The following is a 71729-nucleotide window of genomic DNA, read 5'->3' as shown; positions in this document are numbered from 1 at the left end:
ACTCATAAAGACAAGCAAATACCCCAGAGTTTCAAATATATTTGGGAGTGGAGAAGCTGGCCACAGTTTTAAGCCGGACAGAAGTCTGAGTGATAAGGACACCTTAAGGGCTCTTTTTAAGTGCCCCCCCCCCACTTCCCCAAAATTCCCACTGATGCTTAAGATCTCCCCAAGCTTTATCCCTTCAGGTGAAGGCCTTTCTCCCAGTCAAAAGCTAGTCGTCCTCCAGTTTCCACAGGATGAGGCAACTGGTAGTGTGATGTTGGTAATGGCAATGGGGGAACGTATTTCCGGTGGGGACGCTGGGGGCTTCCAGGGTCTCCCTTCTGGGTGTCATAACTGTATTTCTGGTCAAAATTTGCAGACACCACCCCCGCCTCTAGACAAGCAAGTGTGACCTAAAATACAGGATGCCCTCACTTCCTGTCTGTGGCAGCCATCTCCACCCCAAGGTCTGGTTTCTGCCCCCACATTTTCACTATTGATCTCGGGGTAACCCCATCTGGCCTAAGAAACTGTCCCAAGTCTGTTTCACACCTAGAAAATGACTATTTGGAGGCATTCTGATGGTTAGATACTGTGAAGATTTTTGCTTCAGGATATAAAAAGCTCAGCACCATGCCTAGCCCATCGTGAATGTTCAGTATATCTGTTTTGAAAATACGCACAGAGTTCACCCCCAGGCTTCCGGTCTGTCTCATAGACCTAGACCTAATCATGTTGCTGGGCTGGGCTAAGTCACTTGTTTTAAGGGAAAAGGAGGTAACTTTCTCAGGTCAAGCCTACTGATTTTTTTTTTTTTTTTATGATAGTCATACAGAGAGAGAGAGAGGCAGAGACATAGGCAGAGGGAGAAGCAGGCTCCATGCACCGGGAGCCTGACGTGGGACTCGATCCCGGGTTCTCCAGGATCGCGCCCTGGGCCAAAGGCAGGTGCCAAACCACTGCGCCACCCAGGGATCCCCAAGCCTACTGATTTTTAAAAGACCTATGGGTTGTGAAATCACCAGCACCTCCAAACCATCTGCCCAACTCCATCACCATTAGGGTTCTCCAAGATTGCTTTCCAGTGACTTCTTTTCCTTTCCAGGACTGCTGTGGTTGTCTCCTTCCCTGGTTCTGACACAAGAGCTGAGAAAAGAGGGGTGTGTACATGCGATTGCCATCTTCTCCAGGCATCCTGTTCCAATGGATACAAGACTCAGGATGCAGGGATAAAAATCAGGCGACTGCTTCCAATCCCACAACAAATGTCACCCATCTCTTCCACCAAAAAACTTAACTCAAAATGACACTTGCTTGTCAAATATGAATTAGGCATTTTCACTCTAACTGGAGTGAGTATATCAATCCCCTGGGGGAAAACTGGAGCTCTGGAGAGGATTCAGATTCAGCAGTTTTTGCTTGTCTGCTGTGTGTCAGGTAGGCACTGTATTGTGTGTGTGTGTGTGTGTGTGTGTGTGTGTGTGTGTGTGTGTGTAATTTCTATTCCCACTTGCATAGTACAGATGAGGAAAGCAGGGCTCAGTGAAGCTGAGGGACTTGCCCCCTCAACAGCCAGCCAGTGGAAAGGTCAGGTTTCTAACCTAGGTTTTACAGCCCCAGGTCCAGGTCCACTGTTCCTTGCATTTAGACTATAGATGCCCCTCCAGGCACAAGCCCAGGCCACCTCTTCCCAGAATATTACAGACCACATCGGGCTTTCTCCTCTCTGAACACCAGCAGTGAGGCCACATGTTCACTTCACCTGCAGAAGCTGCCAGGCTCGGGAGTTGTGTCTTGTTCTTTCCACCCACTGATAGGATGCTGGGCGTGTAGGAAAGCAACCGTTTACTGGGAGCACTGAACAGTCTCAAAGCCTTCTCCTACATACTGTCCCCATAGCTCTGTAACACGAGATAGATGAGCTTTTTTGGCCCCGGTGGGGGAGAGGAGAGTAGTGGGAGGGAGGGAGGAAGCCGAAGGAAATTAATGAGTGACTTGGGATTCATCCCTAAAGGACCAAAGCATGGAGGAGCCTGATTTATGAGAGTTAGACAAGGTTGATGGTTGGCTGGGAAAATTGAGAGATTAACTTTATGTCTTGAGTACCTACTGGATGCCAGACAGTCCATTAGTAGGTTGTTATGAACATTATCTCACTTAATGCAATCCTGTAATCTCTGCAATTATATTTTTAATGGACTTCAGTGTGCAAAACTGAACTAATCTTTTTAATACTTTATTCATACTATTCTATTGGTCCATGCTTGGGTCTTAATTATTTTTCTCAGTCATTTATTTTAGTGATGTGATGAATACCTTGGAACCTACATCTAACCCAAGAACTAGAACACTAATGGTAATTCACCTCTATTCAGGTGCTCCTTTCCTACACTGTTGCAAATGAAAATAATGTACCAGCCCTCTCCTGTAGTTAATTTTCATAAGAGGATATTAAGAATTCCTGGCTTAGACTGTCCTGTCCATAAACCCTCAGCGAAATAAATAAGTTTATCTGCTTGATTAAGAAAAATCCTTCCCTACCTCCCCTTACAACAGGCCAATACATATGGAAGCTTTAAAATATATTGTTTATTTTGATTATATTTAAATCTTAATAAAAGGACTTGCTTTTTTAGCTTAACATTATTTTGCTAAGATTCATCCATATTGTTGCTACAGTATCACCGTAGGCCATCCATTTCCACAGCTATATGAATTCCATTGTGTGAATGTACCACAATTTATCCACTCTTCTTTTGAGAGCCTTTTGTGTGGTATCCAGTCTTTTGCTATTGCTACTAAGTGCTACTGTTGCTACCTAGTGCTACTAAGAACACACCTGGGCACTTCAGTTTGGTGTCCATGCATAAAAATGTTTCTGAGGTTCATATGTCTAGGAGTGGAAATGCTGGGCCCATTTTATAGATACGGAAGCTGAGGCTCAGAGAGGTTAAGGAAACTGTTCAAGCTCACGCAGCTAATAAATAACCAGGTCCAGGTTTTGAATCCAGGACTACCATGAAGAACAGAGGTGAGGAAGTACTCGGAGAGAGGGGACGTAGGGGGCAATCCGAATAACAAGGAAACTTTATATTTTATAACCTTGAGACTAGAACTTATAATTACTGAATGTTTTCAGTATTTTGCATTCCTGCCTCAAGGCTCTGGCCCATGCCCGGCTTAGGAACCTCCAGCCAGCCCTGGTTCTGGATGAAGTGACATGGCCCTTTAATCCCCAGGGTGGACTGCTTAGTTACAGAAGTGGCAAAGCTTTCTGTGTTGCAGAAGCACCGTTCCAGGGTCACCTCCTCTCTCCTACCGCATGAGGTGCTCCCAGACTCTGCCCCTGCCCAGCACCACGCTCCCCCAGGGCGCACACACCACGCCGGAGCCTCCCCTGTTGATGGGCAGCCTCAATCCTCGCTGCTCTGGCCCCGCCTGCCCCCTCCACCCCAGGCACACACACTACCGAGTGAGGCCACCCACAGAGCCATTTAATCATCCTGAGTGCAAGGCCACACCACAGGCTCAGGCAAGGGGAAGGGAAAACAGGACTGCAGCTGTGCTGTGATGTCAGTGATGGGGCAGATGGGCATTCAAATAAAAATGAGAATTACCAGGCAAATATGCCCTTGGCAGAGCAGCTGTTCACTGGCCTCAGGCTTACAAGATTCCCAGATCTGTGTATATTTAAGCAATGGCAGGCCTATAAAACCCCTCCCCAGAGGGCCCCCAGGCGGAGATCCTGTTCCTCTGGACAGAAGCCTTGCTCTTGCCCAAAGCCACAGACCTGCCCTCACCCACGCCTTCACCTTCTCATGGAATTTGCAATCAATCTTAAGGGAGATTGGAATTGGAAAAGCTGATACTGAAGCCCTATAGATCGAGGGTCAGGGATATCACTGCCCAGGAAGGACAGCCCTGTGTTACGCTGGATCATCAGGGAACTGCCAGGCAGCCAGTGTGCATCATGTAAGAGTCCTGGGCAGCAGAGGTGGCTTTCCAAGAAGTCTCAGACTTGACTCTTGCCCTTGGTGAGCTTATACTCTGGGTTAAAAGAGGAAGAAAATGAAGGACAGATGAAAAGTTAAATAAATAGCTTAGCTCTCCTGTAGAAGAAGTGATCTAGAGAGGTCTTTTCTTCAGGAAGGCAAAGCAGAGACCCAGAAAGTGGTGGAAGGCCGTGGCTAAGCACTGGGTGCTGGTAGGACACATCCAGTCTGCAATCCCTCCCACCATTCCCCTGGACAAATGGCAATAACCCCTCCGAGCCTCAGGTACCTTTCTACAAAATGGGACAATAGTTCCTGCTCCCTGGGGCTGTGGTGAGGATGGAGCAGTAAGATGTTTGTAAGTTCCAGTTATAAAATAAATACGTCCCGGGGATGTCCCGTACAGCAAGGTGACTATAATTAACAATACTGTGCTGTATTTTTGAAAGTTGCCGAGAGAGGGGATCTTAAAAGTTCTCACCACATGAAGAGAAACTTGTAACTACGTGAGATGGTGCCTGTTCACTGGACTTACCGTGGTGACCGTTTCTGCAATATATACACATAGCAAATCAGGATGGTGTACACCTGAGACCAACAGAATGTTCTACGTCAATAATATCTCAATTAAAAGAACCGACGCGAAAACAAGGTTAGCCCTGCCTCGTGATGATAAGGGGAAGAAAGTGTTTGTAAAACCTGGGCTTATAGTAGGGGCTTCATGAATAAATAGCAGTGATCCCTACACAAAGAAATGCACGCCCCCAATCAAATTCTCTGCTCCAGCTCCATGATCATCGGATGTACCATATACTTCCTCACCTCGTCTGTTTCTTTCCTCTCTTTCTTGACTGGTTGTGGATGTGAACATGCAGCAGTTTTTTCTACAGCTTTAAAGAATATCTCCCAGCTCCCCTCTCCCCACCAACCAACCCCCCCCCCAAGCACAGACCCCCTCCACCACCTAAGGTGGGGCTGCACCCGCCCTAGGGTAAGCAGGACCGGGCCTTGTGGAAGGGCAAGGGCAGTAGGCCAAAGCCCCGGGATCTCTCCACCGCAGCCTGGCATGGCTGGCTCCTGCCTCGCCTGCTGCTAGCCTGTCTGGCTCCAGGACAGATGCTTTCCTGGGGACAGGGAAGTGGAAGCAGGGGCAGGTGCTGCTAAAACACAAAGGCTGGCAGACGGGCCAGCTGCCAGAGTGCGGAGGGGGACCCTGAGTGTGGGACCACAGGTGGGGCGGGGTGGGGCACGTGACAAGCATCTGGGCCACTGCACCCTGCCCACGGCTCACCTCCCAAAGCGAATGGCCCAGGCAGGCTGTGCTGAAGGCACCCTTTATTCTAGAGGCCAGGCTCCCGCACTGCTCCTCCAAAGAGGGCTTACCCCAGGCTGGTGAGCAGGTGGCCAACAGCTGCTCCCTCAACACAGCAAGACTGTCTCCGTGGCTACAAAGCAGGCCCAGATGCCACCCCTCTGCGTGAGAATGTCTCCTCCGGCTGAGACAAGCCCCTCCACAGAGCTGCCTGAAAAGGGCCATTTGCCTTTAGGAGGGGCTGGCTCCCCCAGCTCCCCTGGCTGCCCACAGGCACCATCGTCCCTCTTCTCTTGCAAGACCCCTTTCTCTTAGCAACTGGCTGCCCCGAGCCAAGAAAGCAAACCAATATTTTCTCCTGGGTAATTGCTGTCTATGCATCTCCCCCAGGACCTCCTTTCTCCCCTCAATGCAGGGAGAGAAACTTTGCCCTACTCAGCATGCTGCCATCTGGGGGATTCTGTGATTTGAATATGGTTATGATACAGAAGGTTCTAGAAGCTCTCTTCCTAGCTCCTCACCCCTTCCTTGCCATTTCCCGGGAGACGCTGCCAACCTGGGTCCTGTGGAGTTGTGGATTCAAATCACCCTTGCTATTGGTTACAAGTGATCTGAGAAAGCGCTTCCTGGAAAACCTTGACCATGGCATTTTTAAAGCACAGGATTAAAATAATTTCCCTTAACACCCCCAGCAAACACACACACACACACACACACACACACACACACACAGCCATTCCGTATTCGAGGTGGGCTCCACGCAGTCTACTCCAGAGCCACCTACGCCCTCCGCATCTTGAGCGAGAACATCCACCAGCTTATGTTTCCCGTGTTTCTCCAAAAGCGACAAGCGACAAGTCAAAAGTCAAAGTCTGGCTCCAGCACAAACTAGAACAGGGCATGCTGAAAGTGCCCCATCAGTTGATTTGGTTTTGCAAGACACAGGATTTTGTTTTTAAACTCTGTCAATTCAAAGTTCAGTTAATTTGTTTGCATTTTGTGTGTCTCATTGGAAAGTCTGCATGATGAGTGAGAGTGATCCCTGTTATATTTAGGTCACAGGGCACGTAAGGAGAGGTCCCAATATCCTGACTGGAGCAGAGTACCATGACCATGCTGAATGAAAAAAGGCACCTTGTTTTGTTTCTAGTGACAGAGGTCCTGTTTTTCAAACCCAGCTTACATTTGACCTACCGTGATACTTTCTACTGCCAACAGCCCCATGACAGGTTCTGGGATGTCTGCAAACCGGAGTCTGGATCTCCAATAGTTGTGACTATGATTTCGGGGACACCTACACATACCAGCTCCTGCCCAAGTGCTTTGCCCATCTCATCTCCAATCCTCATAGCTGCCCTGCCTGGAAGTGTGGATACTCTTACCCCCTTTGGCTAATAGGAAAATAGAGGCTAGGAGAGGCTAACTTCATCCCCAGGGTCCCACACCCAGAATAAGCAACAGCTTCAGGACTCATTCTCAGGCACCTGAATCCCCATGTTCTTTCCTGCCACGTGTTTAAGAAGAGAGCCCCTGCTCCTCTGGGTGCCAGCCAGACGGGCCTTAGTGCCTGAGGAGAGGGGGCTATGTCTCCCTCCGTGGGAAGGGCGTGCCTGGAGCCTGGACCCCATGGATGTGCTCAACCCCCGGCAGATGCAGGAGACAGAGACCCAGCGTGTCCAGGGTTGTGGGTGGGGCCGTGACTCAGTCTCCCCAGAAAGTGCCCTGCAAGATGGCAGCAGACAGATCGTCCTGATGGGGAGGGAGTGCAAAGAACAGGACAGAAACAAAACAAACTGGTGCAACTGCACCTGGACTCACAGCTCAGGAACAGCTCGGGCAGATAATTGGCTAATCCCATTTCCAGCTGGCTTTGCAGTGTGTCTCTCAGCGACCATCATTTTCCAGCCCAAGCCTTCAGCTTCTCCAGGAACCCACACTTTTGAGTGAGCAAAAGGTAAAGAATGGACCCCCCCCCCTTTCCACCCGTCCCCTCCCCTCTGCCTCAGCCTGCTGTTGGCACGTACTTGCATCCTTCCCACTGCAGGGGCAGCTCTGCTCCCACACCTTCTCCCCTTGCCTGCACCCATGCACCCCGCTTACCCTGCATTCCCTTGTAGTCCACAGCAAAGCAGAGGTTAAGAGCACCAGTTCTGGATTCACAGAGCCGGGGTTCTAAATCTAATTATGCCACCTAGGGGGACACTTGACGGGATGAGCACTGGGTGTTATTCTGTATGTTGGTAAATTGAACACCAATAAAAATTAATTTATTAAAAAAAATAATTATGCCACCTACAGGTTGCATGACCTTGGCTATGGAGGTTCAGCTCTCCCTGCTTCAGTTTATCTTTATATGGAGATAATAAACCAAAACCACATCTACCTGTTATGGGCTGAACTGTCTCCCCCGACCCCACATCCCCCCACCCCCTGCTCCCGCCATTCATATGTTGACACCCTAAGCCCCAGTACTTCAGAATGTGACTGGATTTGGAGACAGGCCTTCAGGGAGGTGATTTAATTAAAATGAGGCTGCTGGGGCAGCCCTAATCCAACCTGACAGGTGTTTTTACAAGAAGATGAAGAGACCCAAGGGGCAAGGTCGCTGGGGAAAGGCCATGTGAGGACACAGCAAGAAGATGGCCTTCTACAAGCCAAGGAGAGAGACATCAGGAGAAATTAATCTCACCTGGCACCTTGATCTCAGACTGCAGAACTGCGAGGGAGCGTCTGTTGTTTACGCTGCTTGATCTGTGGTGTTTTGTGATGGGAGGCCTAGCCAATCAATACCCTACCTCATAGCATTGCTGTGGGGTTTCAACTAGATGGAGATGGAGCATCTACATTGCCTTGCAAAGTTCCTGGCTCCTAAGGAGGGTCTCCTATTAGTACAGCCACCTCTGAACGTGAAGCCACTCACTTTCTGTAGCACTCATCTGGTAAGCCTTGTGCCAGTGTTATGAAGGGTTAAGTTCCTGTGAGAGCTAAGTCAGTTCCTTGAGGTCCCGGGTGGGGGGAGTAGCTTTCTAGCCTCCAGCTCCAGCCTACCCAAGTGCCTAATCTATAAGGCCTGCTCCAATACACCTGTAAGATATAATATTCTGTCAATCAATATCTAGGGACTAGAGTAGGGAACAGAGCAGACGGTCTCCAGGAAGTTTATGGTTTAGCGGGGAAGGAGGAGACACTGATCATGTAACATCCTTCGCTCTGAGTGGTGTCCTTCTGCTTCAACCAAGAAGCAAATGAGCTCTGAATGGAGGTGCCAGCTTGAGTCCCGGTGGTCCAGTGAGAGAGAAGAGCGCCGCTAGCACCCTCTGTGTGCCTACACTGTCCCAGGCACTGTGCTAAGCAGGCTTCCATGTTAACTTACATTGTCTTCACAACAGCCCCAGGTGGTTGAGTCTGTGGTTATTTTGGTTTTACAGATGAGAAGACTGAGGCACAGAGAAGTAACTGTCCTAGGCTCACACAACTTGTAAGAGCTAACAGCCGAGATTCAAACCCGGACAGTCTAGCGTCAGAGCCCAAGTGATCAGCAAGAGAGTGCAGATGGAAGCCCGGTCAAAGACCGTTCTCTCAGGCTTGTGGGTTTGTCTCCATGACTGAGCACGAGCCACTGTGATGTGGGGTGGGGACTTGGTCTCCCCTCTGTGCTGTAGAATCAGTCGTGGACAGGGGAGACAGTACCCATGACAGGTCCCCACACTTTCCCTCTAGTCTTCAGAATGGCTTTGTCCCATACCTCCTGGACAGGGGACAAGAACAGACTTCAACTAAGAAATGCATCCACAGGAGCGAGTTATATCAATGACTTCTCCTTTGTTTTCCTCTGGCCACTTTGTTGATGTAGACAATAGGACCAGAAGGGATTTTGCTTGTTTTTCCCACATTCACTGCGTGTTAATGAGATGCTCAGCACAGTGTTAAGTGTTTTCCTCTGAAAGAGGCTCTGTCAAAGACTAGGAGACAGATCTCGGATCCAAAGGGTTCCAGACCAAGCAAACACTGCAGGGAGGGAGTAAAAACCAGCGAGGGGCATTCAAAACCTGTCCCAGAGAGAAAAAGGCCAGGGGCTAGAGAGAATTTGTCAAAGTGTTTGGAGAGAGCTTTTAGCATATGGCGAGTCCAGCCCCCAACCACAGGGCTAAGTGCCTGCCTGCCTCTCCCCTCTCCCCTAGGGAGAGTGGGTCCAGTGGGTCCCTTGGAGAGCCTGACATGTACCCCTGAGGCGTGGAAACCTGACCCCATCCTGAAAAATCAAAAACATGAGCTATGGGTTGGCTGGGGGCTCTGTGTGGCTGGCCACAGAGCAAAGGCAGGGCACCTGCTGCCTTGTAATTCTGGGGGCAAGTAAGATCCAAATGCTTCCAACCGGCCAGCTTTGAACCTCTGAGACAGAGAGAGACTGGTAGGGGGTTATCTGAGGACCTCTCCAAAAGGGTGTCCTGGAGGGACAAACAGACTGCAGCAGAGAGAAGTTAGGGCCCTTCCCTGGACAGAGCAAGCCATGGGTCAGAGTAGGAAAGCATTCAACCTGTTTGGGGCCAGCTGGAGGTAAGAGGGGAGGACTCCTCAGAGACAAAGGGTCTCCAGGGAACCCAGGAAGGACCCAGCAGAGTTCTTCCAGGCCCCGAGAGCTGGAGGCCTATCCCTGAAGGTATGTGAGGCAGGTAGGACCCCTTGTCCCTCCTTCTCCTCCTTCTCTGCTTTTCTCAGTCCTGGAGGGGTCAGAAGTGGCAAAAGAGGTGAGGTGTAGAAGGGGGGAAAGAGAGGAACCAATCACAGCCCCCCCCAGTAGCATCCTCCTGTCTGCACCAGTTGGCTGCTACCACTCACCACTAAGGGCCTTAGTCCACCAAACTGGAATTTGGAAGTGATCATTTGCGTTACAAAAGGCTTTTCAAAATGATGGGAAATATCAGAAAGGGAGACAGAACATGAAAGACTCCTAACTCTGGGAAACGAACTAGGGGTGGTGGAAGGGGAGGTGGGCGGGGGAGGGGGGGGGCGACTGGGTGGTGGCACTTGACGGGATGAGCACTGGGTGTTATTCTGTATGTTGACAAATTGAACACCAATAAAAAATAAATGTATTATTTAAAAAAAAAAAAAGGCTTTTCATTTAACCCAAAGCTTTCACCTTTGAAGAAATGTCAACTTTCCTTTAAAGACATGCCTTCTGGGGCAGTTGGGTGGCTCAGTAGTTTAGCCTCTGCCTTTGGCCCAGGTCATGATCCTGGGGTCCTGGGATCAAGTTTCCCATCGGGCTCCCATGGGGAGCCTGCTTCTCCCTCTGCCTATGTCTCTGTCTCTGTGTGTCTCTCAGGAATAAATAAATAAAATCTTAAAAAAAAAAAAAGACCTTCTCCAGCACATTTTAATATTTGGCTTATTATTATGTTATATATCTCTATGTTATCCTCGCACCCGACAAATGAGCTTCGACAAGCAGACACTACCCCTTATTCTCCTTCAGTCCTCTCCCCGGGGCCGGATCACCAGAACACACTTTTCCAGGACACACGGCGTGTACCAAGTGCGGTGCAGCCACAAGCAAGAGCAGCCCACTCCATGTTCAGATTGCTCCAGCTGAACAAATACATAAACCATCCCTCAGCCTTTTCTCTCCCTGCATTTCGAGCAGTAGGTGGTGCTAATAAAAACACCACCTCCTATTTGGAGAGCACTTCACAGTTGCAGAGCCCCCCTCCTAACCCAAAGGCACCCCGCCCCGCCCGCACCCGCACTATCCCAAGCCATTCCCACCCCGAGGCCCCCCACGTGGCTGCCTCCCCACGGATGACCGCCAGCCCGAGCCGGCCCCTGCCTGGGGAGGCCCGGTGCGCCCCACCCCGGAGGTGGGGGGGACCACGTGTCCTGCGAAGCATCTCCTCGTGAAGTCAGCGGGCCAGAAACGTGGGCAGAGAGCGCGGGGCAGCGTGTTCAGGTTCTGTTTATTATGTTCTCGCAGCCTTGTTTATAGTAAAGGTGAATGACATTATTCCACTTTGCACAGTAATGAAACGACGCGGCGAGATCCATCAGCCAAGCGGTTCATTGCGCGGATGCGGCCGGGCCACCTGGCCCCGCGCACGGGGAGCGCGGCCGCACGGCCAGGGACGGCCCCCCCACCCCCACCCCCACCCCCACGCCCACCCCACCCCACCCCACCCCCCGCAGTCTCCCATCTGGGGCCCCGCACCCTGTGGGGTCCCGGGAGGCCGCGGGCGCAGGAAGACGTTTCCGCTCTTGGCTTCTCCCTCCACGATCGCGCCAAGAGGCACAGGTTCTCAAAGGCAGGGGTGACCTCGCGGCCTCTGTCGCTTCCAACCCGGAGCGGCTGAAGGACAGCGTCGGGCGGAGAATGGAAGTCCTCCTCCGCTTTGCTGGGAAGTAGGCACAGACGGGGTCGGGAGAGCTCCGGGCACGCGCGTCCATGCGGCCCGTGGCCTCGGACGCGCCACTTTGCACCTGTCCCTTCTGCTCCAGGAGAAGCAGAGCCCAGGGAGCCGCCTCCCTTCCCCCCGCAGGTGCCCTCCTCTGCCGCCTTCCCCGCTCCTACCCTCCCCCAGCTCTCAACACCGTGACAGTCCAGGGCCTGGGGGACTGGGAAGCCCCGGTTGTGCCAAGGAAAAGCAGCCAGGCCCTCCCTGCCCCTGAGCCTGGGCCTGCAGCGGGGACAGGACACGGTCGCCCAGCTTTGGTGTGTTCAGAGCAGCAAGTTCTGGGGAGAGCACCAGAGGAGGAAACCAGCCTGGAACCTTCAGCTGCCCATCCAGCCGGAGACCAAGGAGGGGATCCTGAGGGCTCTGGAGCGAGAAGGGGGGGGAGACCCCACTGTGACCCCACTGTGGCCTTGGAGAAGCCCTCAACAGCGTGATATTCCCAGGATGGGACCGGCTCCACTGAGAAATTCGGACGTTGTTGCACTGCCTCTGTCACCACTAGGACACCCCCTCCGCCCACTACCTGAGTTCCAGCCACCAGGTCGCAAGGCCTTGGCCACAGAGGCACAACCCAATGCAAATGGCCAAACACAGAGAGCGCGTGACAATGAGCAAACGAGGGAGACGCCCAGGAGGCCAGCCTGGAGGAAGCACTGGGATGAGACTGGGATGCGTGACCAAACCCCTTCTTCGGCACATACCCTTCAGCGCTCCCGCCGTCGGCCACCCGCGAACGCTGCGTGCAGCTGGGCCACAGACATTTATATCTCACAGGAGCACATCAGACTGAGACAACACAGAGACGCAGCCGCCCAGAGTCGGACTCGGGGCTGGCAGGTTCCTGTTGGCATCTGGGGGTGCGCCAGCCACTCGGGCCCCTCCTCACTCCTCAGGCCCCCGCTGCCTTACCTCCTCTGCCGGGGAGTCACCTGGACGCCTTGGGTCCCAGCCACCAGCTGTTCTGGGGTGGGACATATGGACCTTTAGGTTTGAAAACTCCCCAGGTGATTCCAATGAGCAGCCAATGGTGGGAGCCACTGTCTTAGACCATCTTTTTCTCAAAGCCTGGTCCATGGGAACTTGTTAAAAATGCAGTTTCCTGGGTTCCACCCAGGAACTTTCGGATCAGCATCTGTGGGTGTGCCGCGTGGGAAGTAGCACTTGTAACAGGCTTTCCGGGTGAGCCCCGGGCATGCTCAGAGGACCCTTCCTCACCCCAGAGACACCCTGGGGCTCTGAATGGTTGTCATTGATTATGTTTTATTTGGTTTGCCGAAGGCAACAGGTAATCTCACGCCAGCCAAAAACAGGTTGGACACTCAGGTGGGGCCGAAAGGCCGCTTGCGGGGTGGAGAGCAGTCCTAAAAGTCACAGCTCTGCCTGGCCTACCGCCCTGGCTTGCCCTGGGTCTTCAAAGCAAGCCTCGAGCCCGGAAGGCTGGCCACAGCAGGAGCCCGGCATGAGGACCAAAGGAAGACCAGACGTGGAAGAAGTGGCACCTGCAGATGCCCACCTGGTGAGGCGGACGAGGGCCCATGGAAGAAGGAATAGGAGAAAGGGTAGGACCGGGAGACACGGAAGATTGGGGATGAGGTATGCTTTGATATTGCTCTAGATGTTGTAAACATTTCTCTTTGTTTCATCACAGACCAAAATCTGGGTTGGCATATGACCTAAGTGCCTGAACGTAGGCATCAGAGCAGAGAGCTCTGTGCCTTCTGTGGGAAGCAGGACAGGAAGGGTGTGAGGACAGCTCTACCCCATGGGAAGACCATCTCTGTGGTGTATTGGACTCACTCTCACAATGGTCACCCACACACACACGCACACACACTCCACGGGAGTACCATAAATATAGCTATCACGTTCCTCTACACAGACACACGCCCACATACCCTCACGGAGCGGCAAAATTCAGGATACCCAAGCTTGGTCCTTCACGCCTCCCCATCGTGGGAGGAAGTCACCTGGCGCCATGACACCACCATCTGCAGCCTTCATTCCACCAACGGTTGGCAAGAACTCTGGGCCTCGGGTGAGGCCACTGCCCAACACTCTGGTTCAGACTTCTCCTGGGGATAGTGAAAGCGGTAAAAAGGCCCCTCTTAAACATTTCATGTTTCCATAACTGTTCCAATTTACATGCACCTCATATTTGACAGTAGAGTTGGCAGCAGATGCACATTTCATATGTAAACAATGTTTAAAATACCCTGTTCGAGAATTTGATCATTAAATTAATTCTGGCAGCTTTAGCTAAGAATGGTTTTTACCAGTGGGGACAGGGGAATACTATCCGATCTAACTGGGAACACCCATTTGAGGCTTCAGGGTTCTTGAACATGAGACTTCACAGGACGCTTCAGTGTGAGGGTTAGGAGGCATGTGTTCTCTCTCTCCTTGATGGTTCAGACAGACTCACCAACCATCATCTACAGACAATAATGTGTCGTGGCAGGGCAACAGACCCTGACACCAGTGGGACTCAGGAGCCTTCTTGGCCTTGTCTAGCTGCAGCCAAGGAAGGAAGTGATTCACAAAGTTACTGGACAGGAACGCAAACGCTCGAATCCCGTGCATCGAGAGGCCCATCACCCCACGAGGGGAGAACGCTTCAGCCCACTTGTCAGTCACCTGAACCCCAGAGCTTATGCCTAATCATAGTTCTTTCCTTTAGTCAAGCCGAAAGTTTTGGAGACCTGCAATGAATCCAAATCCATTGGCTGTGAATTATCCCAATTGTACCTCCATCACATTCTCTATGATCTGGTCCACCTGGATATCAGCCTCTTCCAGACTCCTCTTCCACTTTCTGGTCTCTCTGCTGAGGATGCGTATCCCTGGCACTGCAAACTTGTGCCAAAGTCCACTCTTTCTCATAAAGCAGCTAGAGTGCTTTATGCTCATCCTCCAAGGAAGAGTTTCCTGATACATTTCCAAAAGCAGCCTCAGGGCATCATGAAAGCATTTTAGGAAGATTCTCCATAGCCAGATGTTAACAGGGATCTTAGCCTCACCTCCTGTTTCATGTTCAATCCCCAAAGGTCAGAGATCAAGAAGGAAGTTGCTCAAGAGCCAAGGTGGCCTTCATGAAGGAGACCTTTCTAAGAAAGCATGCTCCCAGGAAGCAAGCTGAAGAGTTACACAGCCTAAGTTCCCATTCTCCCCCATCATAATTACATGACCTGCATGGAAGGGGGGACAGGGAGAGACAAGGAAAGTATTAGGCACCATGAGAGCTGTCCATGCTATGGGAATTCACCTCCCTTTGCCAAGCTGTCTGTCATTCTAAGAGATGAGTGATGTGTGATGCCACAGGGAGGTGAGGGCAGAGAATACAGTAAGCAACAGAAAGAGTATATATAGTGCTCCATTGCACAAAAGTCTACTGGTGCTATGTTCCCTGGTCATTTGACTCCTGCAATACTTCTTGGTAGAATCAAGGAAGATTTGCAAGCTGTATCTTTCTTAAAAGCAGCTCCACATCAGAAGTCATGAAAGACATCTCCCAAGACCCTCCCTGGAATTGCAAGGGTAAAAAGTCTTGTGAATCTCCTAGGCTAAGATGGGCAGAGACCACAGCTTTTCATACTGGCCCAATGGAAATGAAAGGAATAGCCAAATTCATGGAGTTTGCCCCTTCTCCCAGAGGCCACCTGTCAATGACAGTGCGCGAAACCTGGGATTCCCCAGAGACCTCTCTTCTACATTGTGAGGTCCCAGCACCCAGGACTGGCCATTACACTGTGACAGCAAATCACAAACATGAGCCAGAGTTTTCTGGCTCTTCCTCACAGGGGCAAAGGACAAGTTAGAGTCAGGAATCTTAACTGAAGAGGGTGTGGAAGTGGTGGAAGTTGCATTTGCATTATTTACACATTAGCCCAGCATAGCGAATCTGCCTTCTCAGCAGAGATGACCCAAGGCATTATGGAGGGCAAGTTGCTGACCCAGAAGAAGGGTAACAGCAGCAAGGTGCTACCACTAACCGGAACACAAACATGAGTAAATGGAATAGAGTCCAAGCTCTGGTGACTGGAATGGCCCTTCATCCATTTCTCATCCCCAGGCTCCCAACCTAAGTGCCATTGCTTTTTGAACACCTATGACATTTCACATTAGAATATGGTCTTGGCAGCAGAGGGAGGGGGAAAAGCCAGTGATCTCCAAGAGTCCCCATCTGAGGTCTAACTGAGCCTCCTCTGGCTTTGGGACAGCAAATCTAAGTACATTTTGGACCTCAGGAACCTGGGATAAGAGTCTTTCTCCATGAGGCTGTGTACTTTTCCCTGGGCTTGGTCAAAGCAAGTCAGGGATGGCTCTTGCATGTTCTTCCTGGTGGCTTCTCGGGTCTGGAAGTCTATGTTTACCTGGAGACACAAACAGAGAGCATGGTCACTGGCCCTCAAGGGCCAAGGTGCCTGGCAACTGCTCCTTGCTATGTAATAATTATTAATGACAGTATCTTATATATGTAAGCTTATCCATGCTTTTCAAACTATTTGCCTGGAGGTCATCCCTTTTGACCCCAGCAAGAATCCTGTGAGGTCCAAAGACTAGATATTCTTCATCCCAATTTATAGTTAAGGACACTGAAGAAAGGAGCTAATAAAAAGCTGGTCTAAAGTAGTATGGAAAGTTAGTAACAGAGCCAAGGCAAAACCCCAAATCACTTAACTCCCAAGCCAGGGGTCTTCACCATGTCAGGCAAAGGGTGAGACTGAAGCTAAGTATTAGTGTGGATTCCCCAAAGTAAGCCTGCCTTCTTGTTCTTTCTTAACTACCAAGGAAACAAATGCCCTGGGAAGAGAGGCTATGGTTATAATGGACACCTCTGTTCCAAGCAGCATTATAATGAGCCTACAGCATCCTGGCCACTGGCCAAAGGCCTCCTACATTTCAAGTCAAAGGATAATTGAAGAGTTCTAAGTATATAATGCATCAAAACTCATAGCAAATATTTTTCTTCTATAAAACCCTCCCAAGTAAAATTCTGCTTTATAACTCAGCACAGCCATACATAGAAATTCATTTTATTATTATGTTATCATAAGATAATATAAATGACTGTAATTAGTCATTAATAAGCAGTGACAGATGTTGAATAGGTTAAATAGCTTAAGCCCTAAAACTCAAGAGTAGTCTTTTTTTTTTATTTTAATTTATTTATGATAGTCACACAGAGAGAGAGAGAGAGGCAGAGACATAGGCAGAGGGAGAAGCAGGCTCCATGTACCAGGAGCCCGACGTGGGATTCGATCCTGGGTCTCCAGGATCGCACCCTGGGCCAAAGGCAGGCGCTAAACCACTGCACCACCCAGGGATCCCCAAGAGTAGTCTTAAAAGGTAGGTGATATACACTTTTACATTGGGGAAATGTGATTCAGAGAGACTAGGTAACTTAGCCAAGATCACACAGCTAGTAACTTGTAGAGCTGAGACTGGAAAAAGATTCCAAAGTGGATGCTCATCCCATTAAGCCATGCTGCCTTCCACTAGGAAAACTAACATGGATTCAATGGCATCCATCCTTGCAGAATCGCTATAGAAACACAGGTCCTAGGGGATCCCTGGGTGGCTCAGCGGTTTCGCGCCTGCCTTTGGCCCAGGGTGCGGTCCTGGAGTCCCGGGATCGAGTCCCGCGTCGGGCTCCTGGCACGGAGCCTGCTTCTCCCTCTGCCTGTCTGTCTCTCTCTCTCTCTCTCTCTGTCTATCATAAAATAAAAACAAATCTTTAAAAAAATAAAAAATAAATAAATAAAAAAGAAAAAGAAACACAGGTCCTGCAGGCACGTTTGACGGATAGCTAAAACATTCCTAGTAGAGCTACTTTTTTAGAAGCCCTGGGCTCTGCCCCTTAAAAGTGATCCTTTTGTTCATTAAGAGCCATCCGAGAGGTAAGGCTCAATTTAGAAGACAGTACCCATCAAGACTGGCTCAAACCCCCACAAGGAGAGCCGTGTGAGGCAGGAGCCATGGGTAGAGGTCTTGCAAGACTCTCGCCACCACCAACACACCTCCCTCGGAGCCTGCACGTCCACAAACTCCTCAAAGATCCTATGGGCCTTGGAGACCAGCTTTGCAGTTGACCTGGTCTTCTTGAACTCCTCACAGGCCAGCCAGAATTCCAGGTTCTCCTCGCTGAACTCTGTCTTCAAGAAGGCGCGGAACGCAGCCACTCCATCTGTGGATGGGGGGGGAGGGGGAAAGGAAGAGAGAGAGGAAGAGGCTTAAGCTCCTGAACTGTAGAAGCAAGAGAGAAAGGTAGTGGTAATGTGAGAGCAGCCCTGATTGTCCAACCCTCACTACTCCACATCCTCTTGAAGACTCTCTTAAACACACAGGTGCCCTCGGAGACAAGCTCTGCTTCCTGCTCAAGGATCGCAGTGATATGAGGGAGAAATGTGTAGGAAGCCATAGTAATAATGAGTATGAGAAGCCCTGGTCACTCTTCATCAGCCTTCAGTGGTCACTGCCTGTCCTCTAATGCAGAATCAGCTGTCCCCGGAGTCCACTGGAAAACCTGTTTCTAATTAGGCCAAAATAATATTTGTAATGCATTCTCTACCCTAATCCAAGTTAACCACCCTGAAAAAACAATTTGTTACACAACAAACTACAGGAGGGTGTGAATGCATCAGGGCAAATCCTTCACTACTACTAGAAGCATGTCTGAAAGTAAACACTGAAATTCAGTCACTAAAGCCATTCTAATACCTTCATAGGGTTCCCAGGCTCTTCTAAAAAAAAAAAAACAAAAAAAAAACTTCTGATGCCCTGTGTTTTAATGGTTTATCCCATGGATATTTTATTTTTAAAAATCTTGCTTAGGTGGGTGAGCCTGGGTAAGCCTGGGTGGCTCAGGAGTTTGGTGCCACCTTTGGCCCAGGGCGTGATCCTGGGGACCTGGGATCGAGTCCCGCGTCAGGCTCTCTGCATGGAGCCTGCTTCTCCCTCTGCCAGTGTCTCTGCCTCTCTTTCTCTCTGTGTCTCGAATGAATGAATGAATGAATGACCTTTCATTAAAAAAAAGATCTTGCTTATAAAAATATGTTTTAATGAAGATTAATTATAATTTTTCTCCCAAATGATTTAACGAGGAACAGACCTTTTCATTTTTTTAAAATCCACATTATGCACGTTGCCAGAGTTTCCAATCAGAATAAGATGAGCAGGGTTACCATGTAGATTTAGAAAACAATATCTACTGATAGCCTATACATTCATTAATGTGTTTTATTAAATATATTTTATAAATTATCTTAACCCTCCACACACTCTCCTTTAATCCTCAGAGCTATAGCTTTCTACAAACTGTCCTCAAGGGATGGGCAGACACAGCCTAGGATGAAGTGACCGCATTGGTTAAAAACAACTCTAGCTATAACTTTTTCTTCCTTTTCTAAAATTTGTTAAAAGGACAATATATCAACAGTTCTTAATTCTGAGGGATGGGACCACCTGAGCATCTGAGGGCCACCAGTATGTACCCAGACAATGTGCTGCCCAGGATCATCCCATGGATTGGTGGTGCCCTGCTATTGACATATTTAAGGGTTTGTTTTCACTTTTGTGAAACATTTTCATTTCTCCTAATTAAAAAGTCATTGGGTAGTATCTTTGTCCTTCAAAATAGATGTTGTAATTCCCTCACTAGAACAATAGACATTAAAAAAAAAAAAAAAAAAAAAAAAAAAAAAAAAAAAAACCAAGACTTTTAGCTGCAAGATCCAGGAACTAGAGAGAAAAAAGGGTTTTGATGGAATCTCAAAGTCAAACTTTAAATCAAAAAGAAATCTAAGTTTGGAGGCCTGAGTTTAAAGTGTTTAACAAAAGTAGGGTGGCCATGAAATTTATCACCCAAGCCAGTGTATTTTTGAGAGTGAAGGGAGACGTACCTCTTAATTACACAGAGACAATGGGCATAAACCATGACCCCCACAGACCAAAACCAGGACACATGGTCACTTTAAGACAAGATATACGGTCCTCTAAGATAAGGAGTACAGAGAAAGCAGAACATGATGTAAGGTGGTTTCCCGTCAGGCAGGATGGAAATAAAATTGCTCCTGCGACAGGGAAAGAAAAGGAGAATAACATAGTTTAGATACATATGAGAGGTTGGCTCAGAACCCTACTCACCCTCATTTCCACACTGGGTTTAAAGCCCTGAGAGGAGGGAGTAGAAACCCAAGGTGAAATGAGAATCAAAGAGAGCATGAAACACTAACATAGAGATGATTAGGCAGAATGATGGCCAGAGAATCATTCATTCAATTTAATAATTTTTGTAAATTACTAATGTATAAAATGCTTACATCAGGAAACAGGTCATAAAATCCCTGGTGGGTATTTTTTTTTTTTTTTTTTTTTTTTTAGATTTTGTTTGTTTGTTCATGAGAGACACAGAGAGAGAGAGAGAGGCAGAGACATAGGCAGAAGGAGAAGCAGGCTCCCTGTGAAGAGCATGATGTGCTCTTATCTCCTCCAAGCTCTTATACAAGTAATCCAGAAGTTTCCACAGGCTCTGAGGAACTCAGATCTGAGAGCTAGCCTGCCTGCCAGGAGATTGCCATTGCTGCAGAAGGAGCTCCTGTAGCAGAAGCTACAGGCAGAAGTTGGATGGAATACCATTTGGAGCAGTGGAAGCCTCCAAGGAGACTCAGTGCCCATGAAGCTGGTCCAGCAAGGCGGTCTCTAAGCAGTGACCAGTGTACAGATGACAAGCTCCATGGATGCTATTGGTGGACGCAGGGAGGACATGAGGACCACAGGCCAAAAGCCTTCTCCTGTGAGTGGGGAGTAGGAAGGAAATGGCAGGGAGAGAACCCTAAACCATTGTGCATTTATCTAAAAGAGTAAATTCAAGTAACTTGGAAGAGTGACTTGGAAGAGCCTCTTGTTTTTAAAATGGAAGAGCTGAAATACTTTCATGGCAAAGCTGAAGTTTGTTGTTTGTGTTAATTTTTGTGTTGCCTTCCATTGAGCAAAACAGGCATTGTGAGCAACTTTGAATCCAGCTACAGATAAAGGAAGAAAATTATCTTTCTGCCTTCCTTGATGGCATTGGTGAAGATCACCCTGCTAGAGAAACTGGCCCTGAGTGAGACAAAATACAGACAGTATCTCCCTTCATCAAAGTCTCAGCTTTATTGGGACTTTCTGTGGGTCTAAAAGAGAGAGAGAGAGAGAACACATGGAAGGTGCTCTCAGGAATGTTGCTGTACTTCTCCCAATCTTATAGAGAAAGAAGCTGATGTTTAGAGAACAGTCCTGACAGAGTTCACACAGGTGATACTATGTAGCATCACAAATATAAAATACACGAATTCCCAATCCAACAAAGGGATAGTGCCACTTCCATTCATCCCTTCACTCATTCATACACCCATTATGGGACCCGGGCATTCTGCGAGGTGCTAAAAACAGGCACAACTAAGCCCCTCTGAACTTGCAGTAAAAGGGCCATTTGAGCCAAGAAAACATAATTTGGTAATTACGGTATGTGTGACAAGTGGTTTGATAGGTAAAGCGTAGGTTGTGGTGAAAGTACCCAGGAGACACTTGACGGGATGAGCACTGGGTGTTTTTCTGTATGTTGGTAAATTGAACACCAATAAAAATTAATTAAAAGAAAAAGAAAAAAGAATTGAGACAAGCCAAAAAAAAAAAAAAGAAAGAAAGTACCCAGGAGGGATGGGATACCCGAGCCAGACCTAAGAAAGAAAGGGAAGACTCACAGGAGGAAGAAGCTTCTAAGCTGAGATGTGAAGTTGAGAAGCAGGAAGCTAAGTGAAAGAAGAGAGGGGAGGATGGAGAAGAGGATTGCAGGAAGGGGGAGCCATACAAGTAAAGGCCAATAATGAAGAATGTTTAAGTAATTAGATATTAGTCAGTAAGACTAGTGTTTAATAATAATAATAATAATAATAATAACAATAATAATAATAATAATAATAACAATGTAAACAATTATTGAGCCTACTTATAAGATACATCAAGAGGTCTGTGAAAGAACCAGAGAGATGGAAGGATAACACAGCACTGCCAAAGGCCAGGGAAGCGAAGGTTTCGAGGAGGAGGAAGTGGCCATATGTCCAGTGGTACCCACAGGTCAAGCTAGCTACGGTCTGAGACATGGTGGTTGGATTCAGTGATGAGATTCAGCAACCAACCATGAGATTCAGCAACCAGTTGCGGCTCTAGTGGTGTGATGGGCACCCTGGGCATTGTGGTGAATGTGGGGATGAATGGGAGGAGAGGAAGCAGAAACAGCTAATTTCGATGTCTCTTGCAAGAAGGGGAGAAGAGAGATCATGCAGCATAATTGGAAGGAAATAGGAGGTCAGGAAAGAAGATTCTGGGGTTTTTTGGTTGTTGTTTTTGTTTTTTTTGTAAAACAGCCTTGAGTATTGTTTAAATGTTGATCTAATCAGAAAAGACTGGTTGAGTAGAAGGAGTTAAAATTTAAAAAAAAAAGAAAGAGTTTAACTGATAAAATGTTGCTCCTAGCAAGGTACAGAAAATGGCCTGAGAAGAGCATTATGATGGGGAGAGGAAGAGAAAGGGCTGCTTGTGGATACAGAAAAGTTTCTAGTTTGGGTGCCGGAAAATGAAGGAGTTCCTATCTGATTTTAGCTGGAAAAGGTGGTGGGATGTAGGGATGGTAGGGTTTTATTTTTGTGTATTTATTTAGGATTTGGGGCAGGGCATTTTTATTTATTTACTATATGCCATACTTTTAGCTGGGGATTTTGCAAACACCAGCTCAATTTATTTTCACAACAATGCTGATCCATAGATAGTAGCACTCTAGTTTTCCAAATGAAGACATTAAGGCTTACTAACAGAAGTCGAATAAGCGTCCCAGTTACACAGCTGGCAAGAAGAGCCTAGTTTCCCTACCAGGTCCATATGACTCCAAAGCAAGATCTTTTCAGGTGTATTTGCAGGCAGAAAGAAAAGGGCAAGCGAAGAGAAAAATTAAAGAATCAAAAGAATATATCTGGTGGAAGCAAATCCTAAAGAAGGAGAGGGACCAGCAAGAAATAGGAGAATTTGTCTTCCTTAAAGTCAAAAGTAGAGAAAAAGAAGGTGGGCTGGATGAAGATAGAGAGAACTGGTCAGGGAAAGGACATCTTTGAGACGGATAAGGTGGGACAGCCTTGATCTTCATCAATTTGGAGTGAAGTCCCCGCGAAGGCAGTCTGCCTCCATGTGCTAGGCTTTGAGGATACAGCATGAGTAAATCAGATGAAGTCACCACCTCACAGCACTCAAAAGCTAGTCTCATGTCACAGACATTGGGCAATAATTTAAAATAATTAGTTGGATATAGTAAGTCCAGGGTATGCTATAGGGGTTTGGAGCAGCTACTTTGGAAAAATGAGCAGGAACATGGTAAGAAACAGGCCCACACTTGTGAAGTCCTAGGTTCCAGTTCCTGGACAAAGGTATGATGCCCCAGGAAGGGAGCAAGAACTTCTAGTTTGGGGATGTGCCCATCATTCAAAAAAAGGACCAACAGTTCCAGGTTGGTAAATGAAGCTTGAACTGGAGAACAGCAAAGATTTAGGATCTGAAAGTTGGAACATAGGAAAAGGGGAGAAGGGGAAGAGATCAAGGGGAAAAAATGTTGAAGTTAAGAAGCAATTTGGAAAATGACCACTGCAGGCACCGATTGAGTACTTACTTTGGGCCAGGTACCACACTAAATGCTCTATGAACTTCCAGAATTTGCTCTACATAGCAAAGTTATAGCACCGGTCCTCATGATATTACCATTTTCTAGAGAGACAAAGGAAGCTTAGAGAAGTTAAATAACTTGCCCAGGGTCACTTACAGATCACAGTAAGTGGCGTGGATGCCAAATTACAAAGCCAGCATTCTTCTGTGAGTCGGCAGTCCAGTCTCTGGCTCTGCATGATGGCGGGGCCTAAAGGATGCCCTATACCAGCAATGGCTGAAGGGGGAGGGGAGGGGAGTACCATCTCAGCCCAAGACAAGGGGGCCATGAGTAACTCCAGGGATGACGATGTTTCTAGGAATGATGGCAACAAATGAGGTGGGGAGAACCCGGAAGACTCACTGTGGAAGCTGGAGGAGTACCTTGGAGTAGAACAACCTGGAGACAAGGATGGCCATTGGCAACAGAATGCAACTGAATTACACTGGAAACAACTGAGACTGACTCAGGTGAGGATGGGGACCTGAAGTAAAATGTGTGGCAAATTCAAACCCAGCTCACGATTGTCTGTCAGCTTCATTGAGGCAGCCTACGGAACCCTACTGGTCTGCCTGGGATGGGAGCACTGCTGTCCCAGTGGGGAGCATCTGCTTTGATCAGAGTCAGCCCCATAATTAGCTCTATGACCTTGGACCACACATTCAACTTCCCTGGGTCTCAGCATGCTCAGCTGTAAAGTGAGGGGGATGGATCTGATTAACTCTCCCTGGGCACGTTAGTGCTCTGCTCTGCGCTCCCTCTGCCACTCATGCCTGTGTCAGATACAGCTCTCAGCCTCCTCCTCAGCGACACTGTCACCGCCACACACTGAGACTTACCCTGAGGCCAAGCTCTATATCGTCCAGTCTACGTATATCAACTCATTCAATTCTCACACCAACTCTATCATCAAGGCAAGAGTTTCTGGCAAGATAGGCTGGGTCTGAATCTGTGCGACCTCAGAAAAATGTCCTAACATCTTGAACCCTGCCTCATCTCATCTGCAAAATGGGAAGAATACTGGGATTTGCTGCTCCAGATTGTCATGAGGTCGGAATGAGGTGAGCCACGTGAAAGTGCTCTGTAGCTCACTAGGAGCAGTCTATAAATGTGAGCTCTCATGGAAGTTTGTTTCACAAATAGGGTAAGTGAGACTTGGCAAGTTTAAGTTCACTGTTTTGGGTCGCTCAGCCAGTAGGAGGCGGACTGTGGGTTCCCACACACAGCTGTGTGACTTCAGAGCTCACTGCCTGTGTCTCCTCTTGAGATCACCAGAGAGCCTCACGTTATCCCTCCCTCCAGTAGAGGGATGGACAATAATCCCAAATCAAGCAATCACACTGGAAGCACATCACTGGAAGGCAAACATGCCAGCTCACAGAGCTGGAGAGTCTCCCGCAGGAGGATGCGTGCCATCACCTTATCCGCGGTGACAACGGAGGCCACGAGGTGCTACCAACAACCTAGAATCTGCCTAAACTCTCCTCTCTCCCGCAGCACGGCCACCTCCCCAAGGCGTCACACAGAACTGGTACATTCCCCAACGGTGGCCTGGGGACACTGTCACAAATCACGGTCGAGTGACCTCATGAAGATGTCGAGCCCTCTCAGGCAGCCTCAACCCCGAATGCGGTCACCTGAATTTCCAGGGCTGGCTTCTGAGACAGCGGGAGAGGAACCAAAGTAATATGGCTCTTAGGGATCCCTGGGTGGCTCAGAGGTTGAGCATCTGCCTTCGGCCCAGGGCGTGATCCTAGAGTCCCGGGATCGAGTCCCGCATCAGGCTCCCTGCATGGGGCCTGCTTCTCCCTCTGCCTATGTCTCTGCCCCCCCCCCCGTGTGTTTCTCATGAATAAATAAATAAAATCTTAAAAAAATATATGGCTCTTAAGATGTGTCAGGGATTTCAAAGGAAGAGCTTGAGGAGAGACAGGCACAGTGGAGAGAAGGCCTAGGCCGTCCGGGACGTGTGAAGCCGCAGCGCCTGGACAACAGCTTGCGGCAAAGACAAAGCTCACGAAGCCCTGCACAGAGCGTGCCTGGCCACAGTCCTCCTCTGCTCCCCCACCCCTCTCACCCCACTCTCTCCCCACCCTTCCATATCCCCAGGGCCACCTCTGAAAGGGGTGAGGGTCACCGTGCAAAGAAAACCTTCCCCCAAGAACAACAGAAGTGAGGGGGCAGGAAGGTCCTCTGGGGCTGCAGGAGCCCCGCGCCTTCCCAGAGCAGGTGGCAGCAGCTGGCTCTGCATACAGACCCCCGGCCCAGATCCGGCCCAGATCCGGCCCACCTCTCCTGCTTAGGGACCCAGCAGAGGCCTTGTATGGGACCCGAACCAGAGGCATTTCTCCTCAGCTATATCCTTGCCTCCTCCTTCCGACCCCTCCTACCTCTTCCCTGCCAACCTGCAAACTTTCTGGCTGGTCCTCTCTCTGCCTCCTCAGCATCTTTCCCAGCCCTCACCCTCTTCCTCCATCCTCTGTCCCCTTTGGCCCCTCCTCCCCTCTTCTGTACCCCTTCTCTCCACTGGGACCTTCTCCTCCCCCTCTGCTAAACCCATAAAGTGGGGTTGGTTAAAACGAAGGCTCATGCATCCTTCCTGCCATCCCTCACTGTGACACAGCTGTGCCCCTCTGCCTGGGCCCCTGGGCCCCCCAGACCCGCCCCCTCCCAGATACTTGGAGAACTGGAGGCCTCCCCATCCGATCTTCACACATTCTAGGCAGCTGGCAGGAGTGACTTTTCTCTGATCCCTCAAGCCATCCTGCCTGGGATTCTGTCCGGAAGCTGCTCTATTCTGGCCTTGACACACACCAGCTGAATGCGACCTTGGGCACTGCCTCAGTTTCCCCCTCTGTGAAACGCAGATCCTAGCGGTACCTGCTCCATGAGGCCCTGGGGGTGAGGTGAGTTAACACAGCACTCGGTGAGCACTCACTCATGTTAGTGACCGTCATGCCTGCACCTCGGTGGCTTGAAGAGTCACCATGCAGAGTAAACATGCCTAATACCCCCAAATCATCCTGATAACTTAAAGGTCATAGGTGGTAAATAGTTCAAGGAAGATGAGAGAGAAACAGGAGGAGCTGCCTTTTTATTTTATTTTTAGCTTCATTTTTTTCATTTCACTTGGGTTTTCTTTGTATGACATTGAAGTCAAGGCTCTATGAACATTATACATTTTTTTTTTGAAATTAGTGTCTATCTAGTTGCAGAAAGGGAAAGGCTTGTGTCCAAAATTCCTGGAACATTCAGCAGAATCCTGGCATCCCCCCCTGAGCATACACAGAATCTCCAAGAACATACCCGTGGCCACACGTGCTGCCTGCGGCCGGCACTCTCCCTCTTAGTTCTGTGATGCAGGGTGCTTACATAAGAGAAGAAACTGGGTCACTATGAATGAGCGGTGCAGCTGGTATAGCAGGAAGGGTGGCTTAGGTAACAGTTCAAAGTCCAGGAGCCCTGATTCAGCTGGCACGAGGGTGGGCTTGAGCCTAGCTCAGTTCCCAGGCTTAGAAAATTACAGGATCACATGAAAGATTTGGGGCAGGGGGCAACCTCTCTGTTTACCAAAGTGCTGTCCCAAAGACCAGAGTCCTCTTGCATCCCTGATTGATAGGAAAAAATAAACTGGTGAATGGGTTCCAAGGTCAGACAGAGGATAAGAAAGGAAAATATATTTATAATATCCAGGGCACATTTACTAATGCTGAAGTCAAAAAATCTTTCATTCAGAACCGAGTTAACTACTTTGAAAATTGTGATGAGAACAGCATTAGGATCAAAGTCTTTCTTTCGTGTCATCTATAAAATAACTGGGGCTTAGCAAGGTTTAGGTAAGGAGATTATTTAGAAAATAAACTATTTCCAATTATTGACATTTATTGGAAGCAACTGTCATGCTAATTATACTTCAGTCTTGTGATTAACATAATTTTCTTCAATGATCTTAACTTTGTTAGTGTACATATAGCAAGATGGTGTGTTATAATAATAGTATAGGACTTGATAGTTGTTAGACTTGGAGCCAGAAGGGACATAGAGACCCTATGATCAAGCCCTACATTGGACACAAGGGAATGGTGAGGCTCTAAGGTTGGGTGATTTCTTATTCTTAGGACATGGTATCAGCAGACTAAGGACAGCTGGGTCTTACAGCTCCTGTTCCAATATTCTTTTCTATTTTATCAAGCAGAAGCTGGGTTGAGTAACACCAACAACAACAACAAAAAATCGAGCTAGAGTCCGTATCTGCAACTAGTATAAGAGATTAGCAAGAAGTTTTCTATTGAAGGGGAGACAAAAGAGAAGCATCCCTAAAAGGGTAAAGGCATTCGCAAATGACTCCTTTAATACAAGAGAATTCACATAAAAATCCAGGTACACCAGCCCATCACCTGAGAGATTCTGAAAAGTAAATGTCCAAGAATATTTGTCTAATTAGTTTGACATAGAAACACGGCAGGGAGTCCCAAAAAGGGAACATATCAGATTCGCCTGCAGGGCTTTTGAAAACTACATCCCCAGAGGGATTTTTCTCACATACACTGAGGGGAAATTGGGAAGGGATGAGGGAGGGATGCCAAAAGCTCATCAGGCAAAGGGGTGGGGGGAAGGTATTATGGAATTTGAATAAGGTCCCCTCTGCGACTCTAATACAATCTCCATCCAACCCTTGGGGTCAACCTTCAGCTGACTGTGGAAAGAAGCCGATGCCATCTCAGGCATCCGGGAAGCCTGGAATCCGTGTTTGCTCAGTGAATTTAACATTGTGTAATAACAATAATAATCAAAATCGTTCTCCTTCGTGGAGCCCCTGTATGTCACATTATCACGCTGAGCATTTCACAACCACAAATCACATTTAATTCTCAAGACAACTGTGCAAGGCAAGTCTTATCATTCCCTTTTACAGATGAGGAAAGAAAGGTTCAGAGAGGTTATGTAATTTGCCAAAGGTCACACAGCTGATAAGCAACAGAATGGGTGTTGGAGGCCCATCCAGTTGCTTTTCATTCAAACGTTTTTTGCAGCAGGCTTGGAATAGTTGCCTTTTCTATTCCAGGCACTCCTTCTAGACAAGTTAAATGCACCCACATTCCTGGGTGCAAGTAAAAATTATAGCAGTGCAGACAGGTTGGCAAGGAGGAAGAGAAGCTCCTTTTTCGATCTGTGTCTACTTCACATATCTCTTTTTAAACCTCAGCCTCAATTTATCCAGAAAACACACTTGCCATATTTGTTTGTTTACTGTGAATACCCTCCACCGTACCTGCTACGTAGGTGGCATCTGTGATACACGGACAACATACCACTGAAGGGATGTGTTGCCTCAGAACTTTGGGAGGCTGGAATCCAGTGTTCAGTGGGGTTCTTGGAAAGCACAGGCCACCTGCCTCACCAAGATGCTCCAGATTCATTGCTTTACTTCCTCATGCTTTAGAGCAGTGCTTCTCAAGCTTTGGTGGGCTTCAATATTACTGAAAAGCTTGAGCAAAACTTACTGCGCCCCACCCCTAGAGATGCTGACCCAGTAGGTCTGAGACAAAACTCCAGAATTTTTGTCTCTTACAAGCTTCCAGCAGCTGCTGGTGCTGCCTTCTTTGGATCACACTTTTGAGTAACACTGTTCTAGAATTTTTTGGCTTGGAGAAGGCTGTGGGGAGGGCTATGCAATAAATAGAAACTGGATAGTTAAACTGTTCATTCTAAAGCTAATGACCATTTGGATGAATAATTAAGGAACTTCATTAGCTTGTAACTTTCACGTTTTTGCTTGTTTTGGGTTTTTTGCTTGGCTACTGTGTGACCAGATCAAATCATTATATTTTTGTATATCTCAATCATTATCCCAAAGGGGCTAATTTAAAAAACTAAAAACTTCTTTCTTGGTCTCCTTTTTGCAGAGTTGGATACTAACTCTTTGAATGCAAAAGAGCTCTCAATTGTACTATTCCACTAACCTGGCATTCCCTGGGTGGGCCTGGCAGGGACAGGTCGGCTTTGACCCTCTACACTCTGTGCAAACAATGAAACAAAGCCAAGGACCAAATGGATGCCCAGGATGAGGTGGTCTGTCATCCAGGTGTAAGATCAGGCTGAAAAAATTCAGAGGAAGGGGAAGGAATCCTGTCTACACCTTCCCCTTAAAACTGGAATGAATCCAACTTTTATGTTAAAAAAAAAATCCCACAAAAGAAGGAGGAAGGAAGGAAAGAGGAAAATTCAGAGTTTGAACTGATTCGGAGTTCAGGACCGAATGTCCCACTAAAGACTTGACAAATAGCAAGCATATGCCTGAACCTCATGAGGAAATCAGAGCAGAAGACATACAATTTTGTGCCTGTTCTCCCACAACCCATCAGAAAAAAATCTCCAAGCTGCAAGCCTTCACTCTCCTGGGTACAAGCTACAGAGGCAGAAAGGCTTCTGGGTGTGTGCACACACACATGCACACACATAAGCCCTTAGGGGCCATCTAGCTGCACAGCTTATAGACACCAAGTCTAACTGTACTTGGATAAGCAGGAAAAAGATGCCAGATTAACTCCTTCCCTAGTTAATAAAGTTGTCAGCAATTTTCATTTTATTTTTCATTTGATTTTTTTTAAAAAAGCCCTCAGCAAGTGGCTGTCCCCCAGACCTTCCTAAGCGCTTCTTCAGCTTTATACTTGCAAGCAAATGTGATTGGAAATCAAACTGCTCCAAATATTTGCTGTCTAGATTTTTTTCCTTTCTAAAGTTTAAAAAAAAAAAAAGTGTTTTCTTCTTTTCCTGAGGTTTGAACCTGAGAAGTGCTCCCTACACAGCAGGACCCTGCCAAGGACAGAAAGCTTCATAACACAGGTGCTTTAGCCCCTCATTTGGCTGCTTGCACCATTTCGACTTTGAAGCCTTTTTATGAAACCCTGCAGGCCGCACTGACTCAAACCACCTGCCTGGGCGTTTAGCTATGGCCCAGTCTCACCATCCTAGAGCAAGAGGATAGGATTGGATCCAGTTTCTGAGTCCTCCTATTCCAGATTCCTCATTGTATAAATGAAGAACCAGATTTTCCAAAAGATTGAGGGATTCCATCAAGGCTACCCAGCTGTTTAGAAGCAGAACCGGGTTAAAATTGTCCGAACACAGGTCTGACAACCAGCTAATGTTCTAAACCTAATTGTGCAGAAGCATGTTCTCCAATTAGGTGAAAACCATGCTCTAAATGAAAAGCAGACCTGCAGCTGCCAGGTCAGTGAGGACCTCTAATACTGACAAAATGGAATTTAAGAGGAACACCGAACGTCAAGATTCTATCTGAAATCTTGACACTCCCTAGTTTGTAGTCAGTACACTGTTTTATTTTCTTATGTTGTTTATATGCATGTCCATGCCTCCAAAGGCTGTATTCTCCACCAAGGAGGTACTGTCCTGTTCATCATTGTGTCCCTGCCCCCAACTAGCTGCTTAGCACAGACTTTGAACATAATGAACACTTAGTACACCTTTCTTTAAATAAATAAGTGCCCAAAACACTCAAGCAGAGCAGGAAGGTAAAGATGCTCTTATAAATTGAGAATGGCTGCTTCTCCTTCTGCCTATGTGTCTATGTGTGTGTCTCTGATGTGTGTTGTCTCTGATGAATAAACAAATAAAATCTTAAAATAAATAAATAGAGAATGGGAACAAAAATAATTATCGGAATTATGTGAAACAGAAAACTCAGGGAGGGCAGTGGCCTAGGTATAGAAGACTACCAGGGGGTGGTTTCGAGACTAATGCACCTTTCTTTTCCTGGAGCTCATTCAGTGATTCTTTCTTTACTTTTTAGGACATTTTGCTATCTTAATTGAAAGCCCTGCACACCTCCGATCAACTGCTGTCCCTCCTAAGAGACCAGCATACATGCAATCCCTTTGGAAAAGCTTAATCAGCCCTAATTGAGTCACAACATTAACCCAAATTAATTAGACTTTAAGAAAGTTGTCAACACCCTTCAAGGTAACCTGGCTCCAACTCCCTCCTAGCCTTCACAGGGAGAGAGCGTCCAAGCTCTGAAACCTTGAAATTCTGCCAATGACCCACGAATACAGGCCTCTTTCTTCTCGAAGACATTCACTCCATTGGCTTTTTATTTCCGTACTAAACAAAAATCAAAACAGAACATCATACTCCAAAAAGGATCACAGAACTTCAAAGTTCCAAAAACCTATTTCTGCAGTGGCCTGACAAAGAAGCACTCTGGTTTCAGCTAGTAACCCTTTAGTGGGATCCCCATCTCAGAAATGTGTTACTGCATCCCTGGAAACTGAGACCACCCCCAACAGAAAGAGAAGCAAGTCTTCAGGTCTAAAAGTCACTGAATCAAACAAACAAAATTGAACCTCTTATAACTCCAGGTCTTTGCAGCAATCCAAATATACTCTAAGATTCTATCCACTAATTTAACCACCATAAACTCTGTCTATGGAATTTGGCTCAGCACTAATTGGTGGCAAAATTTGCGAACTTATTCTTAAGGTGCATTTATTTTGCATTTGATAAATAAAAGCACCATTTAAAAAAAATCACCATATTCTTACAAAACACCATTAGTTAACTAGAGAACCCAAAGGGTGTCCTCTTATGAAGATCCCCTTATCCAGGTGACAGACAGGTAGCACACAAGTATTGCCATCACCATTTCAGAATGAGGAAACAGCCTCAGGGACTTGAACTAAGTGAGTCAGTCATGAAGCTGAAATAGAAACCAAACTTCAAGATGACCTTGAAGCAAATGCAGCCAGAAAAGAAGTTAATAGTGACACTTGTTTAGCCTGACATAACCCCAGAAAACAAGTCAAACTAGCCTCATAAGAAACAAGCCTTACTGTCAAATCCTAACTATTATTGTACATATGCCATTACCTTGGCAAATTCACCACACAAGCTTGCTGTTTGTGACATAAGCCATATGTCACACATGCTGTATCTATGCTGCCTTGTTTTCCTTCCTAAGTATAATCCATAGAACACAAAAATGGCTATTTGTCTCACAAAACTAGGTGCTACGATATATGCTTATTCTTATATCTTGCATTTCATTTTAAAATCTATTCAAGAGCATTTGTTAACCAGTTTATTAGGATCAGGGGCATAGTCAGAGGGAGCTGTCCCCATCCAGCTGTAAGCAAAAATCACTTCTAAAGACATCTAAAGATTGGCGGATCCCATCAAGACTACTCAATTATCTAGTAGCTGAGCGGGGTCAAAATCAAGAACACAGGTCTGACTATCAGGCCAATGCCCTTACCCTCATCGTACAAAATCATGTTCCCCAATGAAATGGAAACAAGGCTCCGAGCTAAAAGCTACCCTTCTGCTCCCAGATTGATCAGGATTTCTAATATTGATGGGAAGAATTCAAAAGGAGCGCTACAAGTCTACATGAAACCTTTTCTCTTCAAAAGACTCTTCTCTCATCCTCTCCTGTGCTTTCCCACTCCCATGTATTTTATGCCACTAGGATCTCAAAGCCCGATGAATTTGAACTTGCTCATGACGAGAAAAAAGCAAGAGCTGAAAAGTTTGGCTGGCGTCAAAGTGCCCTTCCCACGCAGAAATATGCACGATAATTTCTGCAATTTTCAGGGGAAGGGGAAGGTATGAGAAATGAGGAAAGGGGAAAGTGAAAGAGGAGAGAGGGACAGAAGAAATGCATCCTAGTAAAACTCACACCCAGCCGGAAACTGAGGAGTGTGATACCCCAAAATAAAAAGCAACAAGAAAACCCAAAACTATGCCAACTCAAGTGACTAACAAAATGTATAGAACATTCATCTGACAGATGAGTAACCCAAGGCTCTCTAGGGACTTGAGGGGAGGTCATTTAATTTTATAAACAAGATCTAGGATGGACACGAGACTATTGTTCCCACCGAGCCCATCATTCTAACGCCCTAAACTAAATTATTTCTTATGAAAACACGAAGGCTTCTTGGGACCATACTTTTAACCCAGAACACAGAAAAGAAGGCCCTCTTCCCACTACATTTTAATGACATCTTGTCATCTATATAGTCCCCTATATAGAGGCTCGGTGAGTGCAGGGATTGTAGCTGTCTAGGGCACCCAGCACAGTACCTGCATCATGGTGGGTATTTGGTGCCTCTTTTGCTAAGAGGATGATTTGCTGCAACATGTTGAAACCCAAATTCTACTTACACTTATGGGACAGAAGCACGTCAAAGGAATCTGCCCACCTCGTGGCTTCTTCTGTGGATAGTCTCCTAGGAAAGAAGAAACATCTCTCTTGAATATTTCTGAAATGACCCCCCTCTCCATCAGCAACCATGGAAATTTGCTATGGAGAAGAAATCGGAAAAATGGCAGGGAGGGGGGAGGGGGTGGAGGATGGCAGTGCAAATGAAAACCACCTGTAGGCCTGCAATTCTATCACTGTAAATGTGTACCTTCTTAAGTAACTGATGGCAAACCTCAGTAAGGCAATTCAGCATATTTCGTTTGTTGGCTTTCAGTCTAAAACACCAAGCTAAATATGTACAGGAAATGAAGATGTCAAGATAACCATGGAAAGAAACCGGCCTTAGCATGAGAAAAGGTGGGCTGAGCTCCCAACTCCATATTTTACTGTGACCTTAATCTCTTCACTTCTGCAATGGGGATCATGATGCCCATCCCCAAACCCTTGAAAGTTAGATGAGGGGCATCTATGATATCATTGAACACAGTACCTAAACGGTATAGGTACCGAGTCCAGATCATCTGAACCTAAACAGATTTTTAGAATATATTTGAATGTTTATCTCCAAACTGAGAGCTCAGACTGACAACCAAGTAGAACCAAGAAGCCTCCTCCACCATAGCTTTATACAAGAGCGGTGGATAATACAGTTTTCTTACAAGCAAGAAAAGGGTCCCTACTCTGAGTTAGGTCGCACATTTTGAAAAGGAAAATTCATACCCATGCACTCACGTTCAGGGATCTAAAAGGTACCACCAAGTGGCAGGGATTTATTGTCACTGGACTCATCCGGTCAACAGCTCACTAGAGGAGAACAGGTCCTTCGGCCCAGTGGTGGACGCCCCATGGTGAGCACCCTGGGAAGGCCACAGGGCCAAACTACTCACTTTAGAGCACGGTTGGGCTTGTCGGGAAGAATAGCTGTGAAATCGCTACAGGAGTCTGACTTGTGAGACAGGCATCCCAGGCGGGTCCTCATCCCTTTGTTCCTGCAACAAGCACAGGGGCAGACGGACGGGGACTGTCATGATCATAGCCGTCAGCTCCATAAAGGGGCCCCTGGAACTGCTGCTGCGGGAGCCTGTGCCGCCTCCCCTGACCCCCACATCCTTCCCCAGGTGGTCCCTAAAGATTTCATGAACAAGAGGAGACATGCCTAGAAGATCAAGGGATATACTCACTCCCTAACTTGACTACTGGAATAGTAACAGGTACCCTACCCCTAGAGGCTTAACGCTTCTTTCAAAGCTAACATTCAAGTTGATAGTAAGTCAATGAAGGTCATTAGCTTGGAAGAATTTCTAAATTAGGATTCTCTGTAGGGAAAGGAAATACAGGGAAGACAAAATAACAATTCACATTTTGCTCTCCCACTAGGAGGGCAAAGTAGCAGCAGCAACAGCAGCAGCTCCTAATTACAAAGCCCCAGAAGTAGTACCCGTAAAGAGAGTGGAGGGTTGCTTGCATAATACAGGGGCGCATGCCACAGAACCTCCGAGCACAAATGAAGCTTTAGGGCAAATTAATTCTGACTCAGGTTCTCCTCCCCACTTATCCCCCAAACCTGGGGATGTATATGCATGAACGGCTGTGGACCAGCAGAGAGCAACACCTGTAGGCGAAGGCACGAGCAGCTGGTACGGTTGAAGTTAAGAGCCAGGGCCCCTTGTATTTAAACACACTTGTATTTACCTGACGGAGCTCTCATATCCCTATTTAGGTTTTGGCTTATCTCAATCAGCATGTTTAAAACTTTAACATGTATGTTTAAAGTTCTCTCTCTCTCTTTTTTTCAATTTTCCTAAGGACCAGATACTTAAATGTTATCTGTTAGGGAAGGTCCAATGAGAAATTACACTAACGTCTCTTTTGGACTTTCAACATTAGCCCCTTTTTAACCTTTAACGAGACATCCGCCAACTATGGCCCGGCAAGATGCCTGTTTGTGTAAATAAAGTTTTATGGGAACACAGCAACACCCGTTTATTTACATATGTCTAAAGCTGCTTTCAAGCGCGAAGGCAGAGTTGGGTGGTTGCAACACAGACTGTATGGCCCATAAAACTCAAAATATTTACTCTCTGGCCCTCGGCAGAGTGAGTTTACTGACCCCTGACCTTTAACTATGGCAGCTCTTTGCACAAAGAGCAAAGGTAAGTGGGAAGGGTTTGGCGTAATCACATCAGGCCTGAGGAACTTATAAAAGGGCACTGCCACGTGCACACTGGTAACACTTTGCCACGGAAATAGTCCCGGAGATATTATTCTTCGTGTGGAAAGGAAGTCCTCCCAGCCTGGCTCTCCCTTCCCCTGTCTCATGCATCCTGGGCCTGGGTGGAGACGCTAGAGGCCCTCCAATTCAATCTCTTCCTTTCACTCCAAATGAATTTTCATCCCTGACCCAGCTAATTGTTCACAGAAATCTTATCCAACAAATGTCTACTGGGATGGTATCACATTTGGCAAGGATGGACAACATTTGTATTCCACAGCCCATCTCTGAGAGCCTTTTAAAGCTGGAACATCCAAGTTCCCAGAAATATCCCCTCTCCTGCAGAAAACTAGGCCTGCACGTCCTGTGCTCCCACCTCTTATCTCAGCCAGGCGCATTATGAAGCCATCAATTTGGTGGCATTTCAAAACATTGGTGATAGCCTTTCTCTCTTCTGCGATGGTGAGCATCTTATGTCCACTCACTCTTAAAAACCACAGGGGGCTCTGACACCAGGCCGAGTGAGCAACTGATTAAGGGCCCTTGAGTCACCACTTTCCGTGAATTCAAGTAAAGGTCTTGCTCAGGCTGTACCAAGGCCACAACCCAACCTTCAGTGAGTCAGTTCCCTCCATCGTGCCACAGGATCATCAATCACAGAATAGTCAGGTCGATGCCCCCAAAGAGCAATTAAGAAGACTTCAAAAAATGGCAAATCCACACAAGTCATCTAAGGAAGTTTCACAGGGGCCAGTGTAAAGGGTCTACTTGTTACCAAACCAACGGTGATTCTCCCCAAGAGTTTGCAAAAATCTTCCACAAAATATCCTTTGGGGCCCAACGGTTTTCATTTTCCATCTTGTCTAGCTGAGATCTGAATTACAACCTTGTTAGTTAGGTCTGAAATAATGGGAGCGGAAGTGCCAGTCACAGGTTAAGGTTACTTCAATGCAAGCAAGCAAGCAAGAAAACAAAATTTTAAAAAGTAAGCTTGCCCTCATCTTCCCTCCCTGTTCCAGTACCTCAAAGAGGTCCCTAAGTGGTTCAATACAAGCTCATGCACAGTCCCACCCCAGAAGTCCCATCAGTCAACAGGAGGGCTTGGCACTGAGGTGAGTTCTGCTGGCAAGAAGCGCCCCGGGGAAGGAGGGCACAGTCCACACGGGTGGCCTGAGAGGGTGGACTCAGGCGGACCGCCCAGGGGATTAGAAGGCTGGGGCAGGCTCACACAGCAGGGAGGAGGAAGAGGAAGGGCAAGAGCAGGAAGACAGGTTAGCATCATTACCTGCGTGGCATCAGTAAAGCGGCCATGCAGGCACGCGCTTACGGTTAACCCTCTGGCCGGTGTGCAGGGACGTCAGGGCGGGAGATAAGACTGCGGGGCACAGGGATTTACCCTTTCACGTCCTCTCACCTAAAATCAAAGAATCTGCTGTAAGAGGGGGGCCGCCCTCTCTTATCTGACTGTGCTACAAATCCTCTTGGATGGCTTTGCACTGATGGAACACCTCCACACACACACACACACACACACACACACACACACACTCACGCAGCCCATTCCCCACAAATCCCTGCTTGCCCTGAGGGAGGGTGACTGACCAAGGCTGAACAGGCACAGATCGCTGGGTGGCTTCACATCGCAGTCTGGCGGTCAAGGGCTCCCATTTCCCCAACCAGTGGCCATCGACGGTGAAGTGGGGCACGTGCCTCAGGGGACAAAGGCATGGGCCTGGGCGAGCCAAAAATGACTGCTCTCTTTGTTTGATTCCAGTGGGGCCCAAGTGACCAGGCAGCCAGGGATGGGGGAGGGGGGTCAGCACTTGCTCTAGAATTATTTGATTGGCTGCTCTTCTGATTCTCACCTCCCTCTAAGGGAACCCGTCCTGGGGGTGGGAATGCAAGGAGCCTTGGGAGGGGATGAGCAGGAGGAAGGGTGGAGTAACTCAAGGGAGACTTGTCAGGCCCCGTCACTGCACAGGCCTGCTCCTTTGCAGGATTATAGGCACAAGCTGGTGAGATGAATATGCAAGCCATGCTCTCTTGCCCATATGGAGGCCGCCCCACCTGCCCCAGCCCAGGGACTGGCCCATTCCTGACCTGAAGTGGGGAGGACAGTAGGAAAGGGGATATTGAGGTTGAGGGCTCGTGGACTGAACCTCTATCTCTCCTGAGGGTACCATCCTCGGTGCTTCAAACCCTTTGTTCCCACAGAAATGATAGGAAGAAACATGGGAAGAGAGCAGCCTATCCGTAAAGGGCTCCCCAGGGGAACCCTGACACCAAACATAGAATCCATTTTAAAAGAAACCTAATTTAGATAGATAAGGCCCCTACCCGGTCTACTCCATTTAAATTGTTTTGATATTACACGGAACGTATCACAAATACTTTTTAAAATACCTTCTCTAATAATATCAAAATTGGTAAAATTAAAACATGGCTTTGTTAACACTGAAAAAAAAATTGTTAAGAGTTTGTGTAAAAGCTCAACCTCCAGGAGACTGAGCTTAGATGACATCCCCCCCGACAGTAGGGACATCTCCTTAACCTTTGTTCTAATGGTGCATACACCTGCCTGGCCCAGACGTCAGGACATCAAAGCCCTTCACAGAGTGAAGCTTCTCTCTCTTCCAGCTGTAAGAAATCACTGTCTGGGGCACCTATGCCTCATTTTCCCTTGCTTATGGGCTCTCATCCTGGAGGAGGGGAAGCCTGTGCCAGGGGCCTTCGTTATACCGGGTGATGAACAGAACCAGGGAGGACTCCCCACAAACACAGCAGGCAAGGTCATTTGGGGCAGGCATTACCAGGCCTCCAGTCCCTGCCCTGTCGCTCTTCCCACTCCCGCTGCTAGCTCCCACTGGCTTGCCAGGACCACTTCATGCCTGCCTCTCTCCCTTCCAAATCCAGCGCTGCCCACCGTGCCCACCTCACCCCCCCCCCCCCGCGCCCCAGACCCTCCACCATCCCTTCACTTAGCCCAGCCTTGAATTCAATTAAATCGGAATCTGCAGGAGACTCTGGCCCCTGCTTCCTCATTCATCCCAACCCCAGTGCCTCGGGGCTCTTAATTCCATCTGGTCCTTGACTTCTAGGGGACGGAGTTTGGGGTCACTGGAGCCCAGAAAGGCCCACGGAAATGTGCCCTGTTAGGCAGACATCCAGTTACAGGTGACTCTGGGGCAGACAGGATGGGACATATGGAAAGAGGGGACTCAAGGTAAAAACAAAGGTTAAAAGCAAAGAGCAATGATCTTTAAAGAGGGGAAGAGAAACTAAGAGTCTCAGCGGGGAGAAAGCAATCAATATGCATGGAGAGGCAGGTTAATTAAATATGGATAATGCAATCAGCCCACATGGGCATCTTGAAGAGGAGAGAGAAAAGCAAAAGCAATACTCACTGTCTTTGACCAGTCCTCATGGCCTGCAGGTCTTTGCCAACTGGATGGTCAGAGAGGCTGCAGGTTAAGGAGTTCTGGGGAAAGAGTAGATCTTTCTTTTAGCAGTCAAATCCTTGATGGGTGAAGAACATGTGTGCACGAATGCACAGGCACACTCGTGCGTGCACACACACATAGACACACGCATGCAAGCACAACACACCTCCCTCCACTTGAGCCGGGCAGCAAGCAGCCCCGCTGAAAGCTCTTCTCTCTGCTTGTCACATCCAGTAAATACTGAAGCAGCCTACACCCAGCGGGCGGCGGCTCAGCTCCCGGGCACAGTCTGCACGCCCATCCTCATTGGCAGGATGCAGGAGGTGCCCCTGAGCAGAGCTCGCCTGGCACTCCTCCCGTACCTTCCTCTTCACTAACCTGCTTCCCTGCTCCTCTGGCTGCAGCTCAAGGAGAGGTCCCCACAGCCCAAAGCTGCCTCCCCCTCTGCACCCAGAGGCTGTGCAGGGGGCAGCGAAGCCGTAGGTATTAACTCTTTCCGGCCACCAATGAGCTGAAAATCTAGTGTCCAGGGGGCCCTCTTCTAATGAGCTCCGCTGCTGGCTGAAGGCTGGTTGCTGCTCAGGGAGCAGGGAGCATAAAGATCTTGCCCCAGACAGCTGCTGACAGCAGGAGCCAAGCCGAATCAAATCTCCTAATGAGCCAGGAGGAGGGGGGCTGTCTTGCTGGGTGTGATGTGATGTGATAAATGCAGAGAGCAAGAAAGCTACGGGGCAGGTCACACATCTAAATTCCACCCCCTTTCTCCCAATTTCTATTGTGCTCCACGACCAAGCCAAACCACACAGCCCTGAAATTACCCCCTCTGGCACATCTCAGCTGTCCCCCTTCCTCGACAGAGGCATTTAGGCATTTCCCCCCGAGTCTGTCTCTCCTCCCACCCCCCCAGCACCAAACACACCACTCCTCACTTCTTAATGAGAAATTTCCACCTCCTCTGCCTCCTCAAAACATGTACATTTCCAACTCTGTGCTCCTGGTTTTTCCTACAGTGGAAATTCACCTCTCTCCCTCATCCATCACCTAGCAACTTCCCCCTGCTTGCATTTGTTACGGAGTGAGACTTTTCCCTTTGTTCTGTCCAATCTGCACATTATCCCCATTTTTCTGTCTTCTACCGGTTTTTTTTTTTTCCTTCCAAGCCCCCTTACCCACATATGGATCTTCACACTGCCTGTTTCGGTTCCAGAAGGAGGACTCTCTCTTCCTGCTTGCCCTAGTACAGTAGTTCTCTGAGTATGGTCCCTGGACCAGTGGCAGCGTCAGCATCACCTGGGAATGTGTTCGAAATGCAAATTCTCAGGCCCCACCCCCAGACCTACAGATCAGAAACTCCGGGGAAGTAGCCCAGCCTCCCAGGTGAATCTGATGCCTGCTGAAGTTTGCAAAGCACTGCCCTGGGACAAAGCTCCCCTTCTCCCCATTCCACTCCAGTCTCGAAGGCCGAGTCTCCTGCTCCCACTCAGGAACTACCTCCAAATGCACCTAACCTTTGCCGCGAGCCCTTTTGGACACCCGGAAGGTGGCATTTGCTAGAGGCAGCAGAAATCTCTGTAGAAAGTGATGGGTTGATGCTAAAAATATTAGGTTGCATTTGTTTGACCTTTTATCATGTAGAAAGCATGTTCATGTGTTCTTATTCAACAACCCTATTCCATAGCCAGAGAGAATATTATTATCTCCGACTTACAGATGAGAAAATTGAGGCTGGAAAAGGTAGCATGTCTTTTTCAAAGCGACACAACACGTAAGAAGCAACTCAGAGGGACCAGATTTGTTTTCTTAGAACTCTTACAGCAGAGCTCTTCCCACTGCGTCACACCGGGACCCAGAATTCCTGGCAGATCTATTGGTCGCATAACTCGTGTTTTCTCAGTGACATGAGTCTGCTGCAACCCCACGTTGCCTGATGAGAGGATGAAATAAAAACTCCTGATGCTGCCTCCACAGTGACTCATAGTCTCTCTTGAAAAATGTCCACGGTGTGCCTCTGTTAGGTAAAGGGAACTTCGCATTATGAAATGAGAGGCAAAAGAAATGTTTCCCATTCCTCGGAACCCCTGCCTTGACCGCCAATGCTAGCCAGGGTTTAGAATTGAAGCATAAAGAGAATCCTTTGCTTCTGGACATTTTCTTGATACACCGCACCGTAAGAAACAGGTACACAGGGTCGCCTGGGTGGCTCAGTGGTTGAGCGTCCACCTTGGGCTCAGGGCATGATCCTGGGGTCCTGGGATAGAATCTCACATCGGGCTCCCTACAGGGAGCCTGCTTCTCTCTCTGCCTATGTCTCTAAATAAAAATCTTTAAAAAAAAAATGAAAGAAAGAAAGAAAGAAAGAAAGAAAGAAAGAAAGAAAGAAAGAAAGAAGAAAAGAAAAAAAAGAAAGAAAAGAAAAGAAAACAGGTGCACAAACTGTGAATAAAAGCCCATTGATAAGCACTTCCCTAATCCAACATAAGTTTATGCCGTAAGGTGGAGCCTTCGCGATTCCATGCACTTACAAGGCTGACATCTTCATCATCCCCATTTTATAGATGGAAAAACAGAGACAAGTCAGTTACAAGTGGCAGAGTCAGTGCCTGATACCAAGCTTCATGTTCCCAACCCTTGCCCTGCCCCTTGCCGTAACACAAAGGTGGTATCATCATGGGACTCCTCTTCTCGTGCTAAAATAGTGAGATAAAGCCCCCCTCGAAGTCTCATGCTGCCCCATCTGGCATCCAGGATTCAAAGGCACTGAGGAGATAGGACAGGGGGGCTGCAGATGGGCCCAAGTCTCCAGTGGGGGCTGACTAATGTTAACTAGGCATCAGAATCTTCAATTAGCCTTTGGAAAAATAATATAGTCATAGGAAGTCAATAAGCCCGCCCAAATGTTTAAGGAAAGATAGAATCATTAATAAAGTTTTAAGAAGAGCAGGAATACAAAGAGCTGAGGGACAAGAGTGTGTGGGCATGCATCTAGCAGGAGTAAACAGAAAAACTTAAAACTAGTCTAACCTTTTTTTTAACCAAAACATTCCTAAACACCAAAACATAACCACACAGCACCCTAGTTTGAGAAGCACAGACCCAGTAGAAGCCCCCTCTCAGGGGAGGCCTCTAAGTTAATCTTCCTTCCTATAGAACCAGGTGCATAAAGAATTCCAGGCAGGGGCACCTGGGTGGTTCAGTGGTTGAGCGTCTGCCTTTGGCTCAGGTCGTGATCCCGGGGTCCTGGGATCGAGTCCTGCATCAGGCTCCCCACAGGGAGCTTGCCTCTCCCTCTGCCTATGTCTCTGCCTCTCTCTGTGTGTCTCTCATGAAAACATAAAATAAAAAGAGTTTGGGGGTAGGGGGAGGAGTGAGATTAAGGGGAATCAAAAGGTTAAACATTCTGGCCTGGTCTCCTTTCCTGAAGGAGAGAAATAGGAAAAAGCAGGGAGGCTGGAGTGCCAGTAAGAAAGGCACTCACCTACTTGAACTCTGCGTCCCCAGGCTTACAGCCAGCCCCGGCCCAGGAATACAGAGCTCTGGATTCTTTTCTGGTTACTGCTCCTGAGTTGCTGGCTGAAGACTAGGCATAGGACATCTCTGCTGGTGACACATGGCTTTCCCCAGGAAAACAGGCATTACAAGCCCTGCTCTGGCTTCTCAGGCTGCCTTGCACCTCTCAGCTTTTCCCATTCTCTGTTTGCTCCTCCTAGGAAACCCAACCTTTCCAGGCATGGGCCAGTGTGTCTCTCTGGCATGGGTGTTTTAGTCCTGCCTCTCATGAGCTCCACACTGGCTTTTCCAGAGGACAGCAGGACAATTCCATCCCTTTCAGATTCTGCAGACGCAACTGTGTCAGAAACAACCCCCTTTCCCTCCAAATCCTCCTTTCCTGCCAGGTTCCCTATGCATGCTCATGTACTCTGTGTCCTAGCTCCTCAGGGTACTAAATACAGGTATTTCCGGCTTTATTTTCTCTGTTGCCCTGTTGAACTGATTTTTAAAACTTCTCGTTATATTTCTGAAATATTTCTCAACTTTATCCCCTTCCATCCATTGACACTGCCATTCAGAGGCTATTGGGCACCCAATAGTATATGCCTCTTCCAACGCCTCCTAAGTCATGGCCTTCCCCATTCCCCATAAACCTCCTGGCACGCTACACTACCACCACCAGTGTTACCCCCCGAACATGTATCATAAATGGTCTGTAGAATAATTTTTGATGGGCTTCATTGTACCGATTTTTCCTGCCTGACATTCTAACAATTTGGTCCCACTTATGTATCCAGTCTTATATCCCATTGTGCATACATGCTTGCACACACATGCCTAACCCCATCATCGCCCCCTCTGCCCAGAATGTTCCCCCCTCGCCAAACCCTTCCCCGGATCTGCCTCTTAAGTCCTAGTTCCTTCTCTAAACCCAATCCCTCCAAGATAAAAATTCTCCTTTCCAAAGCTTTTCAGAACGCCCTCAATCAGAAGGAATCCCTCCACCCCAACACCACACTGCTGTGTGACTCTGACAGCCCGCATGGTCTGTAGTTTATCCTTGTGATTTATGTTTTCTGATTCTCCCAGATGACCGCGTGTTCCACAAAGACAGACTCTATGACTTACTCCCCTTGCTATCAATTCTCATTGCTTCGTATGAAGCAGATGTTTAATAAATGTCAGCTGCATTTGATTCTGAGCTCATAGAAAAAACAAATCTGAAAAATCACTGAGGATTTCTTATGGCGGAAACACTTGAGAGCTTTGCAGTCTCTGGGTCAAGACTGAAGTCGGCCTAATGCTAATGACTCTCAGGAGCAGCAGCATGGGTACCTAAGGCATTTGCAAACTATTGTTCCCAACAGCCCTGGTCAGGGCAGGGTGGAATTAATCAAGAGCAAAAGGAGCACCTGGCATTGTCACACAGGCTACAAAAATGTAATTAAACGGAAGATAAAGGGAATTAAAGTCTGCAATATAATATTTTTAAAAGCCATGTTAGTAGAGGTGGAGGTTTATTGCCAAATGCCCCCTGTGTGTTTATTTAATCAACATACCACCTAAGATAGTACCACATTAAAAGCTTTTAATAAAACAGTCATTTGGATATTAGATTTGAATTCTGGTCAGCATGCTAAAGCTCTTCCACAAATCTTTTAAAAGCAATTTCCACTTTGTAGCTTCCTAGTAACAGCAGAAACATGAATCAACATATGCTGCATTGATTTGGGGTTTCCATGGAGACTGGAAGGACACAGGGAAGGGAAGGACAGAAAGAGGCCACTCGGCCCAAAATTCTACCAAAAAAAAAAAAAAATACGTCTCAATTTCATTCCTCGGAGTATTAGCAGCCTCATTTCCTGCTCATCAGTTCAAGCATCCAGATATTTAATTTGTAATAAGCCTGCTCAACTCCTCACAAGGAACAGCGGGGTTGTGGCAAGAAGTCAGCAAAGGTGTCGGCCCTTGAGGTTTGCAAAGAGAACTGAACAGGATCTGGAATGGGAAGAAAGGGCCTCTGGTCCTGACCCTGCGGATAACCAGTTCTGTGACACTAACTACCCTAACTAGCTATGTGATCATCAACTTTGAATTCCATTTTCCTCCTCTGTAAAACCCAAATTAACTGCTCTGTTTTTCAGAGTGGTTGGTTATAAGAAAGAAATGAAAAAGTCTGTGGGAAACACCTTGCAAATTCTAGCCCACTGTATACCCTACCACAGACGGTCCCTGACTTCCGACGGTTCTACCGATAATTGTTCCCCTTACGATTGTCTGACTTTACCATGGTGAGAAAGTGATACGCATTAAGTGGAAACCATACTTTGAATTTTGCATTTTGCTCTTTTTCCCAGGCTGGTGATATGTGGTGACATCAGGATGCTCTCTCTTGATACCGCTCAGTGGCAGCGAGCTCCCGGTCAGCCACGTCATCACGAGAGTCAACAACTGATACCCCTACAGCCTATCCTCCACCCGTACAACCATGCTGGCTTCCACTATCAGTGCCAGTACTCAATAAATCACATGAGATATGCAATACTTTATTTTAAAATGGGCTTTTTGTGTTAGATGGTTTTACCCAACGATAGCTACTGGAAGTGTTCTGAACATGTAGCCTAGGCTAAGCTATGATGCTTAGTAGGTCAGGTGCATTCAATGCATTTTCAACTTATGATATTTTCACCTTTATGATGAGTTCATCGGGACAGACCCCCATCCTAAATCGAAGAAAATCTGTATTATACTTGGTGATGCTTTGAGCTTCCCCTTAAGTGGAATTATACCAGCAAGCAAGTACATGCAAAAAAAAAAAAAAAAAAAAAACTTTTTTAAAGGATTGCTGATTTAGTGGGGAGTAGACTGACCCAGAAAAAAGAGGAGTGGGTCGGAGCGGCCTGAGTTGCAATCCCCACTGTGTAATTTTCCAGATCTGTAACTATGGGCACGTTCCTCTCTCTGAGTCATTTTTATCGCAGGTAAGATGAAGATCACAGTACCAATGCCGCAGGCTTGTTAAAGGATTGTTATACGGATTAGCTGAGTGATTCGCGCAATGCTTGGCAAATGGCAAATGAGTGCTTAGTGTGAGCCACTAGTATTAGCTATCTCATCTGCTTCGTCATCTATAAAATGGGAATTAGAATTCCTACTCCTTCCCTGCTTCACATAGAGGATTACTTGGATGACATCTGCTCAGCTATTTGATAAACTGCTTCGGAAAATGCACTAAATCAATACAATGTCCTTATTTAAAGATTCATGTTTACTACCTGCTAACGGAGGTGACACAGAAACGTTTGAAACACGTTTGTGAGGATTCTCAAGCATCTTGGTGCAGGGCGGGTGACGTGTGTCTCCGATATCTTTTTTATTTGCTTTTGTTCCTCTCGGGCCTTCATTTGTCTCCTTGCTGCTCACTGCAGTCTTTTCATTTTTCTACCTCTTTTCTCTCTTTACTATCTTTCCACTTCTCCTTTTAAGTGTGTCCAGAAGGAATTTTAAAATTAAACCTCAGAGACTTTGGAGTCTAAACTGAAATTATTCCTTAGGCCTCCGAAAATTAAATGGTAAACCAACACGGGGCAAAATGACACAAAATCAGGAGATGTTATAGGATTATAGGAATTATAAAACTGTCCCTCCGACAGTGGTCACCAGTGTTAGATATATTTAAAGAAATACATCAACCAAGTGCAATATGTGGAATATATTTTGGAACTATGATTCAAATTTAAAACCATAAAAAATATCATGAGACAATATGGGGAAATATGAGCACTGATTAAGTACTAATATTAGTGTGATATTGATGTTTTTTTCTTTTCTTTTAAGATTTTATTTATTCATTCATGAGAGACACAGAAAGGCAGAGACATAGGCAAGGGAGAAGCAGGTGCCCTCCAGGGAGCCTGATACAGGACTTAATCCCAGGACCCCAGGGATCACGCCCTGAGCTGAAAGCAGATGCTCAACCACTAAGCCACCCAGTTGCACACCCGAGGTTATTTTTTTTCTTAATAAACTTATTAGTTAGAGAAGCATTCTGAAATATTTCAAGATGAAATGGTATGCTACCTGGAAATTGCTTCAAAATCATCTAGGGTGGCCAAATATACAGATGTAGTGAAACACCAGGACACCCGCACGCCCATGTTCATAGCAGCACTGTCCACCATAGCCAAACTGTGGAAGGAGCCACAATGTCCTTCGACAGATGAATGAATAAAGAAGATGTGGTGTATACATATATATATGGAATATTAGCCATCAGAAAGGCTGAATACCTACCATTTACTTCGATGTAGATGGAACTGGAGGGTGTTATGCTGAGTAAAATATGTCAATTGGAGAAAGACAATTATCATATGGTCTCACTTATAGGTGGAATATAAGAAATAGTGAAAGGGACCATAAGTAAAAGGGGGAAACTGAGTGGGGAAACATTAGAGAGGAAGACAAACCATGAGAGACTCCTAACTCTGGGAAACAAACAAAGGGTTGCAGGAGGGAAGGTGGGTGGAGGTTGCAGTAACTCAGTGTTGGGCATTAAGGGGGGCACGTGATGTGATGAATACTGGGTATTATACTATATGTTGGCAAACTGAATTTAAATTAAAAAAAAGAAAGAAAAGAAAAAATCATCTAGAGTGGAAAGCAGAAGGTAGTACCAGGTGTGTACTCATTCTTGAGTCTCTTGGTTTGCGTATTTTTGAAATTGTGCATAGAAGTGTTATAAATATGTGACCACTGACAATATGTGCTTCAGTAAATTGAGCCTATAAAGTGTAAACTATTAGTGCAAGGAAACTGAAATATCGAAAGAGGTGATTTGAATGAGAACTGATTTCCTGTATTGTAAGTTTTCTTCCCTATGAATAAACCCATTTTCAGAAAAGCCTTTTATTGGACTCCCAGGGAGCAGGTGCCAAAATTCATAGAGGTTTAGAATGGGTATATCACCTACAGAAATTAAATTTTAAAGACTTTGCCCACGATCACATTTCTTAAGGCATGGCCAGAACTCCAACCCCGAGCTCCTGCTACATCCTTTCTTCCCGCTGCTGAGCTGCCCACCTACGCATCCAGAATCTAGGGCGATACTTCAACCTCGGATGAGGATACAAATGATGATCTGTTCGCTCACCTCCCCAAAACTCCTCCATTCCTATTGTAACCACAGCCTTAAAGAGTAAACCTGGTTTTTACGAACTAGCTTCTCAGTGGGCAGCTGGTTTCTGTGATGGCAGCCAAAGGTCAGGAAGCCACGGTATAGGGAAAGAGGAGGCTCATGCGACAAGCACAATCCTTCACACACCCCCGACCTGATCTCCTCCTTCACCAAGATAATCAAAGCCTCAGGTATGAAATATCTCAACCTCTTTTCCTGCCTCCTCCCCTGCAAGCCTTTTTTTTTTCCTGCAAGTCTATCCACATTTACACACAACCTTACTTTCAACCCACCACTCACAGATGTGTCTACTCAAGGTAAATCCTTCCTCCTGTGGCCTTGAGCCCCTCCTTCCCACCTGCCCTGCTTAATCAACCCTCTATTCTGTCCTCTCTCATGTTATTCTATACTTACAAATAAAAATACTTTCATTAAAAAAAAATTCTCCCTTGGGAGTGGGGGGGTCCTCCTTATGTCAGCAAAACTACCTGAAAAAATTTCCTGTTTCCCTACTTCCTATCCCTTCCTCAGTTCTTTACAATTTGGCTCCCGCCCCTACCACATCCCTGAAAGAGCAACCTCTATATTATGAGGTTCAGTGGTCCAGTGGTCCTTGTCCTTATGGACCTCTTGGCCGTATTTGCCATGGTGACTGTTCATCCTGGCACCTCCACCACCTTGACCTCCGTAGCCTTACCCTGTCCTCACTCGCCTTCCCTTTGGTCTCTTTCGCTGGCTCCTCCTCTGCCCACCCCATAATGCTGACATTCTCCTGCCTTCTAACCTTGGTTTTCTTCTCTCTTCTTAAATGTTCCTTGGGCAATCTCACACTTGCCCATAATCCCAACTACACTGAGTATACTGACCATTTCTGAATATTTTCATCTAATTCCAGTCCCTCTTCCAATTATATAGATTCTTATGGCCCATGGATTGTTGAACACACCCCTCAGGCATCCCACGGGCACAACAAATACAAATATACATCTAAACATTGAGCACATCACAGCCCCTCCTTCCTCCTTTTCTGGACCCATTTTATCCCCCTCCTTTACATCACCACCCACACACACACACACACACACACACATACACACACTTCTTCCTCTGGAATTCCTGGTCTCAGGTTCTGACACCACCATCCACTGAGTAACTCAAGTCAGAAATAGGGAAATAATAATACAGGACCCCCTTTCTCTCATCTCCTATAGTAAGCCAATTACCAAGTCATACTGATTAAATCTTCTTCACAGTTTTCACATCTGTCCTCTCCTCTGCATCCTTACTAGCACTGCTCTGCCCGTGTCCTGCTTCACAGCCCCTGGTTCTTGACCTCTTTGGTCTCTGATCCAAACATACTTCTCTACATCACAGTGGTGTGATTAGTTGCCTACAACTCTCTTCTCCTAACCCCAGGCTATTAAGTCCACCAAGGACAGGAAACTGTACTCATTCATCCATTCATCCATTAATTCAACTAACATTTAGGTATCTCTTATGTGCCAAGCAATGTACCAGGCATACGTAGTACATGACCTATGCATATTACAGAGGAGAAAGCTGTATTTTTCCTCTCTAAATCCCCAGCATCTGGCACAGTGCCTGGGATCAAGAAGATGCTCAATAATGTTTGTTGAACATAACTGAACCAGCCAGCAGACAGGTGGGTGAGACCAGGTTTAGAGCAGGATGCTGGCAGGGAGAGGCGGCTTAAAAGTCATAGAAATGGCACAGGCTCCAGTATCTGGTGACAAGGGTTCAAGTTCCCACTCTGCCCATTCATGGCTGGGTCGTCTTGGCCGAAGACCTTGCTTTCTTATCTATGAAATCAGAATTACTAAGGCCATGCCAACCTCCTGTTTTATTTGAAGAATTCAGTGAGATATATAAGCCAACATGGATCGTACATTATTCAGTCTTATGAAGACATGAAGTCACATTGACAGTATCAGAGTCATAGAATGCAGAGGCCCAACACCAAATGGGGGTGGGGTGGAGGCTGCAGAGGAAGGGGTAGCAGGCCAGGGAGACCGAAGCAGCAGGACCTAGTTTCCAAAGCCCTGGGGCTGTGATAGAAGCACGAGGGACTTCCACAATTGAAGTGTGGCTCTCTCCTCCTATCTCGCAGTGCCAGGGCACTGGCTATCAATCTCTTCCCCTCCTTAGGCAGTAACAAAAGCTTCACCACTTGCCATCAGGGTTTACAGCTGTGGGCAGAAAGCAGCTTCAACCTTCTCCCCTCCTCTGAATATAAAACAAGCTGTTTCTAATCCTCCAGCTTCAATGACTTCAGCAATGGCTTTTATGTCCTCCCAGCTCCATTCTGGTCAGCCACTTAGAATCACACAAGAAGGAAACTCCAGAGTCATCAGAGCAGGGATGGGCTCAGGCTCCGGTACACCAATAGTGGTAGGAAACAGTGGAGTGGAGTAGCCTGGGCCACCTCCAGGGACAGCTCTCCCGCTGGGATTTGCTCCTACCAGCACAGAGCCCTCAGGGAAAGGAGGTGACTTGCTTTTGTGCCTGTGCCGGGTGCACATCAATGTCTACACCGGGGGCAGGAGGAGGGGCCAGGGCTGTGTAGGTGCACTCTGATGCACGAAGTTACAGAGCAAATTCTGACACTTTTCCTTGAGAGACAAGGCCTGGTGGGAATCTACCTTAAGCCATTCAGCTTTTCTGCGGCCTTCTTCCTTCTAGGATCTGTTGTTGAAAAATTCAAAAGCCTTTTGTAAATTCCATACACAACACACTAATAAAGGTCCTGATGAGAAGGCTGAAAGGTCCTGATATTTTTCGCTTCCTGGACAGCGAAAAATATCCTGATCCCTGAGGCAATACGGGAGGAAAGGAGCATTTCAGCATCCCTGGAGGTAGAGGTATTTGGACAAAGAGGAAATAAAGAGGCACACAACAGAGAGCCTGGAATAGGACAGGCAGGCAGCACACAAACTCTAAGCCATGAAGTCATCACACACAACAAAACTCACATTTCCATGGCACAATCACAACGTACAAACTGCTTTCACTTCTCTGGCTGAATATTTCAAGTTTCTTGGCCTCCATGACCCTTGGTTTGCTCTGGGAAGTTGAGAAGATGAAACAGCATAATATAGGGAAAGAGCCTAGCAAAGTTGTCCAGCATTGTGATAATTGGGAGCTACCCATTATTCCTTTTAGTTTATCTCACAAACACCTCTGGAGGTAAGCTGGGTGTTTGCTACTGTGCCCATTATACAGACTATAAGAGCAAAGCTGTTCAGGATCCCTAAATGAAAGGCTCAGGGTAACTCCATTAATGACCCTAGGGACACTTGAACCCAGGAACACCAGGGTTTTCCCTACTCTACACACATTTCAGTTGCAGCTGTATATCCATCACTGAGATCCACATTTGGAGGTTGTTGGGTTTTTTTTTTTAATGGAAATATGATGGGTTTTGCTCAGCCATCCATTCACACTCTCACTCAATCACCTGGGAGTACCTGGCATTTGTGAAATGGCTACCGTTAGCTAAGGAACCATGATCTTCAAGTCAGAGTTAAGAAAGACATTGGCTTCAGTAGCACATTTAATTCAACTGGATAACAATTATGAGAAAGGTTTCAGATTCTTTATGTGGTAGGCACTGGGTGAAATTAAAGGAAATAAAAAAACTGAAGGACCTGGTCACCAGGGGTGGCTTACTGATGCCTGGCCATGGTGAGCTACAGGGCACTCTCTACAGACTCCAGCCCCTGCTCACCCCAGTCCTATCCACCTTCTCCAGAAAACCTACTCTAAGGACTGAGCAGAGAGCAAATGGTTAATAAAAACTAGTTTACCGGAGTGACTGAGTGCTCATGAGGTTATCATTCCCAAAATAGTAACAGCCATCAATAGCATAATAAATACCACATTGCATGTTTACAGCTTTGAGATTTCCCCAAACATTTATAGGATCTCATGATAACAGCTATCTCGCTGCCCCACTTTCCAGCACCCTCTCCATCTTCCAAGAAAACCCTGAAGTTTTCCAGATCTGTAGGAACAAATAATCTAAAAATAACCCAAGTTGTAGGATGCAGTAGGCTTCCCTTATTTCACCAGGTTGAAAGCATCCCAAGATCAGGACTTATAAGGACCCGAAAGCCAGAATTGCAGTATGTGTATGAAACAATGGATTAATGGTGAGTGGCTCTAACATAGAAAGAGAAAAGCCACTCTCCTCCCACACCTCCCAAAAGTCACTACGGAGACAGCCCCAAGAAGGACCCAGCTAGCTGATGCCAGGGCCTTGTCACCTCCTGTACGTGGCAACTGTGCCCTCAACTCACTGCTTAGCAATTGGTGACCTGCCAAAAAAAATTGGTAGCTATGTGTGGTGATGGATGTTAACTACATTTATTGTGGTGATCACTTTGCAATACATACATATACCAAATTATGTTGTATGCCTGAAACTGATATGTTACGTGTCAATTGTATCTCAGTTTAAAAAAAAAAAAAACAAAAAACCTTGCCCCAGCAAGTCTAGTTGTAAGACTTTAAGAAAATAATCTAGAATGTGAGCAAAATTTTAACTATGATTTTACTTGAGCATTGTCTATAGTAATCTAAAATTTTTTTAATTAAAAGAAAATAAATCAGTGGTCTGCCAACAGATGTTAGTTAACTTGATGATGGGGAGCCTTTCACAATGTGTCTGTGTATCAGATCATCAAATTGTACACTTTAAACATATCACAATTTTATTTGCCAATTATACCCCCATGGAACTGGAGGTGGTGGTGAAAAAAAACACAGAAGAAAGGGGCAACCTCCAATGTATTTTAATCTCCCTCCAACTCATTGTGATTGTGAGTCCCTCTGCATCGGAATGTGTCACCAGCGTTAGTCACCAGCAACGCTGGAGACTTGCAGGCTGACAAAACAAAACAGATGCTGTGGGCAGCCAGACCGCTGTGCAGGCGACCCGCTTAAAACGGCAGCAGAAAATACGTGAATGGAAGGAAAAGAGACGGTGTCCTAGTCCAGATAGCAAACCTACAATATTTTCGGAGCCCCCCTCCAAGGGATCCAAGCAGAGAAACGGCATCTCTTGGGACCAGGAAACAGGTTTCCCGGGACCTGGGGAGTTAGGACTGAGAAGAAAGGAGAACCAAAAAAAAAAAAAAAAAAAAGAAGAGCCTTCGCAGCTTAGCACCCACTAAGTGGCAAGAATGGGCACAGTCCTGCACTCTTGCTCCTGGCAAGGGCGACAGGCTGGCCCCCCTGTGCAGAGCTCTGCTAGACAGTGAGCGAGCAGGACGACAGGAGGACAGTGCCTTCTCTGGCCTAGGTGTCCTGCCCTTCTCACGAGGCTGGGGACTGGGGGATGCCAGTCCAGGGACCCATCCAGGCCCTGCCCTCTCTTACCTGTCGGGCAGCGCAGCCGGGAAGGTGTGGCGGGCCCCGGCCCCAGCGGGGCATGGCGCGGGGAGGCCCCGAGTGACAGAGCCGGCCACCTCCTGGCACTGGGGAGAAGGTGGGAGGCCCCGCCACCTCCCCGTCACCTCGGAGCCCCCAGCAGAGCAGCTGCAGCGCAGCTCGGCTCCCTCTGCGGCTCCGCTCGCGGGGACAGAGCTGGCGGCCCGGGAAGGGGAGGGGACGCGAGGGAGGGAGAGGGGCACTCCGACAGCTGATGCGCGCTGCCACGCAGAGCAGAGTCGGGGATGGCACTGCCTGTGTGGCTCTCGGGCTGACAGCTCGTCACGGAGGGGCCGGCTGCTCCGGGGAATTCAGGGGAGGCAGAGAGCAGGGAGGGTGGGGAGGGGGTGGTGAGGAGGGAGGAGATCCCCTGGCTGCATGGAGGGGAAGAAGGTGAAGTGGGGTCACTGGCTTGGGGTGGGGGGGAGAGGATGGCCCGCTATGGCTCAAAAACAGACCAGGTTGGAAGCACCATTTTATGAGGTGGTGTGGGGGAAAGAGGGAAGCACCATATTCCTGGCCTGCCTTCAAGGTGGTCTCTATCTCCTTCCATAACCAACCAGCAAGGCCACCCTACCCTGCCTTAGGAATTTGGGATGGCTAGACACTTTAGAGCAAGCACAGCTCCAACCTTCTCAAAGAGAAGGAAAAAAAATAGGCATGAAAGAGTATAATGCCCGAAATATTTGGTGTCACATGTCGCCCTACCCTGCAGGCAAGTCTGAGTGCCTCCTCTGCCATCTGCCCAACCTCTGACCAGTGGGTTGCAGTGGCAAGAACAAGGAGCCAGAGGGAGCCCCCACCGCCGGGTGGGGATAGACTGTGTCAGGTGATGGTTCTGTCTGTAAAGTTCCGTTTGGATGGTCAGGAGCAAAATCTGCTGGGCAGCTTGGCCAGTGCCCGGGGAAGCTTCTGAGCCTGAGGGATAACCCACAGCATCTGACGCTAGAGTCTACTTGACCTGCCCACTGACACGTGGCAGGTTCACCGCACAGGCCCCAGAGTTGACAGTCATCAGCTCTATTTACAAGCACAGCAGAGGAAGAGGCTGATGGGGAAGAAAATAAACAAACAGTGGAGAAGACCAAAGAAAGCTGCAGCTGGGGAACACGCAACAAGCTCAGTTAATGAGGGGAAGAGAGATCTCAAATAAAGGCCTTCTCCAGAGGGAGGGGATGGGAGGCAGAGGGGGTGAAGAACCGGCGTGCTGAGAATTTCTAGGGAGTTGTCCCTGCCTGGTGCAAGCTGGTGCTCTTCCTCAAGCCTGTCTCCAGAGTCCCAACAGGCGCCACCCCAGACGACCCGTCGGGGATGGCCAATGGTCAGCACACCACCTCGCCTCTGCAGCTGGTCCCAATCACCATCTCACTGCTGCACAAAACATCACACCAATTCAACAAAATCAGATCAATTCAGCAAGCCATCTTTGGAGCCTACTGTGTGTTGGGGATTGCAAGGTTGGCGAGACAACCAAGTTATGTGTCATATGATCCAGAGGAGAGCGAGATTTAACTAAGTGACTCTAAGGCATGGATAAGCAAGCTGAAGACTCAGTGCCACCTCAGTACCAGGGGTGAAGGAAGAGAGACAGCCAACCGAGACATCACACATGTCCTCCACATGTCCTCCCAGAGGAGGTCTCATCTGACCTGCACTTTGAAGGTGACCCATGGATTCTGACAAGCTTGGGGCCAGGGGCTGAGACTCAGGACAGAGGAACAGCCTGGGCTAAGGCACAAAGTCTAGAGGTGTCTGGTATGTTAGCAGAATCGTGAATATTCTTTCTAGGGAAGCTGGAGCAGAAAGTGAAGTGGGATAGGAGGCCACTTTGGAGGACGTGGTTTAAGAGGCACGTTGTGACCAGACAGTAAAACACTTTGAATGAAAGAATGTTGGACAAGTCATTTTCATGATCAGACCTGTGTTTTGAGAGGACGCTGAATGGTGAGGGATGGAAGAGAGGGAATCCAGCCAGTAAATCCCCAGGCGAGAGGGAGAGCACCAACATAAAACAGGGCACCTGGGAGGAAGGAACAAAGTACAGAGACTTGGGATGGCTGGATCAGCAGGACTTGATCTCAGGTGAGGGATGAGGGAGTTCAGAACAGGGGAGGGTGGAGCCAGGGACCGGGTGTGGCTAAAGAACCCAAATGAGCAAGGAAACAGGTCCTTCCCTAGAGCCTCCAGGAAGGAACAGAGCCCTGTCAACACCTTGCTTTTATCCCAGTGAGACCTGTGTCAGACTTCCAGCCTACAGAACTGTTGAAATGTGATCATTTGTTACGGCAGCAGTAGAAAATACAGAGGAGCTGTCCTTGGTTGTAGTTAGGACATGTCCTGAATAATGCAGACATACAGAAACCATTGACAAACCAAAATCAGAAATTAGTTAACCTTCTCAATTCAGTGAAGTGTGAAGTCTAAATATCTCCCTTAGAGTATGTCTTTCTCAGACACACACGCACACACATGCAAGCACACATGTGTGCACACATGCGTGAGAGCACACACATACACACACACCCCACAAGTGAATGTCTGAGCTCAGTTTTTTTTTTAAAAAAAGATTTATTTATTTATTTATGAGAGAGGGGGGCGGGGCAAGCAGGCTCCATGCCGGGAACCCAATGCAGACTCGATCCCTGGACTCCAGGATCGCACCCTGGGCCAAAGGCAGGCGCTAAACCGCTGAGCCACCCAGGGATCCCCCTGAGCTCAGTCTTAAATGATTTGTTAGGCTCCCTCCCCTTCCCAGGCATATTCTACTTCCAGTAAAAGTGGCTGTATCTCTCTGATTAGCCATTGTTAAGGAAGGCTTTCTTCTTTGCTCTCCCATATAGTATCACCTGTCAAAGGAAACACACTTAATGCTTAAGGTTTAAGAAAAGAAAAGTAGAAAGGGGGCCACGTCCTTTAGCAGAAGAGAGCCTCTGGCAATGAGAAAGCAGAGCCTGCCAACTTGAAAAAAGAAAGTAAATAAACACAGAAACAGAATCAAAAGAACCCAGGTCCAGGGTAGGAGAAGGAGATTCTAAATAGAAAGGAAATAGAATAGAGGAATGGAAAGATAAATACAGTTAGTCAAAGGAACAAAGAGTGGGACACCTGGGTGGCTCAGCAGTTGAGAATCTCCCTTCAGCCCAGGGCATGATCCTGGGGTCCTGGGATGGAGTCCCACATTGGGCTCCCTGCATGGAACCGGCTTCTCCCTCTGCCTGTGTCTCTGCCTCTCTCTCTCTCACTCTCTCTTTCTCTCTCTCTGGGTCTCTCGTGAATACATAAATAAAATCTTAAAAACAAAAAAAAGGAACAAAGAGAGCTGCTGAATCTCAATCTATAGATCAATTTATATATAGATCTGTATAGTTCAACCCTCCCTATACTTGGGTGCGTATGGGCACAGGCCTGCATGTGTTCATCTGTAAACACACACATGAGCATCACTCAGAGTCTGCAACTTGCACATATCTGAAGTTTATTTATAGAGAATAGAATTTATATCTCTCCAGGAATTCTGCTCTCAACCAGATCATTCTGTAGGAGGTTGGAATGATCCTACAACTATACTAACAGATATCCCATCTGCAACTTCAGGATTCATGCCCCCCTTGCTCCTCAGAACATCCTATACTTATTCGTGTCTGTGTGAGTGTGTGTATTTTTAATTATCTGGTTTCTTGTCTGTGTATTCCCACTAGACTCTAAGTTCCGTGAAGCCAAAAAAGAAGATCTTATGTCACTTTGGTTTTCTCACCTCATTCCAATGTGTTCAAAAAAATCAAAGATGAAATGGAGTTTCCTTTCTTAACCAAGATTAAAGTCCCGGGGTGTAGGCATAGATGCCTAAAATATTTACCAGTACTAGATCTCTGTGGACAAGTCATCCAACTTCTTTGGGTCTTCATTTCCTCTTCTATTGAATGACAGGGCTAAGCTAGGCTATCTATACATTTTCTTCCACTCCTATAATTCTACAAATCTGTACTATATCTCTCTTGCTCATCTGAAATAAATCCTTGGAAGACTTTGGACAAAGAGTGCTTAGCAATTTGATAAGACCGTTACTCTGGTATTATATATCACCAGGAGTATAGGCTGCAGAAGTGATGGTCCTCAATTTGTCATAGCTCTCTATATCCATGCCACTGGATATGCTCTCCTACACTGACTCTAGATACAGCCATGTAACTTGCTTTCACCAATCAGGCAATAGCAAATAGGATACAAGTAAAGGTTTGGGGAGCACTTCTGAATTCTGCAGCCTCCGTGTGAAGAAATCCACACTAGCTTACTGAATGAATAGAAATACATGACCTAATCACCATTATCATGCCAACCAACAGCCAGTCAAATACCAGATATATGAGTGAGGTCGTACTAGATAATCCAGCCACCAGCCAATCCATCAGCTGACTGTGGACACATGAGCAAAATTAGCGAAGCCAGCCCAACCAAGATTGCCCAGATGACCCGCAATATTAGGACCCCAATAAGTGGCTGTTGTTGTTTTAAGCCGAGAAGTTTTAGAATGTTTTGTTACACAGCAAAAGCTCACTAATACATCATAAACTAGTCCAGGTTTCGAAGCCCATTCTGGGTACTTCTAGCTCCATTCCCTGAACACCAGTCATTTTTATTGTACTCAACCAGCTTTGTTTTTAACACTAAAGAACAAACTTTAGTTGACATAATCAACTAAATGAAATCCAGGCTTTATGAAAAAGTCAGTTTGTGTTTGTTTCTTCTAAAACCTTGAACAATCTTTCTTTGCCTCAGGGTGATCATATATAATAGGTACATTAATTTGCTCACCTATTGTAGCATAGTCCACTTATCAAATACAGCTTTGGAAGTTAACTTTGTACAGGCAATTTTGCCAAAGTGTCTAATTTTCTAAACAGGAATTGCTTACTCTTGAGGAGCAAACAGTCATCCTTCTTTGCCCCTCATGGTGTCTAGTGTAGCATTTCAGTGATTGCAAGACCTGTAAATCATGGCCCAGTTACATTTATAAAATTCCCAAATGGCAACCATGGAGTCATCAAATTTTTATTTTTCCAAATAAGAATATTGAAAAGTTACCTATCGTTGCCATCCTTTTATAAAATAAAGATAATTTTGATGCCAAAAACACAAAGGAGATAATCTCAGAATGAAGGATAATTCTTCCCATGAAAGTACACTTGGCAACCCTGCACCCACATTTAGTTACATAACTATTAATATAAAGAAATATTTAAATATGTACACATACACATGGCCATGTATGCGTATGCACACAAACACACACATACACTACATTGTGTTATTTTTTCCTCTCATTTTTCTGTGACTAGTGACATCTTTGGCAACTATAGATGGATTTGATTTGGGAACCGATGGGCAGCCTGGGTGGCTCAGTGGTTTAGCGCCGCCTTCAGCCCAGGGCGTGATCCTGGAGACCCGGGATCGAGTCCCACATCGGGCTTCCTGCGTGGAGCCTGCTTCTCCATCTGCCTGTGTCTCTCATGAATAAATAAATAAATAAATCTTTAAGAAACATACAAAAACTGATTTGGGAACACTAGCCTACAACATTGTATATACAAAATAATTACTTGGTAAAACACCTAGGGGATATCTTACATTCATAACTTCTGCTAAGGGGGTTAGTCTTCTTACAGACTGACCGGAAGCCTACACTGGAGCAGGTTCTGGCCCCTCCCACCACTGCAGCAGATACAAGTGGGATAAATTTGCAGCACCACAAAAATGGACATGTTGTAACAAATAGCTGCAAACTCACATTTTCCCAGAACACTTTAAGGGAAAACGATCTTCCTCCATTCCAGCACACTCTGAACAGTGCAGCTAATGAAGCTCAGGAATCCTATTGAGGGGACTCTGCGGACCAAATCTGAATTTTGAGAAACTGCAACACTGCCTACAATCACTCTTAAACAGGCATTTAAAAAAGCCTTTACTCTGAGACTAATATCTAACATGAATGGCCCAGTACAAAGAAGTGGTCACTAGACAATGGAGAAGCAAATGAAAGAATAAGAGAGTTATTACCTAGGGGCCCCTGGGTGGCTCAGTCAGTTAAGCGTCTGCCTTTGGCTTGGGCCATGATCTCAAGTGCCCTGGGATGGAGTCCAGCATCGGGCTCCCTACAGGGAGCCTGCTTCTCCCTCTGCCTATGTCTCTGCCTCTCTCTGTGTGTCTCTCATGAATAAATAAAATCTTTTTTAAAAATTAAAAAAGAAGAAAAAGAAAAGATTAATGAACCTCTACAAGAGAAACGATGCATTTGTTAATTTAATCAACATACGTTTATTTAGCGCCTCCTATGGGCCAGGCACTGTGCTAAGGATGCCATTGCTAGTAATATTCCCATGAACAAAAGAATCTTGGCTTCTTCTCTAGTTTTCATTTTCCCTATCCTGCCTTCCTCCCTTTGTCAAAACCCATCTAATTCCAGAATACCACTAGCTAGCTCTGAAAATAATTCATAGACATGCCAAGGCCTTTCTCAATGATGACCTAATAAGCCCATCTTTTGTTTTTCCATTGCTGCTGCTCCAAACCTAGTCTCTTATTCTAAACCCTTAGATCTGAATTTATTTCTAGAGTTTGAATCTCTCTACTTGCCTGGATGATCTCAAACCCGACTCACCTCCCTTGACTTTTTCAATCCTTCTGCCTTAGGTGGGCATCTTCACTCAATTTCCAGCTCATTAAGGGGCAACCATTGAAGCCAGCCCCTTTCTAACAAGAAAGAAGCTCTGACCCCTTCCATAAGTCAGTTCCCTTATTCTTAAGTAATCCTTCTCTTGTCTTGATAAAAAGCAACCCTTCAGCTATTGTTAAAAATAGTATCTGAACCAGGCTGAACTCCAGCTGACTACTGTAATCAAAATTTTGATACCCAGCGAGGGCAGATCGTGTAAGAGGAACCCTTAAAAAATACTACCTTAATGTGGCTTATTCCTCGTTGAAAAATGGAAATAAAATACATTTTCTCAATTCTAAACCACACTTTTTTCTCACATTTTAACATTTCTGTCCAAGATGTTTTATAATCAGCATATATTTATAATGTGGTAGGGTTGGTGACCCCTATCCACGTCAATGACCCTCAAAAAATAAAGCTGCATTAAAAACATAACTCATCTTTCAATTGATGGAATCATATAACTGAGAATATGTAGTGGGCCACAACTCTTCCTTGCCAAAGGCCAAGTGAGTGCTTATTAAAATGATTCAAATTGAAGTAGGAGAAAAGAAAGGCCATGAGGAAGGGTAGGGTTTCCAAAATCTTTAATGCGTTAATAATGTCTCTAATTCAGGGAACCAGAGATAATACTGGGAAGGATGACACAAATAATCATTTTCCCTCACTTGACAGCTTCTAGAATGGCTGATGATCATGGAAAGTGAAGGGCTTTGAGTTCCCCTGTCTCTCCCTTCCCCTACTACACTCTGGCACAGGAGCCACTGGATAACAGAGGGAAGAATAATAAAATCAAGGAGAAGGAAGAAGCCAAAGCCATGCAGATCCTACAAACTAGTTGATAGACTTTGAATAAGGAGCTGACATTATCTGGGTCAGTGTATGGTTTGTTTCTTTGTTTAGATTTTTGTTTTATTGTATCCATCTTAGGACTAAAGAGGGCAGGTTCTGGAACCCTACTGTCTTCATTTGAATCCCAGCTCCACAACTTAAAAGCTGTGTGACTTGAGGCAAGTGACTCAACCCAGCTGTGCCTCAGTGTTCATATCTGTAAAACAGAGATCACAAATGAACTGACACCTTCACACTTACAGAAACGTCTGCCCCATCAAAGCACTTAATAAGGCCATTTATTATTATTTTCTACTTGAACTTTCCTTGAAGAAAAATAATCCCTTTTCTCTGGAAAGCCAAAAAAGAATTCTTTAAAAAAAAGATTTTCTGGGATCCCTGGGTGGCGCAGCGGTTTGGCGCCTGCCTTTGGCCCAGGGCGTGATCCTGGAGACCCAGGATCGAATCCCACGTCGGGCTCCCGGTGCATGGAGCCTGCTTCTCCCTCTGCCTGTGTCTCTGCCCCTCTCTCTCTCTGTGTGTGACTATCATAAATAAATAAAAATTTAAAAAAAAAGATTTTAAAAAAGATTTTCTTTATTTATTTATTCATGAGAGACACACAGAGAGAAGCAGAGACACAGGCAGAGGGAGAAGCAGGCTCCTCGCAGGGAGCCTGATGTGGGACTCAATCCCAGGACCCCAGGATCATGCCTTGAGCCAAAGGCAGATGCTCAACTGCTGAGCCACCCAGGCATCCCAAAGAACCAATTTTATAAAGTTCTAGAAGAAACTTACATCCTTCCCTGATACAGAATTATTTCCCCTCTAAGATTAAAGTCAGATTTACCTTTCCCCAGGACTTTTCCTTTTTTGTGGGTGAAAAAAAGCCAGCAATATTATTTAAGTGAGGATGAATTTGCTACCAAGCAAAGTCCTTTTTCAGTGTTCAAATAAGTCCTGAATAAGAAAAGGGCAGAATGGTCCCAGCTGGAGTCAGATGCTTATCATTATTTTGTTTAACTCTGAAAGAAGTCTTACTTCATAAGCACAGAATTTACTGAAAAAATTGGAACAGGAGGAGTTAGCAACTATATACACACATTTCTGTACTGAATGTGTAGTTCCATGTAATCAGCATGTCTATGTAAGTGCTCAGAGATTACTGTATGTCTGAGAAAAAAAAAAGCACCCAGAGGAACATAAACTATTTGAATGAAATTAGACTATTTTTTTTAAATAATCCTGCAAAATGTTAAGCCCAAGATGGGTTATTGCATAGAGGGAGCTAGGACCTACGCATTCTGATTCATTCTTTCATATTAACAGCAGCCTCTCCATTTTTGCAAATGACATATCTGAAAAGGGTATCCAAAATATATAAAGAGGGACGCCTGGGTGGCTCAGCAGCTCAGTGTCTGCCTTTGGCTCAGGGTGAGATCCTGGAGTTCTGGGATCAAGTCCCACATCAGGCTTCCTGCATGGAGCCTGCTTCTCCCTCTGCTTAGGTCTCTGCCTCTCTCTGTGTCTCTCATGAATAAATAAATAAAATCTTTATATATATGTATATATGTACATATGTATATATATACATATATATATAATTTATACAACTGACACATCAGAAACAACCCAATTAAAAATGGGCACAGGACTTGAACACATATTTCTCCAAAGATAAACAGATGGACAACAGACACATGAAAAGATGCTCAATATCACTCATCATCAGGGAAATGGAAATCAAAACTACAATGAGATATCACCTCACACCTGTGAGAATAGCTAAAATCTAAAACACAAGAAACAGCAAGCATCATCAAGGTTGTGGAGAAAAAAGAACCCTCGTGTACTGCTCATGAGAATATAAACTGGTGCAGCCAGCATGGAAGACAGTATGGAGGATCCTCAAAAAAATTAAAAATACACTGAGTGTTATACTATATGTTGGCAAATCAAACTCCTATAAAAAAATTACAAAAAAAAAAAATAGAACTACCCTACAATCCAGTAATCACACTATTGGGTATTTACATGAAGAATACAAAAATATCCCTATGCTATTGCAGCATTATTCACAATAGCCAAACTATGGAAGCAATCCAGGTGTCCATCAATAGAGGAATGGATAAAGAAAGATATATATATATATATCTCACATCTATTTATAATGGAATATTATCTAGCCATAAAAAATGAAATCTTACCATTTATAACAACATGGATGGAGCTAGAGGGTATAATGCTAAGTGAAATAAGTCAGAGAAAGACAAATACCACATGGTTTCACTCATATGTGGAATTTAAGAAATAAAACAAATGAACAAAGGGGAAAAAAAGACACAAACCAAGACACAGACTCTTAAATCTAGAGAACAAACTGATGGTCACCAGAGATTGGGGTGGGGGAGACCAAGTGGGTGAAACAGGTGAAGGGAATTAAGAGTACACTTATGATGAGCACTAAGCAATGTACAGAATTGTTGAATTATGATAATGTACACCTGAAACTAATATAAGGCTGTGTGTTAACTACACTGGAATTAAAATTAAAACTTGATCATCAAAAAACCAGTTTCTCCTCCTGCTGTACTTTCATTGCCCTGAGCTCCTTCATTCTTGGGCCAGAGGTTTTCCACATCATGATAGAACCAGGCCCTCATTCATTTCATCTATTCCATCTGACATCAAAGATATTGAAAGGGGAGCTACGGCTGAATGGGTGTTTCTATCAGCAAGGCCCAAAGTGGTTTGCTCCATGTGTGTGGGTAGTGGAGTGGAAGGAGGAGGCGGGCTTCTGTAGACAGAAGACTGCTCCCAACACCTTCCAGAGAGAAAGACTAGCTGGGAGACTCAAGCCTCGGTGTCAGGAGGACAAGGGAAGCAGGCCTGAGAATTTTCCTAATTCTAGCCTCTGGGGATTGGTGCTTACCACAGGGAACATGGAAAGTATTTTACGGGAGAGGCTAGACATGCGCCATACGGCTGTGTCCTCAGAAAACCCTCTTACGCATCCCTGTTGGAGGCTCTTCTCTCTGTGCGGTGGCTCCCCAAAGTCGGCTTCATAGCTGCAGGGACTTTAGGAATCCGAGGGGATTCACAGAACCATGGGGATTGCAATGAGGATGTAGGGAAGGAAAGTCTCTTGAGTGGCCTGCAACATGCTGCAGACTTGGGGCCTCCCTGGCAGGAGGATATCTCTATTCCAGGAGCCAAAGGTCTGAAATCTAGAGAAAGGGATCCCTTGGGAACTATAATGAATGCTGTGCTCCAGCAGTGCCGGCATGGTTCAGCTGTTTGATTAATGCCACATGAAAAGGCAAATTTAATAGGAGAGCAAACCCTTCCAGGGTGCGTGCACTGGATTAGATCCGACACCTTACACCACATGAAGAGGACTGCAGAGGGGTTTGTGGGACTCCTTCCGGAGCTCTGGGCCAAGGGTAGAAGTGTGTGAAGAGTGTGCCGTGGTCTCTGCTTCTGAGTCCTGAATGCATAACAATGTGCCCTGGGAGCCAGCCAAGGGGAGAAGGGCCTCCATCTGCTCCTTCCCCATTCTCTGTTCCAACGAAGGGGAGGGGGCGTCCTTCAGCTGTTAGGCTGGTCCTGTCTGGCTATTGGCTGACACATTTTGAAAGCCACTCTCAAAGGCTTTGATAAACTGGCTGTTGCTGGGCAGCAGCTGAAGCCATTTGCCCTGGAAAATGGAAGGAAGCAGGTGTAACCACTCACCCCAACCTGACCCCCCCCAAAATACACCCCTCCCCACCTCCCATACATTCTACTCTGATTGGGTTATTTTATCCCTGTGCATTTTAATGAGCACACCAATTTCCAACGCCTTAGCATCCTTTCCCTAAAATGAAACCAAGGGCAGCACTGTTCTTGACCTCTCTTCCAACGGTAAGGAAATGCCAGACCAGGGTAGTATCCTGGCTGAGACTCCAGGTTCTCCTCAGGCTGCCGCTGGCTGCAGAAGATGTGGAATGACTCCCGCAATGCCTAATTGCCATAGCCTTCATGGAATAGCAGAGTGCCTGGAAGTCATAGGTGTCTCAGGAAGACCGAATACTTTTTATTTGATTCGCATTTTATTAAGTATAAAACAATAACAACCGTGAGACAATGCCTTTGTTAAGAATTAACACAAATCTCTAATTTTCATTAATTGATGAGATTTTGTATTTGAAAGTGCTATGAATTTAAAATTTAATATTTGAAAGGACTCTTTTGTAATCAACTAATTTGATCACAACGATCCAGTGGGCTAAGTGCCTTTGAGGAAATTGAGGATAACTAAATTATCTAAGGATTTATTGTAGTAATATAGCAGAACTGGGATTCATATCTGAGTTTTCCCAGTCCCAGTTGAATGCTCTGTCCAACCTTCCCAATTTTAATAAATAAATTATAGAGATCACGAATCATTAGTAAAAAAAAATTTCATATAAACTTACCCAACACGTTTGTTGTGTTTTCTCACAAACCTGTTAAATGGCTCTTACATGACACCTAGGACCCTTCTGTCTTCTACCTACAGCTCTGCAGCAAATGAGGCAAAGAGAAATTGGTGGCCGAGAGTAGAAGTTTGAGTTGATGGACAATGGACAGCCACTGGATGTCTTTGAGCAGAACTGTGACATCAGAACAATAGCATTTTAGGAAACTGTATCTGGCAGCAAGGTACTAGACTCAGAATTAAAGGCAGATCAGAGTTATCACTTCTCTTGGGCCACATTCATGCTCCATCTTCCTTTGGGACAAATGCAACTTTTTGCCCCTTAAAAGGGACCACGAATGAGATTTCTGCAGTGCTTGTGGCAGAGGGAGCTGCTGCTCCTGGGATGAGCTAGGATTTCAGGGTTGACCTCCAGATTAGTCTTTAGAAGCATTTGTCACATCCAGCAGCCTGAAAAACTGAATGTTGCTTACAAAGAATGTTGATGTCCAGCTGATGATGGGGCAGAGCGTGGATGAAACTGGGAAGCAGATTCTTCTATCTAAGTAGGCAGAGGCCAAAATCCAATCTTTGAGCTGAAATCTTTGAGTTGTCACCTGTTCTCTAATCTTTCCTCCATCACTGATGGCTTCTCTGCTTTTTTTTTTTTAAAGATTTTTAATTTATTTATTCACAAGAGACACACAGAGAGAGGCAGAAACATAGGTAGAGGAAGCAGGCTCCCTGCAGGGAGCCCGATCCCCAGGATCACGTCCTGAGCCAAAGGCAGATGCTCAACCGCTGAGCCACCCAGGCATTCCAGTTGCTCTGCTTTTAAAGCACTTGCCTTGGGGCAGCCCCGGGCTGGAGGGGGAGGATCAGCGGGGGGGCAGCCCCCGTGGCTCAGCAGTTTAGCGCCTGCCTTCAGCCCAGGGTGTGATCCTGGAGACCTGGGATTGAGTCCCACGTCCGGCTCCCTGCATGGAGTCTGCTTCTCCCTCTGCCTGTGTCTCTGCCCCTCTCTCTTTCTCTCTCTGTCTCTCATGAATAAATAAATAAAATCTTAAAAAAAAAAAAAAAGCACTTGCCTTATATCTCATATACTCATTTACAAAGGAATCAATCAGTTAACCTGGGAGAGAGGTAAAGATCCAATACCGAGTAAAATAGTTCCATTATCTGTGATGTCCAAAATAAGCACATAGTCCATTTTCTGTGACTTCCTAAAAGAAATTCAATTCTTTAACTTTGTTATGTAACCCCTAAGTGATAACAATGATGGGAATTTTAGACCAGGGGATAACCCAGTATTTCCAGAGAGGTAAAAATTTTTGTCTCATGATACCTAGCACACTTACTATCACAGTGGACTAATTGTAACCACGTGGCCCAGTAAGTCACCTCCTCTAAATGGGAGTGCAGTGGGTCACTGGAATGTGTAGGCAAATGACAAAAGGGCAGGAATGTTTTGACTGTTTTCAGCAAGTTCATTCATGTCCTCATCCACTCATTCATTCATTGGTTAACTGTTATGTGCCCTGCACTCTGCAATACTGGACAAGATAGAGGGGTTCCAAATGGTTCAGACTCGATATACAATTCCAAGTCAGAGCCCTGACATAAATTTTGCAAAGATCCCTACCTCTAGGGGTGCCTGAGGGGCTCAGTTGGTTAATGTCTGCCTTTGGCTCAGGTCATGATTCCATGATTCCAGGGTCCTGGGATCAAGCCCCACATTGGGCTCCCTGCTCAGCAGGGAGTCTCTCTCTCTCTCTCTCTCTCTCTCTCTCTCTTTCCCTGCCACTCCCTCTGCTTGTGCTCTCTTTCTCTGTCAAATAAGTAAATAAAGTATTAAATTTAAAAAAAGATCCCTACCTCTACACTTCAACCTCTCCAAACTCCCAACTCCTCCCCTCCGAAGGGGAGGGGCCACTTTTTCCTACAACCTAAATTTTTGGGAGAAATGCTTATGTGACAACAGAAGCTATAAACCAGAACTGTTCCCTGAGGGCTGGGAAAGTTGTGGCTTCTAATCTGAATGACAAACTGCTCTGGTCTCACAGATCCTACCTACCACCTGCAACCCCACCCCTAACACTGAACAACCTGGAGACATAGCAAATAGAAATCATCCAGGGGTGGCCTAATGGTAAATCCATATAGACTTCAGCTAAGAAAATACCACCCTTTTGTCTTGTGTCTTCAACTCATCACAACTCCAGGGTTTTCATAACTTTATTTTCTCCTAGTCCATGCTTACAGCATCCTCACATCTTTTCTCTCTGTTCTAAAATAAAAATGCAGAACCAATATCAACTATAACCTGATTATCTGTAAAAATTGGGCCAGCACAGGGTCATGGATAATAACCAAAGACAACTCTGAAGAATCATTTCAATTTGCCTTTGGCCCACATTTGTTTATATGTGTGCATTTCAAAGTAGATGTACCTTCCTAATTATGTTTTGTTAGCGTCCCTTCAACATGCATTGACTGAGAAGTCAGGGAGGGGGCAGTGGAGTGGGCTGAGTGTTGAGAAAAGCTGGTTTGAGATAAAAATTTGTAGGAGTGAAACCTCAAGTTGCATCATTCACTCAACAAATATTTATTGAACAGCAACAAATGGGATAGCATGGCACTTGGTTTTGCAGAAGATACACAGTCAGGGTGAGATACAGTCTCTGCCCTAAAGAAATTTGCCATCTTCTTAAAAAGAGTTCATAAAGACTTTATATTTATACAATCGAGATTTCATTATAGCTTTAAACATGAGCCTAAATAGCCTAAATAGCATTGTTTTTCTTAAAGATTTTATTTATTTGAGAGAGAGAGAACCTGAGTGGTGGGGTGGGGGGTGGGGGGTGGAGCAAAAGGAAGAAATAGAGGGAAAAGCAGGCTCCCTGCTGAGCAGAGAGCTTGACACTGGGATTTTATCCCAGGACCCTGAGGTCATGACCTGAGCTGAAGGCAGACACTTAACTGAGCCACTCAGGTGCCCCTAAATAGCAGTGTTTTTAACCCAAATATCCACAGGGCCCAGGTGGCTTTTGATCTAGTAGGGCTCAGCTAAATAGGGATTCCTCCAGCAACCACACTGCAGATTTCTATGTTCCTCTGCTTGTATAAAATGCAAGTTTCTCAACTTATATAAAATAGCACAGGAATCACTTACAAAAGTACATGAGCGTTCACAATAATGGGTTGGAGAGGTTTCCCCTGGAGACTCCACATCTGAATTTACTGACAAGTTAATCACAGAGGAAGCAAAAACTCCATGTCTCACATTGTCCTGAGCTTAACGATTTCCAGGCAAGCCCCCCCCCCCCCCCCACCCCACAGCTTTCCCTCTGGCTTATAGCCCTGTGCCTGGAATCTGTTACACTCTCCCTCAAAGGGCAGAAGCCTTCCCCATTCAGTCATCCACAGAAGCAAAACATGACAATTTAGAAAAGGCAAGTAAGGGAGCAGGGCTTGTCTTGGACCCATATGGAAAGCAGGACAAAAGTGTAGCTCCCCGGCACTAAACCTTCACCCAGATTCTCCCCAACTAAAACTGGTTCCTTTCCATTCCCTCTCTGTCATTTCAACTACACCAAAGGGAATTGGTGATGTGGATTATGTGCCTGTCTCTTGTTAGTGTGAATTCCAGATCCATTTTTACTGCCCCCGTTTCTGTCTTTCTATCAAAGACACTTTGAGATGTCTTTGGTAGACTGCTAGGAGAGAAAGTGGCCTCGTGCTAGAAACGAGTGAAGAATACACAAAAGGCACCTCTAGCCAGGATTACCCAGGGCCAACATTATTAGCGCTGTTGTCAGAGGCACTCATGACACACACGTCCATTGATGCCCATGCAAGCCAGGTGCAAACATGAGTCCCGGCCTCCTGACTGCAAGTGACCTATGAAATCAGGTTCAGAGGTCAAATAATGTTTTTTGCATATGGCGAAGGCAACTATTGTTATGTGAAATGACAGGATACATTATGGATATTCTTTTTCTGTATCATGGTTTCTTAAAAAAATTCTTTCTGTTTTATGGTCTTAAAAAAGCTACTCTATCTACGGTCTACAGCATTAATATAGGTGAGCATGAAGCAGAAAGCCTTAGAAATGACCCATAACATTCATTGAATCAATGCTGCAGTAAGAGTAAATATTTGTACATGTACAAGCAAATGACAGCATAAATAAAAGGACAAGGGATGTGGAAGGTGAGGTTCCTTTTAAAACACGGCTGTATATAGAACTGTCAGCCCTTTCCAATTCTTGGAAGGCATTCAAGTTCCCAGAAATGCCTCTCATTCCCCTGACTCAGCAAGGAAAAAGCAGCCATCAATTTTAATAGCTTCTCCTATAACTGAAGAGTTTTAGGAACAAGGTAAGAAGTGAGAGGGTGAGATTCAGTGCCTCAGAATCACCAAGAAACTTTTTGGAAATACATTCTATAAGTCAGAATAATAATTCGGATCTCTTGTTCAGTTGGCGCTAATCATGCCACCTAGAAAGCTGAGCCACAGAGGAGGAATTTGAAGACCAAGATAAAGCAGGTAATTAACTACCTAAATAGGAAGACCTGATGTCCCCAGAATGCCTTCCCTACTCTTAAAGTTAATATGGGAGTATATATTCTTTTATATGAAAATCCAAATTTCCCTGAAGAAGTAACACTTTAAATTGTGAGTCATTCACATCTCAGTGTGAATTTGTTTCAGATCATTTTCTAAAATAAGGTATTGATAGGAACTAGAAAAGAAGACCCCACATGCCTTGGAAGATACTACTATTGTAAAATGGGCCTTGAGGAAGACATTTGGAGAGACAAAAACAGTCTTCCTACTTTGCTTTGCTCAGAGCTGGTCCAGCTGAGGAACATGGCCTCCTGCCCACTAAGAACACTGGAGTAACTGAACAGTGGCCATTTGAGCTTGGCTTTGAACTTACAAGCCCAGCTTTCTAAGAACTTGGCCATTGGAGCTTGGCTTTGAACCTACAAGTCTAGGCTTTTAAGAACAGTGGCCCTCTGAGCTTGGCCTTGAATCTAGAAGTCCAGCTTTCTAAGAACAGTCCAAATCCAAGTATGAAGTAGGGTAGGGTGTGCCCAGAAGCATCAAGAATTTGCTTTCAGTATTTGTCAGACCATCTTGATTTCTTTTCCTACCCCTACCTCCACCTGCCCTCAGGAGAATCCAATAACTCCCTACCTTGGGACCAAAAGATCCTCATGCTGTGACCAGAAAGAGTTCAAGGGGCAGAGGTACCTAAGACAACTTATCTGGTCACCATCATCAAGTAGCAGGTATTAGATACTTCCTCTCTGCCAGCATGGTGCTACATTTTTTATGTGGATCATTTCTTTTGATCATCACAACAAACCACGAGGTAAGTTTATCATTGCACAATGGTAACACTGAGGCTGAAAGAGGCTAAGCCAAGAACACGTGGCTTGTAAGTACTGCAGCTGGAAGTACTGCAGCTGGAAGGCAGTCTAGCTTCAAATTTATAACCAGTAGGTTAAGCAGCAGCAACTCTTGGGAAGAAGTGCTAGTTAGTTGAAGAGTCAACCAGGAACAGTCTGCTTCTTCTGTGTGTCTTCCACTCAGACCTCATCTCTTCATGGGGTCACCTGACAAAAGAATTTTTGCTCATAGTACCTCCCAGGTCATAGTGGAGAAGAAAGCCTGGCCTGGGCTCTCTGGTGTCCTTCAAGGAAGTGCATGAAGGACAGACAGGATCTGTCTCACAGCTACTGTCAGCCCTGGGCGTGCCTGGACTCCCCCACCCCTGAGATGAAATCATGGCTCAGACGAGGGGTTTGAAGCCATCAATGGACTGACAGCATAATACCCATGACTTTCACAGCATGTGTCTTTCAGCTGCAGAAATAAGGGCAAGATAATTTTAGCTCTGCGTGTCTTAACACGGCTCCATCTCTCCTGCCACCAGGCTGGCTCCAGACAGAGGCCGATTGTGTCCTTCTGCTCTGACACTCCCAGACCCTGCTAAGAACCACTGACTGCAAAGTCTGGGGAGTAAGTTTGGGCCTCAGTGCAGAACAGGGCTCAGGGCTACCAGGAGCCCTCTCCCGGGGCTCCAGAGCTGTGTGCCAGCAGGAAATCACTCCCCGTCTGACCACAGGCCTGAGGTGGTGACCTCTGAATGAATATCCAGGGACACACTGCCGCCCCAACATCTGCTTACTGACACTCAGCTCCCCTCAGCAGCTATACACAGGGAGAGGACCGGGGAGGAAAAGAATCACCTGTGCAGAATGCAGGGATGGCTGACATCCTCCGACGT

The 71729-nt window shown here is 46.4% G+C and overlaps 1 protein-coding gene across 8 annotated transcripts; it reads right to left on the bottom strand.

Moving 5' to 3' along the window:
- Positions 1-12978: 12978 nt before the first annotated feature.
- On the bottom strand, positions 12979-53742 carry RGS8 (regulator of G protein signaling 8). Of its 8 annotated transcripts, XM_072733234.1 has the most exons (8): positions 53400-53734; positions 40510-40630; positions 39305-39378; positions 37186-37314; positions 34576-34677; positions 33649-33713; positions 17756-17922; positions 12979-16108 (listed from the first exon to the last, which is right to left on the bottom strand). In XM_072733234.1, exons 4-8 carry the CDS (start codon positions 37209-37211, stop codon positions 15926-15928), a joined length of 543 nt encoding a protein of 180 aa, XP_072589335.1. In that variant the 5' UTR covers positions 37212-37314; positions 39305-39378; positions 40510-40630; positions 53400-53734; the 3' UTR covers positions 12979-15925. The 8 variants fall into 8 exon arrangements, with proteins under 8 accessions (XP_072589335.1, XP_025856930.1, XP_025856928.1 ...); XM_026001145.2 differs by lacking the exon at positions 40510-40630 and having other exon boundaries at positions 53400-53742; XM_026001143.2 differs by lacking the exon at positions 37186-37314 and having other exon boundaries at positions 53400-53685.
- Between the last annotated feature and the right edge of the window lie 17987 nt (positions 53743-71729).

Source organism: Vulpes vulpes, chromosome 13, assembly GCF_048418805.1.
Source record: "Vulpes vulpes isolate BD-2025 chromosome 13, VulVul3, whole genome shotgun sequence".
Classification (NCBI taxonomy): Eukaryota; Metazoa; Chordata; class Mammalia; order Carnivora; family Canidae; genus Vulpes; species Vulpes vulpes.
This window is presented reverse-complemented; position numbering and strand designations above follow the sequence as displayed.

Excerpts from the sequence above, each read along its gene's own strand:
- RGS8 (XM_072733232.1), bottom strand. The coding sequence starts at position 53,453 with ATGCCCCGCTGGGGCCGGGGCCCGCCACACCTTCCCGGCTGCGCTGCC. Across the intron at positions 34,678-39,304 it reads ATGAGGACTGGTCAAAGACA|GAACAAAGGGATGAGGACCC; the intron begins GTGAGTATTGCT and ends TGCTTGTTGCAG. Across the intron at positions 33,714-34,575 it reads AAGCCCAACCGTGCTCTAAA|GAGACTATCCACAGAAGAAG; the intron begins GTGAGTAGTTTG and ends CTTCTTTCCTAG.